The sequence below is a fragment of the Myodes glareolus genome, chromosome 3, assembly GCF_982192425.1.
Source record: "Myodes glareolus chromosome 3, mMyoGla1.1, whole genome shotgun sequence".
NCBI classification, from domain to species: domain Eukaryota; kingdom Metazoa; phylum Chordata; class Mammalia; order Rodentia; family Cricetidae; genus Myodes; species Myodes glareolus.
The window spans coordinates 1,960,253-2,032,341 of NC_142028.1; the positions used below are offsets into that span (position 1 = coordinate 1,960,253).

Below are 72,089 nucleotides of genomic sequence, written 5' to 3' on the forward strand. Positions count from 1 at the left end.
TGTGTGTCTTGTGTTTTAACCCCTAGGACAATATAGAACTCGTGGGAGGTGGGTGGTGATGTTGACCCCATGGCGTGGAGCGACCCCCACAAGGAAGTCAGGATCACAATGGGTACGTCCACCCACTGAGATGGTGGGACTGATCTAATGGGAGCTCACCAAGGCCAGCTGGACTGGGAGCAATGGAGCATGTGATCAAAATGGACACTCGGAACGTGGCTGGCAATGAAGGCTGACTGAGAAGCCAAGGACAATGGCATTGAGATTTAATTCTACTGCATGGACTAACTTTGTGGGAGCCTAGTTTGTTTGAATGTTCACCTTTAAAGACCTGTATGTATGAGGGAGGACCTTGGACTTCCCACAGGGCAAGGAACCCTGACTGTTCTTAAGACTAGAGAGGGAGGGGGAGGGGGGAAGGGGTGGGAAGGGGAAGGCGGGGAGGGGGAGGGGGGAAGGGGGAAGAGGGAGGGGGAAGGAAAAGGGAGGTGGGGAAGAGGTGGAAATTTTAAAATAAATAAATAGAAAACATATTGTTATCTATGAATCCTTTTTTTAATCATGTAGACTAAATTGTAATTATTTCAGCCTCTGCAAATCTCATCATCCATCCAGTCTTAGGAAAGTACTATTGACATATGTCATGGAATTCCAAATAATGTTTTGTACTATTGTCTCTTCCGGGGCTTCTTTGCTATCTCAAAACTTCCTTGATGTTTTCTTGTCACTTGAATTTTTTTCTAGGTAAACACACACACACACCAGAGATAGATAGATGATATAGATAGATAGATAGATAGATAGATAGATAGATAGATAGACAGATAGATAGATAGATGATAGATATATATTCTTGTAAATATATACATGTATAAATATATGTGTATACATATATATGTATGTATTTTTTCTGTTTCTCTTTCTACTAAGTTGGTTAATATATTTAGTTTGTAGTGGTTCACACTGTCTTTGATCTTATAGTTTTGTCATATAGTTTGAGAACAAGTATTGTGATAATGTCACAACTGTTTTCTGGGAGAACATTTTTGTATTATTCAGAAAGAGACTTTGGTGCTCCATTTGAATTTAATACTGTTTTATTATAGTCTGTGAAGAATGTCATTAAAAGTTTGATGGTGATTGCATTGTGAGAATAGACCTTTAAGTAGTGTGTCCATCTCCACAATATTAAACACCAGTATCTTCTTTTTAATTTAATGTAAGTGGCATATATGAATATACCGTCATATGAACATTTTCTCCTAGACCACTTAGTATATAAATAGTCTATGTTCATTAACTCCCATTATTATCTATTTTTTCATAGTTCTATAAACAGTAAACTATCTTCAATATTGTTTTGTGGGATTCCAACATGAAGAACATCATGGAAGCTAGCACATTTATTCTCAAGGGACAAACCAACAACTCTGAACTGCAGATCATTCTATTTTTCGTCTTTCTAGCAATCTACCTTTTTACTCTAATAGGAAATGTAGGACTGATTATTTTAGTCCTTGAAGATCCACAACTCTACACCCCCATGTACTGCTTCAGCTGTGCATTGTCTTCTGTGGATGCCTACTATTCCTCAGATATCACGCCAAATATGTTAGTATGTTTTATGTCAAAAAACAAAATCATTTCATTTCATGGGTGTGCAACACAGATGTTCTTTGCTGTTACATTTGGAACAACAGAATGCTTTCTTTTAGCAGCAGTGGCTTATGATCGCTATGTAGCCATTCACAGCCCACTTATGTATGCAGTGAGCATGTCTCCTAGAGTCTATATGTCACTCATCATTGCTTCCTATGCTGGTGGGATTCTGCATGCTGTTGTTCTCGCAGTGACCAAGTTCAGCCTGTCTTTCTGTTGTTCCAATGAAATTAGACATATATTTTGTGATATACCTTCTCTACTTGCTATTTTCTGCTCTGAAACTTATGTAAATGAGCTCCTGCTCTTCTTCTTTGTGAGTTCCATAGAACTAGTCACCATCCTGATAATTCTGATCTCCTATGCTTTTATCTTCTTGACAATTCTTAAAATGAATTCAGCTGAAGAAAGGAGGAAAGTGTTCTCTACATGTGGAGCTTACCTCATTGCTGTATCCATTTTATATAGCCCAAGCCTCTTCATGTACGTAAGACCCAGTTCCAGCTATTCCAAGGAGTACGACATGATAGTATTGGGATTCCCATGTTCAACCCCATCATCTACAGTCTCAGAAATAAAGATGTAAAAGAGTCTATGAGGAGAGTTTTGAGAAAATTTTCATATTAAGCATTAAATTAAAAAAAATTAAACTAATTTTTCAGTATCTCTTAGTGATATGTTCTTAATAAGCAGTTTGATATAGTTCTTACATATTTTTATTGTAGTTTTCATCAGTCTCTAGTAATACATTCAAACATAAAATCACTGTTGCTTGTCTCTGCTTATACCATGTGAGCTGACCTGCAAGATTTGAGGAAATTCTCCCTATCTCCATCACCCATCTCAGCTTAGAAGCACTGTGAATACAAATGCATGTTATCATCTTTGGTGTTACTCTTTTCTAGGAACACAAACTCATATCCCCAACCTTACACAGCAAGTGCTTTACAAACTGATCATCTACCATCACTTCAGGGTTTAATGTTTAAAGAATGTAAAATTCCATTTATTTTAGGTGATTAATCAATATTTCAAATTGTTGTTATTATGTATTCATTTTAAAAATTAAAATGATGATCACATTCAGCATTCAGCGTGATATTTATATGTCTAAAAATGTGGCATACAAATCTGTTATAATGATTGTAGTAGTTTGATAGGACTATAATTATAACACACCATGCAGTAAAATAAAATCAAAAACAAATAAACAAATAAACACAACAAGCCAAAAAATTAACCAAATGAAAAAAATCCTTATTTCTTTCTACGTCTGGACGTTAGATATCTAAAACCAAAAGTTTGCAAAATTAAACAGCTCTTAGGCATTTCCCTATAGATTGTTACAGATTTTTCTTTGTAGGTTACTTTCTTGTCTTCATTTTTGTTTTCCATTAGATGCATATTTTTTCCTTATCTTTCCCTATGAGGATAATAAGTATATTGGATTAACACCTGTAAAAAGACTTCATTATAACTAACTGCATTTTAAAAGACTATTTCTCTAAATCCAGTTATTCTGAAGCACTAGGTGTTTAGTTTTAACATGGATATGTGTGAAAAATTTGTAAATATACAAAAATATACATGAAATATACAATTTCGTGTACCCACTGTAAAATTATTCTAAGGTGTAAAGGTTGCAATTGTATACCACCCTATGGTTTGATCAGACTAGCCTGATCACTTTCATGAAGTCTTGATAACTGTATTTTGTTATATACCCCCCCATCACTCCCAACAGATGAGGAAATATACCTAGGACTTTATGCATGGTACAAAACGTTTTACCACAAAGTTTCATCCAAGGCTCCACTTACATAATTTCTAAATGTCATTTAAGATGACTCATAAAAATAGATCCATTCCATCCTGTCTGATGGCCAGGATTTACAAACGTACTTCTGCTCCTTCTTTTGTAATATGAGTTTACCTGGAAAATGGCTATCTTCAGGAACTTGGTCTAGGGTAGCTTTACTGCCTAAACAACAGAATGCTAATGACTTCATGCCTCAAAGTGTCAAAGCAATGACTGTTCGAGTTATCATTTATATCATGTTAAAGAAGTATTTTGTTGCCTTCTTCCCCTTTTGTTTTGGGTATAAAAAGTATATGAAAAATTAAACGCAGACAATTTCAGTGTTCACTCGAATGCCCTCCTGGTATTTTCTCTGATTTCTGTTTTTTATTATTTTCACAAGTGTCTTTGTGTTCTTTGTTGGGAACTGTGAACCCCCAGATCCTGAATTTCTTGTAAACAACTTGTTTTCCCCTGACCTGAGTGCCTACAGCTGCTCTGAGCATGAGACCCTCAGGAGTTCCTGATGGCAGGGGAATGGTTTCTGGTGCGGTTGGCTTGGGTGTGGCTATCCCTGTATAAGCTGCCCCTGGACACAATAAAGGGGGCATTCTTGGGCATTCTGGCATCAAGCATGACCAGTGTCTCTGTCTCTGTGAGTCTTTGTGTGTTTCAATCTCCAGCCTCTTGCCTGGTTCACGGACTGCATGGGGTCACATAGAGCGCAGATGGGTGTCGTGCGCCGCAGTTCTTTACTAATATTTCTAAATCTATATACCCCTACCTTGGTAAGAGGTATTTTATGTCAAGGTCAGTCCCCCACACCAGTGATAGCAGAGATAAATATATGGGAGAAATAAGCAATTAATGACTGGCAAGGTGAGAGAGAATAATAGTATGATGGATGAGACCATGAATAATGGTTGTGTGTTTGTCCTGGGAGAGGCAAAAAAATAGCATTCTCTAAAGTGGCCAGATAGCATGTTATTTAGCAGTTGATATGTACAGCCTTAAGTCTGAAACAAGAGATGTAGTGACCATGAGGACAGAGGGGAGAGATGAGGTTCATCCAAAAGATAATACATTAGGAAGGAATTAACCATTGATGAATGCTGATTCATATTTTCTATTTTGTTGAGTTGTTTGCAGAGTGTTGTGTTTTTGTCTTTATTTTGGTCATGTTTCCTTGGTGCCTGAAAAAGGGGTCATACATTTTGCTGGTGATATACTCTTCCAATCCGGTGTGGCACAGGTCTTTATTGTGGAAGTTGAAACATCTCTACTGTATGGAAATATGACAAGGAGAATTTGAAAAGCCCAGATTTGTCTCATGGTATTGATATGGAAAACATCTGTAAGTTTTCCATCACTTTTACAGTAATATTCCCTTTGGTCATAAAGAAAACAGAAATGGGGGTGAATCTTGGTGATGAAGCGATGGATGGGGGGTTACAAGGAAAGGATCAGTCTTTAACAGCCTGATATAGAGCAATTTCCTGAGACTATTAAGATGGGCTATTGGGTAGAGGCAGAGGTCCATTGAACATTGAACATCCATATGGAAGAGTTATTATTAACAGATGCAGATAGGAAGAAATAGAGGAGAAGAGAGAAAGATTAGATAGAAAATATTTTTTAGAATATTTGTTGTGCAGTCTTTGAAGATGATAGATGTAATTCGTAGATCTGAGAGGTCTCCCTTAGACAGCCAATATTGGCAATCAGGCTTCATGTGTCTTTTCCACATTTTACACTTGTCTCCATGGCTACCGTGACACTGATAATAGGGCCAGTCAAGAGTGTGACGATAATTGTGTTCCTCCCCTCTTTTACATTTATTAATAACAAACCTCTAGTCTAATTTATACCACTTTGGAATATAGCACATGAACTCCTTTTTTTCCCTTCTTAGAATTTAAAGCCCTGTAAATCAACCTTTTTGACACTTAGAATTCCATGGGAGTTTTGCAAGCCTGCCTCCCTTGAGCCCTGAAGTAAGATAAGCAGCTCTTATCTGTTTTATGACCTTCAGGAATTCCATCCTTATAACCTTGCTATTGCCAGAGAATAGCTGATTGTGTGTGTACATGCACTGGAAACTTTACAGAACTACATAACACTAAAAATAATTAGAAAAAGCACTGAGTGAGAGATTCATTCACCCTCAGACATGAGTCCTTCTCTGGCTGTGGCTTCCACCCTGAACCCTGAGAGGGCTTTTGGGCTGGACCCCAAAGGCTCTTCTTAGAACCCCATTACAAATTTTAAATTAACCCTTTTGTTAAATATTTTACAAACTTTTAATCATACCCAATCTTTAAGCAAGAACATTTTGTTATCAAAGGTGCAGATCTATAAACCATCTCCTGAGCCAGATTTTCACTGAGCAGGAGCACCATAAAATAACAATTTAATACCATCGTTACCTAAAAGATGTCTGAATCCCTGTAGAACTGAGTCTGGTAAGCTAATATCAATGAAGGCTTTAGACATAGGAAAATTTATGAGCCCAAACTGTAAATGATACTTCAGGAGCAAGTGGAGAGAAACATCATCCAAGTAGTTTGTGAGTACCTATTCTTCTCTCTCTCTCTCTCTCTCTCTCTCTCTCTCTCTCTCTCTCTCTCTCTCTCTCTCTCTCTCTCCTTCCCTGTTAGGTTCTAGCCCCCAAATTTGCAACAAAGTTAAAGATTCATCAATAACAATTTTACAAGGCAAAACATTTTCACTGTCATGGGGAAGGAGGATGAACCACAAAAAAATAAATAAATAAAACAGGGGTTCCAGTAGAGATAGGGAGAAAGCTTGGATGTAGGGAGTATATCTTTATTGCCCTGATCAGCCCCAGTGGTTGCTGTAAAAGTCCAAATAATGTTGGGATCTAAGATACCAGTAGGTGGGAAATTAGAATGGTTATCTAAGGGATTCTGAGAACAGATTTTTACAAAATAAGTACATTTGTGGCCCTTCAGGTTTGGTGCCAGGTCAAAAAGCTAAAGGTATTATAAGAAGCACTCCAAGAGGGAATGAGAAGGTATATATGTCACCTTTCCCGTGGATAAGAGGTGAAGTGGAGGTGAAGTGGAGAAGGAACATGGCAGCTTTAGTTAGGGGCAATCCCAGAACTCAGGGAGAACTTGAACAAGATGCAGATGTTTAGTGGATTGTCAGTAATCTCAACTGGTGATAGGATGAACAGCCTGAGGAGACTCACTGCCTGGTGACTTTTTTGAACGAAGTCTAAAAGCCCATCAAAGACAATAAAATCCAGAACTCAGGAATGAGATTTCATTCATAGAAAAGGGACAGGACGGAGTCACATAGTATCATTAAAGTCATGAGGGTACAGAGAAGCTGTGGGATTACAGACAGCTTTAAGAGGGAGCAATAAAATGATAGTGGGAGGAAAGGGTCACAATAGCCCAGCCAGGTCTAAGAAAGCTGCGTGACTGCGGTTTTGAGGGGTGGGGAAATGGGTTCAGTGAAGAGATCCAGCCATAACCTTAAAGAACACGGCTAGAAATACTCCCCAACTCCAAGAGTAACAGAAGGCTGCCAGACAGTCCCTTTCTCTAACTCAGAGATCATTACACAGATCAAAGAGGAAACTGACTTCATTATTGCTGGTTGTTGATGTGCCAAGCCATCAGTGCGCTAAAAGGTGAGTCTGTTGCTGGTGGACTGGAAATGAGGGATAGAGTTTCTAGGAAAACATAGACAACAGCAAAACTTATCCAAGTCAATGGATTTATATAAGACTTTTTCTGCACAGAGGATTTTGTCATTCAGGGGCAGAATAACAATTTTTTGATTCCAATCTACAGCTAGATATGTGACAAGGAAATTCTAACAGCATAAGTTATTGGATTTCTAAACTTCAGCCAAATTTTATAATTTGAGCAGCTATAAAACAAGGTAATGCAGGTTATTGGATATAATATAATAAGAGCAACAATTGTCTATCCAGCGGGGAAACTGATGCTCAATTCCAATTTAAAGAATCTTTTAGCAGAATGGGCGTCTAGGAGAAAGAAGAACATTGTATGAAAACAATATATAGTAGGTAGATCTAAATATAACAGCTTCTTAGAGAAAAACTGCTTCCCTTTAAAACCTGGAGTAAATGTCAAACCTTGGCTGTAGTCAACAATCCTCTAATTGGATTTAGCAGTCACTCAATAAAAGAGTAAACACCTATAAAAAGACACAGGTTAAGAGAATGGACATGAAAACAGGATCTGACATTCTGCTGTTTTCAAGAAACACACTTCAAACTCAAAGACAGACACAACCTCAGAGTAAAGGGTTGGGAAAAGGTTTTCCAATCAAATGGACCAAAAAAACAAGCGGGTGTGGCTGTACTGATTTTGCATTCTTACATAGTTGACCACCTCAAAACATTGCACTTGGTGAGTACAATGGTAGTACAGAGAACAGGTTGCACACTTGACTACTTTTTTTTTCTTTGAAAATGCTGACTTTAAAGAGTATTTTGCTAGATGGTGTCTTTCCTAATTTCTGTATTGGTGGAACTCTCTTTTCCTTATTTAACCTTAAAAAAGACAGTATCCTCATTCACATTTTCCTTATAGTAGATATAGCAAAGAACATGTAGGGACCAAATACCACAAAAAATGATGGGGTCTTTTCTGATGTCCATGATCTCACTATCCTCAAGAAAGTGTGAACACACAAAAGAGAACAGACTAAGCAGGTTGTATTTATAGTTTTGTGAATATATACATGTTATATGTGTGTGTGCAGAATTAAATATTCTATATTATTTTATTATTATGTATATAATGTTATTTCATAATATATATGTATATACAATAACAAAAAAAAACACAGGCTGTCACTGTGATGGGGAGACATGGGAGCAGTTGGGGGCAGGAAGTCCAGGAGGGAATCTGAAAGGAAAGAAAGCTACTTAATTCTATTTCAATTAAAAATTAGAAAACAACATAAAAGAGAGGGATAACAAAAATTAAAAGCTTCCAAATCCCAACACATATCACTTCTTAACACTCTGTCCTGCAGAACTTCAGGGAGGCATGGGCTGATTCAGCCAGTTTTTTTTACCTCTGAATTTTCCTAACACATAGAAAAAGAATACTTAATGAATCTACTTGGATTTTAAAAGAATCAAAATTCTCATTAAGGCTGTTGTTCAAAAAATATACCCAGTGATAGGCAATTCTGCTAGCTTTGATTGGGACCCTGAGCAAGAAAAACCTCAACTAATGAAAAATCATGAACCCTATGGGCTGCCTCTTGTAAAGGTACTGGTCAGTGTGGTCCCATTCATTCACCTTATACAAGGTAAGTTATTACCATGAAAGACCCCAACTCAGCTTTAGCTGCAAGTTACGTCATTTTGCAAAGGTTCAAGACAAACAAGCTCAGTTTAAAAAATCACCGGAACGCTGAGCAAAGCAGGATACCTGAGGTCAGAATAAAGGTAGCCTTATCGGGCTGCAGGACAGGAGATTTATGGTCAGACATCTGGCCTGGGATGGGAACAAAAACTTCAAAGACAACCATATGTACTTTAAGATAGGGTCAGGTAAGTTATCTGGTTTCTTTGATCCAGGCCAAGGACCATGGGACCTGTCCTCAAATTCACCCCTCGCCTCATTCAAACTGGCCAATGAGATCCCTGTAACCACGCTTCTGCTTCTGTACCTTACTTCTACCTACCCTAAACCCTATATAAACTACCCCAAAACGCAGCCCGGGGTGCTCAGTTCTCCATGTGACTGCAGCACCCACAGGCCTGTGTGAACAATAAAAATTGCCTCTTGTTCTTGCATCCAGTGGCTCGGACCTGGTTCTTGGGCAAGGGCCTCCACACGTGTAAGACACCCTCAGGGTGCTCTTTCACCATGCTCTTGGTTTTTTCCAGAACTCTAAGGTAAGGCATTGGTGAAGCCACAACATATATGAATCACAGGACATGGTGTAGCCACAGGGCGATTGGTAATGAAAAGTCCCCAGACTATCTTGATACAAAATATACAGCTTTAATAAACAGAAGTAAGACTTACAACAGCTTACACCAGAATCTAAACGATCCATCCAGATGCAGGAGCCAGGCAAAAAAGAGAGACTAGCAGAGCAGAGCTCGCTTGCTAGGTTTATAGGCAGGCTTTCGCCTGAGGGCAGCATGCCCCCAAAACAGAATATGATTGGCTGAACTCCCCTATCAACATGGGAAAGTCATACTGATACTAACATGGAAGTTTCACCCTTACTGGGTAGCCTTTATAGTCTTGTAAGTTACTGTGCACTAACAATAAAGAAAAAGTAATTTTACTCATTTACCAACTACGATAATGGCTGCAGTGGAAGTATATGCCCTTCAGTGCAAAAAAGGCATGAGTGTTATGGGAGTAGCTTACCACATTCTTAACAGAATTAAAACTAGTCTACCAGCTGAAACTCGTGTCTTGTACTGTTAACTGTGCCAAAATCTTATAGCTGGTTAGGTCTCAGGCCCTAGGGGAAAACGTAAAATTATTGTAATGTTAAATGGACATGGAAATAAACTGTCCCTTAAATTATTCCTTTCTATCCGTAGATAGTGCATGTCTCAAACCACATAAAATAAAGATATTTTTGCAGTAGATGACAATAAATACAGAGACTCATAACTGGACATTGAGTGAAGCATGACAAATAAAAACTCAGAGTCAGAAATTGGCGTTCAACCTGAAGATCTGTAAACCAAAACAGCCAGCCACTGGTTCTTACCTCGAACTCACTCTGAAATGGCGATCTTGTTTCCTGGTATCTCTGAATGACACTGTGTATCTGAGAGCCATTTCCTTCCATTTTATAATCCTCTCCATGGCTGGGATTAAGGACGTGCACCACCATCATTAAAGGTATGTATGCTCCAGTTTCTATGGGAACAAGTGTGGCTACTAGGATTAAAGGTGTGTCTCATTGTGGCTACTGAGATTAAAGCTGTGTGTTACCATAATCTGATCTGTAAGGCTGACCAGTGGGACTGTTTTAGTCTCAGGTCTTCTGGCAGTCTTTATTCATTAAAATACAACTGAAAACCACTACAATTGAGTAGGAAATAAGACCTATCAGAATTATTGGCTTTAAATGGAATATCTGTGTCACAACCCCTTTGATCAAGGGACCAATATGAAGAAAGAGGTCAGAAAGGTTGTAAAATCCTGAAAGGAGGTACCAGAAGATCCATCGGAGAGAATATTCATCTGGCGATGAATGGAGATAGCGACAGAGACCCACACTGGAGCACTGGACTGAGCTCCTAAGGTCCGAATGAGGAGCAGAAGGAGGGAGAACATGAGCAAGGAAGTCAGGCCACGAGGGTGGGCACACCCACTGAGACTGTGGAGCTGATCTATTGGGAGCTCACCAAGGCCAGCTGGACTGGGACTGATGGAGCATACGATCAAACTGGACTCTCTGAATGTGTCTGACAATGAGGACTGACTGAGAAGCTAAGGACATTGGCACTGGGTTTTGATTCTACTGCATGGACTGGCTTGGTGGGAGCCTAGTCTGTTTGTATGCTCACCTTCCTAGACCTGGATAGAGGGGGAAGGGCCTTGGACTTCCCACAGGGCAGGAAACCCTGACTGCTCTTTGGACTAGAGAGGGAGGTGGAGGGGGTAAGGGTAAGGGGCAAATGGGAGGAGTGGAGGAGGTGGAATTTTTTAATAAATAAATAAATAGATAAAAAATAAATAAATAGATAAATAAACAAACAAATAAATAAATAAATGGATGAGAAAAAAAAGATCCAGAAAGGATGCCTGTCAGAGGTTGTGATGCCTGCACAAAGTCAAGGAGACAAAAGACCAGGATGGATGCAGGAAGAACACAATAAGTCCTACTGGTACCTCAAAATGACGAGGATTAAAAATCTGTGGCTTTTGGTAGAAGAAGAGTCAGATGTCTTTAGGTCTACTGCCCTTGAGAGGCTTTTCATGATCCAGTGGATGGTCGTACACACATGTGAACACAGGCAGTACTGGATGACATCAGGGCGCTCTAAATACGAGTACATGACATTTGGAAGAAAGGGTAATACTGGGAGGTTAGGAAGGAACTGGTGGGGAGATATTGATAGTATGATTTGATCAAAATAAAATGGATGCAAGTCAAAATAGGTAACATCTGAATGAGATAAAAATCAAGAAAAATATGCCATGAGTATATATATATATATATATATATATATATATATATATATATAATTGTGATTGGATTTTTTTGGTTTATGTAAAAGAAAAAAATAAAGTTGGAGGTAAAGCAGTGTTTCACTGGAAGAAATGTGAATTTCTCCACAAATTCACCACTCAAAAAGGTATCCTGTGAGAAATTTTTCTGGGAAAAATATGCTATGACATTCCCTACATAAGGAACTAGATTTGGAACTGTTATATAATGCATACTGGCAGTTTAGTTATGTGAGAATCATATAATCACAGGGTCATGAATACCCAGTTTCTACTCGTGAGAAGAAACAAACACATAATTGTGACAAAGAACAATATTCACATAAAAATATTTATTATATATTTTACTAAAGTAATTTGGTATGCAAGAAAAAGAATTCATTTTTGAAAAATGGTACAAGAGAAAGACAATTGATGTTCTTAAATTAATTTGAATACAGAAGACAACACTAATTAAAATCAGGATACATTTGCAATTTGTAGCCATGAATATTTCATGTAAGCCTGAATTAACAACTTTATATTTTTCCTGTCATAGTTTTTTAAATTTTTTATTTTTTAATTATCATTTTTATTTATAACACAAAAGCTGGAATGTTTCTTTCTGTACCTCTGTTAAGACTAGACTGTTATTCTACATCACTCATGTTTGTTTTCTGTATGGATGCATTTATTTCTTTTCTGCTTGAGGCTATGTGTTGAGTCATATCCACCCATGACAATGTACTTTTCAGTGAAGTGTAGCATTAGTTGTCAAAGCAATTCCATAGTGAGGAGGTGATGCTGTAGTTATTGTGTCTGAGACAAGAAAAGTATTGTTTCACATGCTAAGGGACTTTATCAAGGTCATCAGACAACTAAGGGAGAAGAGACAAAAAGAATCTTTTGTGTGTACTGTCAAGTCTTCCAAACTCTACTTGCATATTTAAGCCTTGCTTACATCTTGGAGACACCAGATAACCCTTTACAGTATAATTTACATTCAGGGAAGCTTTACATTTGCAGAAATAAATGAAAGAATTATGTAGAGAGTCCTCCAGATACCTTTCTATTTTAATATCTTACAACTGTGAGGACATTCGTTGCTATCAAATTTAAACTATTTACATCACCAACCAAAGGGCATATGTTATTCACACTTTCTTATTCTTTTAAGATAGTTATAGCATGTTCCACTGCTTGCCTCCTTACAGAGATGATTTTAAAGTTAAATTTGTTCCTTATTGTTTTAAAACCTGTACCAACTGTCAAATGATGAACAATTTGAATAAAATATTAAGCAATATTAAATTAAGACTCAACATATAAAATCAATAAATATGAAGTCATGTGTGTATGAATAAAATACTGTCTAAATAAATGAAGAGAGGCAGATTCTCATTTAGAAGGATTCCTGTATCTTCCCTGTCCTCAGAAAGAGAAACATAAACTCCCACTTCCTGCTCCTGACCATGAGCATAGCCTGGAAAGAAGAGAAAAGGAGGGACTACAGAGTGGAGGAATCAGACAAACACTACCTCAGCCCAGGTAAGCTGGTAAAAATCAACAGTTGTAAATCAAGCTGAAGTCTGTAGAATTGTAATACCCAATTGAGCCTTAGGAGACTAAATAACACATGACATCCCAGGACATATAAGGGATTTTTCTTAAAAGAATAAGGTAGTGTGAATAACATAGGCCCTATTATATTTCTAAATGTGTATATTAATTATAGACCAAATTTTCTCCATAATTTCTTCATTGCCTCTTTTACATTCTTTGTTCCTTAGACTGTAGATGATGGGATTCAGCATGGGAATTGAAGAGACCAGGAATAGGAAAATAAAAATGTAGATTCCAAAAATAAGAATGTAGAAATAAAGAAATATAAAGTTAAAAGTATAGTAGAATGAGAACAGACTGTCAGCAGCTTTCTCAGCAGTTCAAGGATCATTCATTCACAGTGAGCTGTTTTCTCAGATGCTTGGGAAGCGTAGGTCATTTTACAACTGGCTGTTTTATTTGCAAGGCCAGGGTGTCTCTCTACAAATTGACAGTAGTGTCATGGCCATCCCTGATAAACGACAGATGTGAACTGAGTTAACCTTTAGGAGACAGAGATATGTGACCTCTGGGTTAGACAGCGTCTCCATTATGGAAAACTGGCACCACCAGAGGAGAGGCACAAGACTCCAGTTTACACCTGGAGGTACCAGGAGACAGTGGACAAATACAACAGTTTAATTAATGAGCTCTGATAATGTAGGTTGTAAAGTATAGCAGTCAGTATCTGAGTTTCACCTTGAGATAATGTGAAAAGCTTTCTGCTATCTTCTCAGTTCTCAACCTAAGAACCAGTAAATCCTAATTTATTAACCTTCTAGTATTACTGCCAGTCCCTTTCTGACTAATTGCTAAAGACATCTGTTTTCTCGCAATTAGTGACCTTCGTTGCAATCTCTTCTGAAACATATTTCATGATGGCTGCCTAGTTACCTCTTGACATTAAGACTCACTCCCCTCTTTAGGGTCTCTGCTGACCAACCCAAGGGTCAGGGCAAGGTTGTAAAACTTCTTTTGTTCAGAGATAATGCCTGGTGGCCCTACTATAAAAAGTGGGTTCAGAAACTGGCCTTTTGCCACAGCCTAACAAACACCATCTCTGGCTGTGGTCTCAGCTAGCTGATAAGCTTCTGTTCTCCGTGGTGTTTTATTTTTTTTTTTATTTTTAAGTTTGCTTCTGGTTTTCCTAGAATCTTGTTTCTGGAATAGTTTGCTTCTGGTTTATTAGACTTGGTGGTGTTCTCATGTTCGCACAACCTTCCTGGACCCAACAGGAATCACAATGGTGTAAAATATTGACACAACCATGTCATGATTTGACGCATAGCTGGAGCTTGGTCTCATATAACTAAAGAGGATTGTACCATGGTAAATAGACACTCCAGAGGTGGGAGTCACATGTAGAGAACACTTTTCTTCTACTCTCAGCAGAATGCATGTTCAGAATGGCAAATTAATGAATCCATAGGAGATCAGAACAATCAGGATGGTAGTGATCCCAATCAAGCCCACCAAGTATAAGAATAGAAGCTCATTGGTGCGTGTATCAGAACAAGAAAGAGCAAGCAATGGTGGAATATCACAGAAGACGTGCCTAATTTCATTAGATCTTCAGAAGGACAATCTGAAAGTGGCCACTGCGCGTATAGTACCATGCAGAACTACGCCAGAATAGGAAGCTATAATGAGTGTCACATAGACTCTAGGTGACATGTTCACTGCATACAGAAGTGGGTTGTAGATGGCTGCATAGTGGTCATAAGTCATTGCTGCCAGCAGAAGAAATTCTGTGGTCCCAAATGTAACAAAGAGAAGCATCTGTGTTGCACATCTGATGACGCAGGGCGATCGGTAATGAAAAGTCCCCAGACTATCTTACAAAAGATACAGCTTTAATAAAAACAGAAGGGAAAAATTACACAGAATCTCACCCTTCTGGAATGCTGGATCCAAGGCAGGTCGAGAGGGGGGAGGGGCTTTCATCCGCCAGGGCAACATGCCCCACGAACAGAATGTGATTGGCTGAACTCTCCTATCACACATCCAAAAATGAGATGGATTTATCTTCTTCCAGGAAGTTGACCAACATTTTGAGGGTAACAGCTGTAGAATAACAGGGATCCATGAAAGACAAAACACTAAGGAGGTAGTACACGGGGTTGTGTAATCGAGAATCCCCAATGACCAATACTACCAGTCCAAAGTTTCCAATCAGAGTGAAGAGATAGATAGCAAGAAACAGTAAAAATAGGAGGACCTGCAGTTCAAAATCATCTGTGAAGCCCAAGAGTATAAACATGGTAGCTTCTGTCACACTCTGTAAGGGATTCTTGTGGACATGACTGATGCCAATCATTCCATTTTGATTTTGAGTTACATATTGCACATGAAGAGTCCTATGTAATAGTTGCCTCATTATGTCTATGTTTGGTCCTTAAGACATAGTGACCTCATTGGTAATAATGAGGTGAGCAATGACAAGTAACTTTTAGGAAAGCAGACAGATGTCACTATATGAAGTAAAAGAAAATGATAATTATACTCACTTGTCAAATAAATTTATAAAGTTAAAAATGCAGCAGTTAAAGTAGTATTTTTATCTAAATAATTTTATATCACTCTGTTCAAATTATTGTTTTTAAATTTCCATTCTTATGTATTTTTCTTTTATAATACTGTGTATATGTATATATATATTTCAATATCTTGACATGAAATAGAATTGTATCACACTCTCACCCTTTCTTCCTGCCCCTCACAGATATCCTACCTCTGAATTTCCCCCATGTTTTCCTACCAACACTCTAAACTTGAAAGTCTATTTTTTGCTTTATTATTGTTCTTATAAATATAAATATTTTTGCAGAAATATATAAACACAACCTCTGGGTCCATTTTTGTTTTTTGTATATATACACTTTCAGGGAAGGCCATTTTGCATTGGACCTCCTATGAGAGGCTCCTATCTGGGAGAGGCTAATTCTCCTCCCAGGGTGGGATTCCAAGAAAATTTTGTCTCTTCCATTTGTGACCATTGATATTACCATTAGTCAGGTTCTGTTTGAGCAGATAATTTGATTTTCAAAGATTCGTGAAAAAAAAAAGTAAATTCAAACTATTATAATGGAAAGTTCACACACATGTAGTAGTCAATATTTTAGATTTTTGAACTTGAGATTCCACACTTTTATCACAGGTAAATTTTAAAGTGAAATATCATAATGAAATTTAAAGAAAAAAATATTTTAAAAATCTTTTTTATCTCTACTGAAAATCTCAAGAAAACACAACTCATTGAACATAATAAACATTCATGTAATTTCTTCACAGTAGTTTTGGTTTAGGATTTTTTTGCTGTCATGGACTAAGAGTTTATAAAATTAATATTATTAATTAATATTATTAATTTATTATTATTTATTATTAATAACATTATTAATTAACTATTAATAACAGTTACACAAGGGGACAGGAATGATTCAGTCATGTAAATATATACATTTACGATTTGCTCGTAATATGAAGTTTGGTAAAGCTTATCAAATTAAATTGAACATTCATATCAGCATGAGACAAAAATAGAATTTCTATAACTTTAGAACAAGATGGAATCATGTAGGTACATTATTCCAGATATATCCAAAGACTATGTGAATATTTTGTTCTAGTATATATATTAATTTTACAAATATGTGAGTAAACAGCAAAAAAATGTTCATTCATTACTTACAAAATTTTATAAAAAAAGCAATGAGATTTAGTTTGCATAAACACAGATAATTTAAATGTTAAGATAGGAATTCAGGGAGGTATTTTAATACAAAACATTGTCTTTGATAGCTATTTTAATAAACTAGCCTATAAATTTATCTGATCAATTAACTGCATGAATATGAAAGGTCTGCAAATCACGGACTTAGAAACATACACTTAAAATAGTCCTCTTTTCTCTCTTTTCTCCCTTTTTTAAATCTTTCAAGATTGGTAAAGGAATTTTTTAAAAAATGTTTACTGAATAGGAAAGGTGAAAATAAGAAGTATCACATTAAAAAAATAGTGAAAATGCTTAATAACACAAATGAGATTCAAAAATTATTAATAGTTTACTGAAGAAACATAACAAAATACAGGTTAATTGTTATGCAATAGAGGAATGTCACCTATTCTATAATTCTATAAATTTGTTTCTCCTCTACGGTCTGAGATAAAGTGATTTTAGAGGACTAAGAATTGCATTCAGAGTCTAAATCCTGATATTAGAGTCTCTTAGACAGGCTCCACTGATAAACAGTGTGTACTTCAAAAATGCTAATTAATAATCTCACCTGACTCATTTTACCACATGAACACAGACAATTGTAGAAGAAAGAATTTTAGACCCATCATAATATATTTTCTAGAATAAATAATTTGCAGTATACATAACTATAAAATATAAATTCTAAATTTTATTCATATAACATATTACAAAATGCTAAGGGAATATAAAATGTCTTTTACAATAAAACATTAAGCAATTACTGAAACAAGACATTAAGAACATATATAGCATATTGATGTAGGTGGGTCTTCTGTATTTCTGTTGCTTTCACTGGTTAATTAATAAGAAACTGCTTGGCCTGATAGGTCAGAACATAGGTAGATGGAGTAGACAGAACAGAATGCTGGGAAGAAGGGAAGTGAGTCAGACGCCATGCTTCTCCTCTCCAAGATGGAGGTGCGTTAGAATTTTCCCGGTAAGCCACGACCTCATGGTGCTACACACATTATTAGACATGGGTTAATTAATATGTGAGAGTTAGCCAATAAGGGGCTGGAGGTAATGGGCCAGGCAGTTTATAACCTAATGTAGACTCTGTGATTTGCTTTGGGACTTGGCGGTTGTGGGGTACCGGACAGGTCAGAAACCCCAACAAGCAGGCCCCATTGTCTGTAATCTGTCAATCATTTTAGATAAATGCTGATTGGCCAGGCAGGAAGTATAGGTGGGTCAACCAGACAGGGACTATAAGCAGGAGACAGGAACTATAGGCAGGGCAATGAGAACAGGAGAATGGTAGGAAGGAGGAAGTCCATTCCTCCATTCCTGCCCAGACTACAGAGAAACAAGATGTAACCTGCCCCACTGGAAAAGGTACTGAGCCACATGGATAACACAGAAAAGAATTATGGGTTACCGTAAGATGTAGGAATTAGTTAATAAGAAGACTGAGCTAATGGGCCAATCAGTTTATAATCTTATGGAGTCCTGTGTGTGATTTTCTTTGGGGCTTGCCAGCTGTGGGGTACTGGGTGGGACAGATACCCCAACAAGCTGGTCCTTCATGTTACAACATATCTTATTTTGAAATTAAATACAATGACTCTCTAAATTACTGTATAAGAAGACTCATCTATCTGTCATGGTTTTTGGACTGGGAATATGTCAGTACAATAATATGGATTTCCTTAAGTTATTGTAAAATTTTGACCAAATATTTTAGTAAATATTGTTTTGATATTGACTGAAAAACATTTGTATGGTATCTGAATTGATGTAACTTTTATTTCCAATCACATTTTATTAGAGCATTAAATGAGAAATAGTAAGAAATTTAGACAGAACAGGAAAAATGCCAAAGCTTGTTTTTCCCAAGATTAAAGTCTAAAAATATATTTCTCTTAAGCTATACTTAAAGATAGTAGAAATTTTATACTATACAGTTGCAAATAATTTAGATGAAAAATTTATGTATAAGGCATTTTAACTATAATATCCTCAAACAAATAAAATTTAAAAATAAATTTCTCAATTCTCATGATCAAATCCGTGGCAATAATATTGGAAATACTAAAACCAAGATGAAAATCATAGCAAAAAGTATCTACAAGATGTGTAGCTACTATAATAGGTTATAAATGATGTGTTCATTTCTCTTATTTGATCTACACAACAACTTATGAAAATAAACAGTCTAATATCATCATATTCAAAAGAAAACTGAGGATCACTAAGTGCACAATATAGCCTTGTCATATTATTATCTATTAGACAATGCAGCATTCAATATTTCAGTTCCTTGCCAGTACAATGCATGCTTTCTCCATGAACATACTATGTCTTCATTGTCTACTGTTATAACTGGAAATATCAAATCAGAAAAATAAAAGAAGATAGCATCTCTCTTTGGATTATTATATGAGAGAAATAACATTTAAGCAAATTTCACAATTTGAAAATAAACAGCTAAAATTATATCTAAATATATGGCCAGTTAAAATGTGTATAAGATAATAGTAGCTATGTAAGAAATTGAAATTAAAGGAAACTGAATCAGAAATGAAAAAAAAATACATAAAATCTCATTGGAAGCTAATATTATATTCTAGTTGTTTTCTTTCATAAAAAAAACATGTAACTCCTAAGGTATAGCAAAATATGTGAGCAATACCTCATGTTTTCCCCTTCCTTTCCCAGAAGTCATTGATTCAATTTGCAACACAACTCTGTTTGATAGGGTCTTCCATATCAATTTTAGTTAGGTTCAGACTTGTCCTATAACTTGAAACCTATTTTTTTTTTTTGAAAGTAAATTTTATTAAATTATAAAAGTTTCCATTTCTGCCCCTCTTCCCAACACCCTCCCACTCCCCCCCACTCCCTCTCAGCCTCCCTCTTAGTCCCTTAGGGCAGTCAGGGTTTCCTGCCCTGTGGGAAGTTCAAGTTTCTCCCCCTTCCCTCCAGGTCCAGGAAGGTGAGTATCCAAACAGACTGGATCCCCAAAATCCAGTATATGCAGAGGAAACAGGTCCCAGTATCATAGTCAATGGCTTTTCAGAAAGACTTCCGGTCAGCCACATTCAGAGAATCCGGCCAAATTCCGAGAATCTGGTTAGATCACCTCCTCGTTCAGTCCCAGTCCAACTGGCCTTGGTAAACTCTCATTAGATCCGTTCCCTTGTATCAATGGGTGATAGCATCCCTCGCAGTCCTGATTTCGTTTTTCATGTTCTTCCTCCTTCTGCTCCTCATTTGGACCTTGGGGGGCTCAGTCCGGTGCTCCAATGTGGGTCTCCGTCTGTATCGCCGTCCTTCGCCAGATGAAGGATCTATGGTGATAAGCAAAATATACATCAGTATGGTTATGGGCCACGGCCGATTCAGGCACCCTCTCCTCTGTCCAGAGAACAATCTGGGGGATCTCTCCTTGGACCTGGGATCCCATATATAATCAAGTCTCCTGTAAACCCTAAAATGACTCCCTTAGTTGAAATATATTCTTCCCTGATCCCATATTCATCCTTCCTCCCTCCCCCCCCCCATCCCAGGCCACCGAGCTTTCCCCATTCCTCCCCTACTCCCTTCTCTCTAACCCTCTCCCCTTCCATCAACCCTCCCACCCAAACCCCATGCACCCGAGGTTACCTGGGACTCTTGTCTATTTCCAACCTCCTGACGGATAGCTAAATAATCTTCATCAGGTTCATCTTCTTATTTAGCCTCTCTAGGATCACGAATAATAGGCTCAAAGACCTTTAATTATGGTTAGAATCCACTTATGAGTGAATACATACCATGTTCCTCTTTTTGGGTCTGGCTTACCTCACTCAGTAAAGCGCTTTCTATTTCCATCCATTTGCATGCAAAATTCAAGATGTCATTGTTTTTTACCGCTGTGTAAAACTCTAATGTGTATATGTTCCACACCTTTTTTAACCATTCTTCTATTGAGGGGCACCTAGGGTGTTTCCAGGTTCTGGCTATTACAAAGAGTGCTGCTATGAACATAGTAGAACAAATGCTTTTGTAGTATGTTAGGGAATCTCTAGGGTATATTCCCAAGAGTGGAATTGCTGGGTCCTGAGGGAGGTTGACTCACAGTTTCCTGAGAAACCGCCACACTGATTTCCACAGAGGCTGCATGAGTTTGCATTCCCACCAACAATGGATGAGTGTTCCCCTCACCCCACATCCTCTCCAGCATAGGCTATCATTGGTGTTTTTGACTTTAGCTATTCTGACAGGTGTAAGATGGTATCTCAAAGTGGTTTTGATTTGCATTTCCCTGATTGCTAAGGAGGTTGAGCATGACCTTAAGTATCTTCTGGCCTTTCGAAGTTCATCTGTTGTGAATTCTCTGTTCAGTTCAGTACCCCATTTTTTAATTGGGTTAATTAGAGTTTTAGTGTCTAGTTTCTTGAGTTCTTTGTATATTCTGGAGATCAGACCTTTGTCTGATGAGGGGTTGGTGAAGATCTTCTCCCAGTCAGAAGGCAGCCTTTTTGTCCTACTGACAGTGTCCTTTGCTTTACAGAAGCTTCTCAGTTTCAGTAGATCCCATTTTTTCATTGTTTCTCTTATTGTCTGTTCTACTGGGGAAATCTATTTTAACACTTAAAAAACTTGACATAAAGAAAAACCCTTGCTTACCTACGAAAATGAGCTGCTATGTCAAATAGGAAATGCTCTGGTTGCAGTGCATATAAATGAATAAGCCATCTTGTCATTCACTTTAGCGGCCATGCTAATGCCCCAGGATGATTCATGTTCTTTACTGGGACAGAAACTTACTTTTTTTTTTCCAACTGTAAACAAGTGAAAGATCCTAGAAAAACAGACTAAGTCCTGAAATTGATCATAAGGAAGCATTTTGGTTTTGATTCCCTGAGGTTTTTCGACCTGTTTAGTATTTGTATATAGGAGGTCTGCTGATTTTCTTGAGTTCATCTTGTATGAGGCCATTTGACTAAGGGTGTTTATCAGCTGTAGGAGTTCCCTGATAGATTTTTTGTGATCTTACATGCACTTTTATTCTCTAGGTCTCTTCTTTAGCTATCAATTTTTACCTGATTTAACAATATCCCAATGGTACCACATAATTTCTCTGCATTTTAAAAAGTCATATTTTGCATTTCTCATATGTTCTCTTTGCTCTGCTGTGTAGAGCCTGACATCTCTGACAGGCACATAACAAGTTACTTTTTTATAGATAGCCTGGCTATGGAAACAACTTCCAAAGAATCATCATTATTTTCATCTTCTAGCTCTTAAATTAAACTGAAAGTTCCACATAAGCTATTAATGCATATTCTTGTGACTAATTCACACATCTCTTCCTCGGTTCCTTTCACATTCCTCAGGTCATTTTCTATCTGGGTTCCATCCTCTATATTGTAAATTTAGTGGAGATTAGAAACCCTTTTAGGTAACTGGGTTCCTCCTTTTATTTTTCCCCTTCCTTCTTATTCTACTTTAGACTGTCACCTTACTGGTCATTTGAGCTGAGTAATATAAATTGCACATTTGCTGAAATAGTTAATGTTCTGTTGCTGTGAAGAGACACCATGATGATAGTGGCTCTCATAACTCCAAGACGCCAGTCACTTTTCCTTCTCAAGCAGCGTCTCTCACAGATGACTAGACATCTAAATATTTTAGCCTATGGAAGATACTCCTGTTCAATCCTCCCAATTAACTAAAATAATTATTCTTCACATTGAATTAAAGTCTCTAAAATATTTATCAAATATATTTAATTATATTTTCTGCTGATACTGGCTTATTAATACCATCAATAATTCATAAAGGAAAATAATGGTCTTGAAAGCTTCGACTCTGTGTATTAAGGTGTGGACTGATAACCATCTGTGAGTTCTGGTGCCCTCTTGAGGAGTAGACCTGGTCAGTCATCCTCAAAAACTTAGGTCATGAAACCCAATAAGGAACAGTTCAATGGAATCACCATATATGAACTACACAGAAATGCTTTAAAATTGCCAGGGCATAAATTTCATTTAAATTTCATTAAAGTGATTATTTACACATGACAAAGTATTTAAAGAAAAGAAGTCTAGAGGTAAGAAAATTAATTTGATGTTCCTATCATTTTAAAGAACTTTTTGGTTTTGAATACTGTGTTTAACCTGATATGTCTCTGTCTCATGAGTTATAACAAGTAATACTAGAATATCTCTTGGATTGCTTTGGCCTTTACATAAATTAGCATACAACAAATGTTTGTAAACATTTTCTGGTTCTTATTAATCTGCAGCAAGTGCTACTTTATTGTCATTAATTATTATTTACTCAATAAATATTTTCTCCACTGTCTACATACTCCAAGGAATGAGATTACCATAAGAACACAATTCTGAGACATGCTGATTCAATAATGATATGTGTGTATCTACCCTTTAACCCAATATAATGATAATATTTAAACTCCCTCTTTTTGGCTTCTGGCATATTAAAATAAAATCTGATGTAGTTGTGCATTCTTGTAGCTTATCTAGGCATCAATCTTAGTGATATTTTACATAGTTTTACTTAGCAGATAATTTTATTATATTTATAATGTATCATAGTTCTTTTGCTCTTTAGTTCATATGTTTTTGAGAGGTCTTGGGGTGTTACTAATAAATCAATTCTTTTAGAAAATGTTCCTTAAATACTATGAATAAGCATGTCATAAGTAAATATTAATAGTTTTATTTTCTAGGATAAATAGTTGAATAGACATAATTTTTTTCATATCTGATGAATACTCTGTTGCCATTTTTTTTCCAGGGAACATTTGAAAAGTTCATACTGGAGACATGCGCGACTACAGAACTCATGGGGCAGATCAGCTATAGTCAAGAGGGTCTGTGCCTGCACTAAATCTTAGACTTCAATGTAGCTCTTGAAAGGAGGATTGTCCTGATTGCTGTTTTAATAGGATATTTGTACTGAGGATATACCCCAGTGTGACGATGAACGAGTGATTCAAGTATAGAAAGATTTTCCCGAATTGACTCTTCCATAAGCAAACAATAAAAATAAATGCAGCCAGAACAGTAAGTTAAATAAATCCTTAATAGAGAGGTATCTTTAGAAAAACTAATTAGTATATAAGAGAATATTATCTCTGCATAAAAATACAATGTTGGAGAACTAATCAACATTTTATTTAGGGAAATAGCAAGAAATTAAATATTGTTGCATGAAAAGTCATATTTGTTTTCTAGAGTCTGACAACAAAGAAATTCAATCACTGTTATTAAATTTGCCTACTAAATTCTAAACATGTACTTACAAAATGACATCTCTTTAGAAATCTTCTCATGGCCTCTCTTCCATGGTCTTCATGGTCTTCTGTAGAGAGATTACAGATAATGGGCAGGAGTGTGGGGATCACATTGTTGTAAAATAAGGACTCTCATGTCATGCCATTCTGACTGGGATGAAGTCTACTGTCTAAGGTGTTTTCATTTAATTTCCCTAATTGTTAGGGAAGTGTCCTGTCTGCTTCTGCTTCACCTGGTTGATTGCTTCTTAGACTGTGAAAAAAGTTTTAGTTTAATGAGATCCCAGTCATCCATATCAATAGTTGACCTTATTTCTTGGACAAGTGGAGTCCTATTCAGGAGTTCCTTTCATGTATATATCATGTTGGGTAGTGTCTATGTTTTCTTCTATCAAGTTTAGATCTCACCTGTATGTTTTAGGTTCATTTGGAGTTAGTTTTTGTGCAGTGTTATGGATGCTAGACTAGTTTCATCCCTCTGCCTGTGGCTATCCTTTTGCCCAACAGCATTTGTAGAAGATGCTTTATTTTCTCCAGTTTATACTTTATGGTATATTTGTCAAATATCAAGTGGCTGAAATTACCTTACTAAATTTAGGTCTTTGATTTTGTTCTATTAATGTATATGTCTGTTTTGTGTGTGCCAGTAACATATTGTTCATTTTTATTTGTTTGTTTGTTTTGCTATATCTTGTAGCATGAGTCATAAAAAAAACACAAGATAGATATTAGTGTTAAAATTGAATCTGAAAATCAAAGTGTACAAGCACTTGCTCTTACCTCTACCTTAGACAGAAATAGGCAATCCTGCCTCCAGAAATACTCAGACTGCAGCTGAGCCTAAGACCTGTCTCATCCCATCTTATATTCCTCTCTAGTCCTGGGCTTAAAGACAGGCACAACTACACCCTGGTGCCTATGGCTAACTAGTGTGACTGCTGAGATTAAAGGTGTGTGCCACCACTGCCTGGCTTGTATTGCAGTTTGATATTAAGGAAAGATTTATTTATTAAAACAAAAATAAAATATCACTATAATATCTCTGTAATGTAAATTAATATTTGGAGTAGTACTCTCTCTATCAATGTATGCTTTTGCTCAGGAACATTTGGATGTTGGGGTCTCTTGTTTTTTGGTGAATTTTTCAAATTTCTGTGAAAAATGAGATGGAAATTTTTATTGCAATTTTACTGAATGTAAATATCTTTTATTTTTTTTTCATGTCCATTTGTTTATTCAGTATCCATGGCTGTTTTGACGCTGTAAAGTCAGGGTTAGGCAGTTAGGAGACAGAGCACATGGCCTGCCAAGCCCAGAGCATTGCTCTCAGGCCTTTTAGAGAGTACGTAGGCTGACACCTTGCTGAGTAACAAGTGGCATTTTTCTTACTGTACTCTTGTATCATTTTCAGAGGGATCCAAAGGGCTACAGTCAGTGAGAACATGTGGATTAGAGCCCAGAATGATGGGGTGCACATCTGTAAGCTAGCATTTGGGAAGTGGAAGGAGGATTTAAGAGTTTGAGGCTAACTTGGGTTATATGAGAACTGGTCTCAAAAAAAAATGACATGTGGCTTAAGGCTTTTGTGACATCCAGGAAGGCTTAAAGAAGAAAATTACAAATGAAAACCATTGTATCTCTAGGAAAAAATGTCCATAAACTGGACGCTATTAGGGAGTTAATCAAGAACCAGTATAATATATATGATTATCACTTTATGTAAAGGGGACATTTCTTGTGTTGGCAACAGTGTGCCTCCTGCTGACAGAATTCTAAGTGGCTGACAGATCGTATCCACTGTGTTGGTATATAGGCCTCTTTCTCTGAAAAATGTCCAAGCTGCATGCCCACGAGTGCCCACTTGGAATTTGCAATCAGTGATAGCAGCAATGACTTCAAAATGGAGAACTAGTGCATCTTGGTATTCTCACCCGGTGTATGCAAGATATTGGCGACATTATCATCATGCAATGATTTGGATGCGAACCCACCAGAATGTCTACAGGAAGTCCAGGGATTCCTGTTCCACTTCCCCATGGTTCTACCCTCAAGGAGTTCTTCCCTGGAACTCTGTTGCTTATGAGGCTGGGCATCCTTGGAACTATCAAGGCCAACACATGCTCTGGCAGGAGCCTCCCTACAGTGTTTCCCATCTCCAAAGCTCTGAACAACCTCTATATGATAGCAGTAGAATCCAGGCAACCACAAGAGAAGATGAAGCCCCATATGAAGAGGAAGAACTGGAGTCGGATTCAGATAATGAAATAGAATGCGACCTGAGCAATATGGAAATCACTGAAGAGCTCCGCCAGTACTTTGCAGAGACTGAGAGGCACAGAGAAGAGCGGCGGCGACAGCAGCAACTAGAATAGGAGCGCCTGGACGACTAAATGCCAACCATGGGCTGTACTACAACCACCACCGGTCCACAGAGCCTCCCTCGGAGAAGCCTGGGGAGCGGCGTCAAGCTGAGATGAAGCGCTTGTATGGGGACAGTGCTCCCAAGATCCTGGCCATGGAGGCTGCTGTGCAGATGAGCTTTGACAAGTACTGTGACAAAAAGCAGCCAAAATACTGGCCTGTCATTCCCCTGAAGTTCTGAGTCGTGGGCACAGGGACCTTGGGGAATGCCTTCTGAACACAGTTCCTCGCCTTTCCCTCCTCTGCATGTGTTCTCGTCATTTCTCCTGGACATTTTTCAGAGAAAGAGGCCTATATACCAACACAGTGGATACGATCTGTAAATATCTTTTAATAGAATGACCATTTTCAAAATATTAGTTCTAGCTACCTGTGAGTATGGGATAACTTTTCATTTTTTAGACTCTTTTTTTCTGTGTATTTCATCAGAGATTTAAAGCTTACATTTCATATGTACTTTATTTCCTTGGCTGTGTTTATTCTACATACTGTACTGCTTTTTGAAGCTACTGGAGTTGAAATCATGTACATGATCTTATCTCTGTATGTTTGTGGTTAGTGTATAGAAAACTATTGATTTCTTTAAGTTGATTATGTAACCTGTCTTGCTCATGAATTTCTTATACTTTCTTGAATTTTTTCTGTTAAAATTTTTAGATTATGGAATTATAATATCATGTTATTTACAATTAGAAATATTTTTACTTCCTTCCCTACGTGTATCACTTTTAATTTCTGTCTCTTGCTTTATTTCTCCAGTTAGTATTCAAGTACAGTGTTGAAAAAGACCAGTATATTGGCCATCTTGGTCTCTGTTTTGTCTGGCTTGAGATTGCATTGATTACTGCAGCAGACCCAGGTGCTGTCATGTCATGTTTGCAACAGTAATGCCTATAATCCCAGCAAATGTACTTTTTTTCTATAGACATCCAGTGATGCCGGCTCTTCCAATCTTTCTACTGTTTTCTGTCATAATCCCTAAGACTTGAAGAAAGGGAGACTTGAGTAGTCTCATGTTCTCTCTATATTGACCAGATGTGTATATCTTTATTAACTGCTACTTACTGGCCCCCAAAATCTTGTTTTATGGAGGCTGAGAAATTCACTGATGTAAGATTACTGAAATAAGTAATTAGGAACCAGATTATTGCTATATCCTTTTATTAGAGTAATAGTCATAGGTTCTACCATAAGGTCTGTAACATAGTAAGACATGAGATTTTGATAGCTAACAATCCCAATCATAAGCCCGGTGTTTTGGAGAGGGATTTAAATTGAATAGAAAGCAGTTGGTTATTCCCACACCTTCCATGCAGCTATTGAATGAGTGGGCATGACCTGTTAAGCCAACCATTAATTTATCTCCCAGTATTCACAGCTAGTTAAGTCTGTTAATGACTTTTCGTCCATGGTAGAATGGAGAGAACCTTTTATTGCAATGAAAGCCATGTTTCCTTACTATAAAGTTCTTGAGAGTAAACAAGAACAGTAGTGGTAACTTGCAAGTTTGGAATGAGGTACTTGAGAGGGGATCTAGTGAACAGAAAGTAGAAACGGATGGCACATGAACAGCTTGGAGATAGAAATGTGAAGGAGACAACAGTGAAAAAAAGGGCTTAATGTTCTCTGTCAGCTCAATTTCCTTGCTTATAATAATAATAATAATAATAAAACAAATTTAATCTTATGGATGCATGACAGCAGTATTGAACTGCTGGCACCACCATCAACAGAAGACATTAGCAGAAACAACATGCCTAGGAGGAAAGTAAGAACCAGTTATGACTGCCATTTTAAAATTCAGCACTTACAACATTTCTTAGTCCTAATAAACCTTCTGCCTATTATTATTTGGATTAGAATAGATTTTTGTATAATCATAAATTCCTAAGTTTATAAAGATGTACTCAGGTTAGAAAGATTAACTTAGAGATGTGTGTCTCTAAGACTCTAAAACTGCAAAATGTATCACTAATAATAAAAATCCAGAGACAGAAATTGAAGTTCAACCCCCAAATCAGAAAAGCAAGGCAGCCAAGCCACTAAAAAAAAGTTTTAACTCTACCAAGGCTGGGTGGCTATAGACTGAGCCAGCTAAGTTCATCTCTTCTACTTTAAAGTTCCTCTAGTGCTGAAATTGAAGGCATGACTCCCTAGTACTGGGATTAAGGTGAGATACCACTGCCTGGATTTGTTTCTGCATTGATCTTGTGTAGCCCAGGGTAACCTTGTACTGACAGAGATACATCTGCTACTGTCTCTAAATTCTGGGATTAAAGGTGTGTGCCACCGTTACCTGGCCTGTAGTGACTTTAGTTTTGCCCCTGATCTTCAAAAAGAGAAACATATCCGGATCAGGCCCTCTTGGTTCCGGCTCTTGGTTCCGATGCTTGCTCCTGGCTCCTGCTCCGGGCTCCTGCGACTAGGCTCCCTTCCTGACGGTTTATGGTGTATGTAAGTTTTACCCCCCAAAATAAATAACCCCTTAAAACATAACTGGTATGGGATTGATTCGCCGATATAAAAAATATTTATTTTTCGTGATAGAGAAACTAAGAGAAAAAAATTAACCATGGCTCCAGATAAAATACAACATGAACCATTTTATAATTATTTAGGATATACTATTACTCAGCAGTAAATTTGCCATATTCCTCTTAGTTTAAAACTTCCTAAACAACACACCTCAGTTACTTACAAAAGGTTTTACTCACTATTGATTGGGTATGCTCTTATTTGCCTACTACTACTAAGGACTAGACCCCACTATTTAAGATGTTTTCTGGAGGAGACTCATGATTAAATTCTATGAGAAAAATAACACCTGAAGCAGAACAGGTTATTAAATAAAGATACTGCTAAAGCAGTAGCTCATAGTATTAATTTCATTCTCCCCTATCAATTCCTTATCAGTCCTTCCTCTTCATGTCCTACTGTGGTAATAATTCAACAAAGCAATGGTGTTAAATAAATATATGTATGCCAAAATTCTCCACAGCAACCTGCAATTTCTTATTTATAAGAATTATAGACTTAATAATGTTGGAAGGACACATCCTAAGTAATTTATTGGTAAAGGACCTACAGAAATTATTGTGCCACTGAATGAAATGTAGGATGATTATTATATATCCCCCAACCACTGAATATTTTCACTCTACATTGTGCTCAAATAGTTTCTCTATTAGAAACTGCAAAAATTAAATCCCACCCAAGTGCTAGTGCTATTTCACAATTATTTTGCTCCCTTCAGGCATCTATTTGAACATAACTTAGCAGTTTTTCATAACTTGTATTCGTGTTTGTTCTAATTTGCCAGATCTTATTAACATCCAACAGTGCCCAAGCTGATGTGCTAGCCTTGTCCTCACCCCTAACTCTTTCTTCTAAATCTACTCGAAATTCTCATGAACTAATTCCTCAAAATTAAAAAGTTTGATAGGCACAATTCTCTTTGCCTCCCTGAGCAAGCTGGGCTAGTTATCAAGGCTTGTTCCTCTTGTTTGTCTTTTAACCTGTTGCCATCTGCTGGTGCAATTTGTCTTCAGGGAATAAGATCTAACACCATTTGGGAAACAGATATTTAAAGCTCAGATTTTGATTATTTAAAATATCTTCATGTAACAGTCAAGACCGTTTCTAATATGGTGCTGCTTCTTCTCACAGAGGGGAAACATTTGATGCCATTGGTCGGTCATTATACATCTTCTCATTTTCAGGGCTCTCACAACAAATAAAAACTGGTAATGGCCCTGCCTATACCATTAAACACTTTAGAGAATTTTGAAGTTTATGGAATCATTCTATATGAATTCCTTACCATCCACAAGCTCAAGCTACTGTGGAACATCACCAAATACTTAAATAACAAATATTTCAAAAAGTGGAATAAATACACCCATCAAAATCCCTAAATACTATACTGCTTCCAAATATACTGACTTTAATTTATCTCATATTAAAAAATATTTCCTATGCTGCACAAAAGCATTTTGTCCTGAAGGAGATATGATAGAAATTATATATTAAATAGAAAGATCTAGAAACTAACCAATAGAAAGGGCCAGATGTTCTGTTAACATTAGGGTGTATCTTTTCAGAAAATAAACACAGTCTCAAATGGCTCTCATTAAAATGTGTCTGACAAGGACAGCATTCCAGAGACATCTAGAAAAATGAAATGTCTGAAGATAGGAGATGACCTAAGAGAAAGAGTAGAGCAACGATTTGTGGAGAGATCAAAACCCTAACACATGAATCTGAGACTTTGGGTAAACAGTAAAGACACAGCAGAATGGATCCAATAATGATGCTGTGGTGTCTATTGACTATATTGCATGTTAATTCTCAGCTACCTAATCCAAATCCAAATAACTTTTCTCAGGAGGGATAAAAGGAATAACAGTAATGCAAGAGCGTTTGATGCTGCTTTGTCATGGTAAGGATTGTTTTTCCCCTTAGGATTAGTTATATGGGTAAAAGAATTTGTAATAATATTTAGTCCCATGAAAGGAGGATTTTTTGTTGAACTAATCTAAATGATCTGTCCAAATGCTACAGACTTAGTCATAATTAAATACTATTTCTAAAGCTCTCAAAGTGTAAATTATAGTTGTATGGAAATGAATAGAGGAATATCTAATGCATTGCTTACTAAAGTTGATACTTTTGTGCCGAGAAAACAAACTTTGGCTTCATTTGGCACATGGCAGCAAAAAAGAACAATCTTTTATTTTTTTTTTTAACCAAAGGAGACCCATCAAATACTGGGCTCCTAAAAATAAATTTATTTGCCTTAAGAGTCACCCAGAAGTAATATGCACAAAAAATGGGGGAAAACACAGAATCCTCTGATACATATATTTATAGTGCTTTCTATGATATTCCTGTCCATTGTTTTTCTATCACATTGTTTATGCTTACTCGTATGCCTGTTTTCAGTGATGACCGTTTGGCTCTGAACAACAAACTGGTGTGTTCTTTTCTGAGTAAGATTATTTCTTCTAACCCCAAGTTTCCTCAATTGATTATTTTTCTTTGTGAATGATTAAGGCCTCATGGGCTTTTTTCTGCCCAGTTTAGCGTGTTCATTGGTTTCATGCCTGTTCAGGTCTCCTGTGAGCAGACATGTTGCTGAAATTAAAGGAGAATCTGCAATCACTAATATATAATTCTGCATAAACACTAACAAAATCTATAAGCATTTATCTTTATACCAACAGAAAAATGCTACGTTCATCCCTAAAGGAAACTTCTCTTTAAAACAGAAGGGACTATTATTAAAAAAAAAAAAACAATCAAACACCCACAAAAAAAGCTGTGGAGTCCAGCCCTAATACATATATCGACAATACAACTCATTCACCTCAGACTCAGGGAACCTTTTTGAAAGGGAGGGGGTGAGGAAACGATTGTGTGAGTGAGAGGATCAAAGAGTTTTCTGTGAGACTGTCTGCTACAATTACCAGAAGATGATGAAGAAGAGATTTTTCAAGGTTTAAGTTTGAACATTATTTCATCCGATATTATCACTCCCAGAAGGTATAGGAAACAGAATTCACAAAACAAGGTATGAGGTATTCCTTATGAATATCAGGAATCAGCGAGGGAGGCATAGTACTCTTTAAATCAATAAAGGCTACTGTCATTGTCCTTGGTGCCCACTGTGACTACATTATAATTCCTAGAAAACATCATATTGATTAAGGTAACCCAGACCCAGAAAGACAATATTCATATGTACTTACTCATAAGTGGTTTTTAGACATAATACAAAGAAAACCAGCCTACAAATCACAATTCCAGAGGACCTAGGCAACAATGAGGACCCTAAGAGAGACATACACTGATCTAATCTACATGGGAAGTGGAAAAAGACAAAATCCCCTGAGTAAATTGGGAGCATGGGGACCATGGGAGAGAGTTGAAAGGGGGGGAGAGGAAGATAGGGGAGCAGAGAAAAATGTATAGATTAATAAAAAATAAAAAAACAAATAAATTCCTATTGCTGAAGATATCACATGTTTAAGTTGTATACTATAGAAAAGTCAGTCTCGTATGAACTGAGAAACTCCCTTCAAGGTTGCTAGGTTTATGCTGTCAGAAAATATTATGTGGGCTGGATGGAAGAAAGTGATATAACTGGTTACACAGAGCTGGATACTGTATATAGCAACAATGATCTGCCAGACAAGATGTGCCCAGTGGTGCAGTAGAAATATGACTCTCGTGGAAAAAAAAAAAACTGTTCCACTGATATGAGGCCAGACCAATTGGAAGAAATTTTGTGCCAGGTCTTGTAATCTTGTCCAAAACTCCATGGTTGAAGGAGTCATAGGCTTTAGGGTAGAATCTGCTGTTGGGCTTACACTAAATGGTTATGATGCCAGTTTATCTTATGATAGTTTATATTTTTACTCACATACCTCAAATGCTCTCAACCTTAATTAAAGAAGACTTTTGTGGTAAATAGCAGTAAATGCACAGATGCTTAATTGCTCAAAGTGTGGAGACTATGAGACTGAGTACTCAACAAGAATAGAACGTATGCATTAAGCCCTTAAGCCCCCACTACCCAAGCTCAGAAAACATTGAGGAAAAAGAGGCAGAAAGAACTGAAGAACAGATAAAAGAAGTAGAATGCTGACAAATGCTGTCTTCTGAAATGACACGCTTGAACTGACAGTAGTCATAATTACCTGTATCAGATCATGTGAGCCAATGTTATGACAAGATGGGGTGATTAATCTTAAGGTCATGGTTTCATGAGGAATTTTTAGCAGTTGATAGCCAATAGGGAAAAAGAGAATCAATTTTTTTTTTGGAGTGACCTCTGGTAGGTTCCCATGTTCTTGTTGGTGAATCCCACATTCATACATATATGGACAACAATAACTGGATTTAATATGTTAACCAGAAAAAGAATAAAGTCACGACATTAAGAGAGGACAAATGATTTATCAACCACAAATGTAAATCGTATAAGCATTCTTATTTAGGCTTGAATTGATGTAGATTTAATACTGAATGACTTTCCTTCGAGAAGCCTGTAAGTGAGTTCTTAGGTATGTTTCTTCCTGATTACCTCTTTCTCTTAATCCCCATGATTAAAATGGTTAATAAAATCTTTTTCAATGAAGTTTAAGTATGTTCAAAATACAAAGACAGATAGACAAAAAGAAACAAAGAAAGAAACATAGGAAAGGAAGGAAGGAAGGAAGGAAGGAAGGAAGGAAGGAAGGAAGGAAGGAAGGAAGGAAAGAAAGAAAAAATTAAAAGATGGTGACTAGGAACAAGCTGGGGAAATCTCCTTGAACACCTGGGAACCCCTCTAGAGTCCAGTCTCTTGCCAACCCTAAAATGGCACCCTTAATTAAGATCTATACTTCCCTGCTCCCATATCCACTCTTACTCCATCTCAACCATCCCATTCCCCAAGCTCTCCCCATACTCCCCTTCTCCCTTCTTTCTACCCATATCCCCTTACCTCCACCCCACACCCACCTCAGCCTGTTCCTTGAGCTGCTGAGGAGAGGGCACCTGAACTGGCCCTATCCTATAGCCACACTGATCAATATCTTGCATACCACCATAGAACCCTCATCTCACGATGGATGGATATAGAGACAGAGAACCACATTGGAGCACTGGACTGAGCTACCAAGGTCCTTATGAGGTGCAGAAGGTGAGAGAACATGAGCAAGGAAGTCAGAACCATGAGGGGTGCGCCCACCCACTTTGATGGTGGGGCTGATCTAATGGGAACTCACCAAAATCAGCTGGACTGGGACTGATGGAGCATGTGATCAAGCCGGACTCTCAGAACTTGGCTGACAAGAAGGGCTTACTGAGAAGCCAAGGACAATGACTCTCGGTTTTGAGTTTACTGCATGGACTGGCTTTGTGGGAGCCTGGTTTGTTTGGATGCTCACCTCCCTAGACCTGGATGGAGTGGGGAGGACCTTGGACTTTCCACAGGGTAGGGAACCCTGACTGCTCTTTGGACTGGAGAGGGAGGGGGAGGAGGAATGGAGGGATGGGGAGGGAAATGGGAGAAGAGGAGGAGGTGAAAATTTTTAATAATAATAGTAATAATAATAACAAAACCTGAAAAAAAGGAAAAAGAAGATGGTGACTACGTACTGATAAGGAGAAAATGGCAAATAGAATATAGTTCTTTTCTAGCAAAAATATGGCCACAACAAACATTTTCGAAAAAGTAAGAAAATTATTATAAATGTATATATTTATCAGAATTAGAAATTAAATACAAACAGAAATAGCATTCAACTTAAAGAATGCTATATGTGATAAAAAAAAGTTGAACCTGGATACTATGCTACTGAGTGAAGCAAACCAGTGCAAAAAGACAAGTATTGGGTAACCCTATGCAAAAAATAAGGACCCAAACTTGCTTAATCTGAAGTTTGCTCGGGTTTTGTCATCACAAGTAAGTGACTGTTTCTGATGAAGTTTTTGTGATTTATGCCTCCCAAGATATCTGAGGAACAACTGGATTTCTCCCTTTTTTCTTTTATGCCTCCGTTTTCAGATTATATTTGAATATATTGAAATGCGATGAGACAGTAAGCAACATGCTAACATGTAATTCATGTTGTCTTAGAAAATATTTGTTTGCATACATGCGTGTGCTTATAAACAAAAATTATTTTATTTATCATGAAAGCAAAATGATTGGAAGAGATGATGCATAAGGGTCATATGCATTTATATATGTGTGTGTTTTACACACACAGATGCACATACACACATATATATGAAACCATTATATATGTGTGTGTGTGTGTGTGGCAAAATTTGAAGCTGTAAATTTCAGTAACAACGATTTACAATAGTAACAAAATTATAATTATGAAATTATGACAAGATAATTATATGATTGGGGATTACCACATGAGGAAATGTATTACAGGGTTGGGTCATAGCATTAAGAATGTTGCAAACTACTAGTCTATTGTGACTTGTTTTTCTGTATGGAGTGGCTTTTGACTTTTAGGAAATATTTTAGAAAATGGCCAGGAGCCATTTGAAGCAGAAGGGTACTCCCGAGCAGTCATAACATTCATATAATGTTATAAATGTTGAACATGAAGCAAACTGAACAACAGGTATTACTGTATATGCTGGTAACAAACAAAGTAAAGCAAGAAATAATATCTTAGAGATTGATGCCATCTTTCTGAAGATTAATATGTTTGCTTGAAACATTATTACAGTCATTAAGGATATATGCCTTGCCATATAGGAAGCTCGGGAGCTGTGTCAGGATAATAAGCCATGATGGGTACTGGTTGCTTCTAATAAAAGAAGAGTGTGAATATCCTTGAGACCTTGGAGCTTCCAAAGTTTCTTTGTAATATTCAGCTTCACAGACTGTATTGTATATACACCACTGCTTTTTATATTATTATACCCATATTTTTGTAACAATAGACTTTTTTAAATAAAAAGGAAATAATTTCTCATGAGGTTTACTGGTCCACAAGAAATTAATTTTAAGATATTTTTGACCATATGAATATTCTCAAGTAGCTATTTCAAATGGAAAATTAGCCAGATAAAAGAGCTAGGTGAGGGTAACTGTTGGCTTGATAGAAATGATGGGATGGAAATAGGCAAAGGTTTCCAAAGGAAATGAACAATTGAGCTGTAGATTTTCAGAGTCAGGGTGTATCTTTATTTTATTTTATTTTTTTTGGTTTTCCATTCCTATATTTATTTATTTATTTTTTCTCTTTTTTTTTCATTTCCGCCCCTCCTCCCAACACCCTCCCACTCCCCCCTCCCCCTCCTCCTCCCTCTTCATCCCTAAGAGCAGTCAGGGCTTCCAGCCCTGTGGGAAGTTCAAGTTCCTCCCCACTCCTTCCAGGTCCCTGAAGGTGAGTATCCGAACAGACTGGATCCCAAAAATCCAGCATATGCAGAGGAAACAAGTCCCAGTGTCATTGTCAGTGGCATTTCAGAAAGGCTCCGGACCAGCCACATTCAGAGATCTGGCCACATTCAGGCCTGGCGAGGAGGAGCTGGGACTTTCCCCGACCCCATAGACTCTCAGGGTGTATCTTTAAATCATGAATTTTAAGGGGCTGGGAAGATGACTCAGCTAGCAAAGAGCTTGCTGGGCAAGCAAGATGACCAGAGTTCAATACCCAGGACTTAAGGAAATTAGATTGGCAGTGCCATACCCCTGCAATTCCTGCTTTGAGCAGACAGAGCTAAGTACAACCACGGTGCTCAAAGTCAGCCTGTTTATCCTGTGATACCAGAGTCAGGGAGAGATAAGTAAGTTGTAAGTGACTAAGAAAGTTTGACATCGACCCTTCTCTTTCAAGTGTTCATCTTCCCACACACTGGCAATGTATTCATATATGTATGGTCACAGACACACCACACACACACATGCAGACAAACCATACCCACACATTCCTATACCACACACACAGGGAACTTCAATGCCCAGTAATTTCTTGGAATTTGTTACAGTAAAATGTTTACTAAATGATATTAAATTGGAAAACAGTAGTTGTCTTCCTCTGCATATGTATAGACTTAATAACCAAGTCTATGATCCACATTAGGGCACTTACTCAACATGATTGTCACAAACATTTTCATTTGTTTTCAATATTCTTTTGCATTAATATGTGTGTGTATCTTTCTTTACCAATTATCTATTCATTATAAAATAGTAGATTTGCGTTCTCATTACTATAATCAAAACATGAATAGACATTTAAAGATTTGCTCCTGTGAATAGTCAATTAGTTGCAAAAATTTGTTTTATTTTTCTCTTTTTCTAGATATATTCATTTATAAAAGTCTGTTTAATGTTAAATATTTTATAATTGAAAGTTTGACTCTTTTTTGAAAACACTACTTTGCATAACCGGAGATTTGGAGACTGTGATATAATATGCAGGGATCGCACCACCCGTGCCAGGGGAGGTGTTGAGTACTGCCTTGGAATCTAAGAGAAGTTCCATGAAATGTTATGGGACATTTCAGAGTGACAAGTCCTCAGGTCTTGTTTCTAAGTTGCAAGTTTCACAAACCTTGTGGTTTGCGGAAGTGGCTGCCCTGAGGCACAGTCTCTGCTTGAACCAACTATTCTGCTTACTGAAGGAAGTCTTAGATTAGATCTGAATGGTTAATTACGTCTCTGGAGACCCTTGTTTAAAATAGGCCAGGATGTTTTGCAAGCCCTCAGACCACACTTGGTACGTTAAGCTGCCTTGTGTGCATAATCTAAATAAGTTGTTGGTTAGCTCATGATCTATAGATCCTCTTTTACATAAAACTGTTGATTGAAGCAAGTGTTTCCAAAGTGTATAAAAGGATTGCTTAATAAATACACAGCGTGCAGTTTCAAGTGCTGCTTTTGCTCTGCATCCCCTGTGTCCTGGTTTGTTCAAGACCCTTACCCAGGGACCCCGACGCACTAGACTTCGACAACTGGCGCCCGAACAGGGACCCTGAAGAACGTTCAGGAAGGGTGAATCAGGTAAGTACCTTTTATTACAGGGTAATGGGACAAAGCCAGCCGGCTCCGTACTTACAGGTATTGAAACATACTCTTGCCATTTATGGCATTCATGTCTCTTCCTCTGATATAGAAATGTGTATTCAGGTAGTAAGGGAATGGAATCCCTGGTTCCCTGATTAGGGCTCCATGGATCTAGAGAATTGGCGGTGGGTCCGCTGTAAAAAGGCTTGGAGGCAGGGAGAAAAGATTCCTATTTGCTTCTGGTCTATCTGGTCTGTTTTATATATGCTTTTTGGAGCCATGACCGAGGATCGCTCTGTTAAAAATCTACAGAAAGAAGCAACCCCTTTAATTTTAGACTTGCAGCTTGATGCTGAGATGAAAGAGGCCATTGAATCAGATACCACTGAATTAACTAAAGGCTCATATCAAAAAAGGACAGTCAATCTGAATCTGATCCTGAGCCTAATTGTGCTTCCACAGCAACTTCGGTATCAAAATCAAAAGGAAAAAAGGAAAAGTGGCATGGCAAAAAACTGGATGATCTCTTAAATAAATTAACTCGTTTAGAAAGTAAATTAGGAGAATTATCATTCCCTTCAAAAATTCAACCCTCAGCTCCACCTTTGCAGGAGCTTTTAAAAACTCCAGTCTCCAATGAAGATGAGGATTCTGTGATAGAATCCGTTTTTGCTTTCCAGATCATATGACCTCCTCCCGTACAGGGGGTGGCCCAGCTTCCGTGGTATGTTGGAATTAATATGGATGATATAGCAAAGTTAAAGAAAGCCGTGGCCATGTATGGACCTCAATCTCATTATACCAAAGAACTTCTTAACGGGTTTGCCCGTACTGTTAACACTTTGGCCCCTGAGGATTGGAAAGTGTTGGCTCGAGCTCTCTTAAAGGATCCAGAGTATTTACAATGGCAGATGTGGTTTGCTGATGAATGTGCTGACAAGGCACGACAGAATGCTGCCAGCAATAACCCTCGCATTCAGGTAATATCATATCAAATGCTGATGGGTACCGGGGCCTATGATGACGTTAACATGCAGGCCAACACCCTGGAGGAAATACATGAGCAACTTAGGGAAATAGCAAAGGAAGCGTGTTATATTAATATGAATATTTGCCACATGTCACATTTAATATATACATATATGATTACATTAAACATATTATATAAATATGTTATGAATACATGTCAAATATTTCATTAATATATATAAACACATTAAACATATTATGTTTTATATCAATAATAATGCAATATAGAATTACAAGACCAATTGCTAAATGTCAATTTTTTGTCTTTTTAGAATACCATCCTTTAGAATAAGAGAGAATTTTATTAGCCTTAATTGTGTAACACCAAAACCAGTGTTCGTTGTTTGAACTAATTTGCTACTATTGCCAATTACATTTGGCAAGAAAAAATTCATATTCTTTGCTGCACATTAGTATGTATATTTCAATGAACATAAAACTGTATTTAGACATGAATAATGTATAGAATAATTCATATAAATATAAATCCTGCTAACATGGTGATGACTGAATTCATCTTGATGGTCAACATTAATGACCTTTTCTCTGTTCAGTCACTTTTAAAAACCTGACAAAGAACACATGCATGCACACATACACAAACAAATGCACACACACACACACACACACACACACACACACACACACACAAAGAGAAAGAGAGAACTTTTTTCAATCAAACTGCTACCACCACTTCAAAATAGAAATACATACATAAAAATGTCATCATTAAAAATGAGTAATTTTGTGATTTTTCCTTCCCAGCAACACAGAATTATTTTTTTCATATAAGATTATAGTTTTTAAATAAATTACATACTAAGTAAATTCTGTATAAACAAAATCAGTATGGGTTCTAGATTATAGCTATATGATATATAACTGAATTATTTTTTCACATAAAAACAATTTTCTCTGTCAAATTATCTGAAATTTAAAAAGAATCACTCTAGTATCTGTCAATTTTAGCAACTCTTTTGGGATGACTAGCTGTAAGGATTATATAGAATTATTATTTTTTGTTAATGTAGGATTTCTTATCTTAGAGGTTTTTAGAGCCTAGCCTTACCTCAAATTTACTATGGAGGCAGGATGACCTTAACCACCACAACTTCACTGTTCCAGTTTCCAACTGTTCTGAGATTGCAACACACACATCTCCCTTGACGTTACTTATCTAAAAGTATATTACTATGTATTAATTGTAGAATAACTGAGTCTGACGGTGACATTTTAAATGCACATATGATAAATTCTGATCATGTTCAACTCCACGTTACCATATTTTGTCTCTCTCAAGTACTTGATATTCCTCTATTAATTCCTTCTCTAATAATGACAAAATTTTAATTTATGGACTACTATGAACTTTACAAGTTACTCAATAGAAATTCTAATTTATGTAAATGTTTAATATATCTCATTGTCAAATGAGCTATAATATCACTTAACGATATCATTTATATGACTGCAACAGCTAGAAAATGTGAACTCTAAAATAACAATTTACTAACCAAATATCACTTATACTCTTTTTATATTTCCCATCAAAATATAATAATATTTTCTCACTTTTCTTCTTCTAGCCCTTTCCATGGCTTTTTCCTATAACACTTCCCATAATCCCGTACTCTCAAATTGATAACTTCATTTTCTTTTATAATTACAGTTACACAGTCACACATACACATCAAAATGCATAAATAAAACCAGGTGTGTGTGTGTTTGTGTGTGTGTGTGTGTATGTGTGTGTGTGTAACTTCATAGAAAACTACATTAGCTTGTACAAACAATGAAGGGATTCACCTGTCACAGAGTAACTAATTACCTGTAATTTTTATGCAGAAATAGTAAGCTGTAATATTTTCCCGCTTTCACATTGGCAGGACCCATAAATTTTATATACAAATTTTTAAATTTTCAATTACACTTTAAGAAACCTTAATTTACATTGTAATGTGTACTTTTAACATACCTTTGTATCTATTCTATTTATTTTTCCAATCTCACTATCATATTCTGAATATCTATACTATGTACCTATCTCAGTTTTCCAATTACATCATTATTGATAATTCAGATAGAATTTTTCTGGGACACAATATGATATTCACTGTCTTATACACTGTTTAGGTAATATATATTGCTGGAAACCTTCTTCCCAGTGTGTCATATAAATGTCAATATAAATATAAAACTATAATCTGTTGAGTCAGTCTTTCGTTCATGAATCCGTAGTTGTGGAAGTCTTCTTAACAAAATTCTAAAATGCGTGTTTTCAAACATGCTCACACACCATATATATATATATATATATATATATATATATATATATATATATGAAAGTATTGTGCCATATTTCAATAATGTTACATAATGAATATTTTGCATGCAAAGTATTTTTATGCTATTAATTATAATGAAGTCTTTATTAAGTATGTTCTTTGATACAGGACAATGAAGGAACACAATATCACAGTATTGACTGAATTCATCTTAACGGGCATCACTGAGAGCTCTGAGTTGCAGGCCCCATTATTTGGGCTGTTCCTTGCCATATACATGACCACAGTGATAGGAAATTTGGAAATCATTATTGTTACCACAGTGGACTATGACCTCCAGACAGCCATGTACTTCATTCTCAGATACCTGACTATTACAGATCTTGGATATTCTACCTTTGTGGAACCCTAAATGTTGAAAAATTTTGTTATAGATCGAAATACAATTTCATTTAAACTTTGTGCCACACAGCTGGCTTTCTTCCTTGTGTTCATTGGTAGTGAGCAATTCATCCTATCAGCAATGCCGTATGACTGCTATGTGGCCATCGTAAGCCTCTGCTTTACACTGTCCTTCCTCATGTCACGGAGGGTGTATTGGCTTCTGATGGCAATGCCGTGTGTTTATTGCACATTCGTGTCTCTTCTCATCACAATTTAAGATTTTCACTTCATCCTTCTGTGGCTACAATGTTATTCACCATTTCTACTGTGACTGCATCCCCCTACTGTCTTTACTATGTTCAAATGCAGAGGAGATAGCATTTATTGTTATGATCTTTGCAGCTTTTGATTTAATCGTCTCTCTCCTTGTTGTCCTTGTGTCCTACATGCTTACCCTCACAACAGTTCTCAGGATGAACTTTGCAGAGGGTTGGCCGAAGGCTTTCTCAACATGTGGGTCCCACCTAGCAGTGGTGACAGTGTTCTATGGGACTTTGATGTTTATGTATGTGCAGCCCAAGACCAGCCATTCCACCGACACTGATAAGATGTCTTCAATCTTTTACACCCTGCTCATTCCAATGTTGAATTCCTTGATCTATACTTTGAGAAATAAGGATGTAAAATCTGCCCCACACAGGACTTGGAGAAATATTGGCAATATCTTTTCTTAGGGGCTTTTTACAATGTTAAAATGTTACTCCTCCGTTATCACTCCACAGATGGTAGTTGACTTTGTGTCAGAGAAGAAGGTTATTTCATTCATTGGCTGTGCTGCACAGATGTTTCTGGCAGTTACTTTTGGTACAACAGAATGCTTTCTTTTGGCAGCAATGGCTTATGACCGCTATGTGGCCATCCACAGCCCACTTTTGTATGTAGTGATCATGTCATCCAGAGTCTATGTGCCACTCATCATTGCCTCCTATGCTGGTGGAATTCTGCATGCTGTTATTCACACCGTTGCCACTTTCAGATTGTCTTTTTGTGGATCCAATGAAATCAGTCATGTTTTCTGTGACATTCCTCCTCTCCTGGCGATTTCTTGTTCTGATACCCACATCAACCAGCTTCTCCTCTTCTACTGTGCTGGGTCTATTGAGGTTGTTACTATTCTCATTGTCCTGATCTCCTATGGTTTCATTCTCTTTGCTATTCTAAGGACTCGCTCTGCTGAAGGTAAAAGAAAAGTCTTCTCTACGTGTGGCTCTCATCTAACTGGAGTGTCCATTTTTCATGGTACTGTTCTTTTCATGTATGTGAGACCGAGTTCCACATATGCATTGGAGCATGACATGATAGTATCAATATTTTACACCATTGTAATTCCCATGCTAAATCCTCTCATTTACAGTTTGAGGAACAAAGATGTAAAAGAGGCAATGAAAAAAGTGTTTAGTAAAAGACAAATTTATGGATAAACAATATTTCCAATAAACATTATATGAAGATTATGTAAGTCCCATTCCATAAGAAAGTATGAAGATTTACATTTAAAATGTTCCTTTTTATTCATTAATATATTCCAATCCTCAGAAAACATGGAATTAAAGGCATTGATTAATTCATCTCTGGTATGCTTTTCAAAACAGAAAGACTATATCATTCACTTCCTTTCTAATGTTCAAAATTGTATACATTTATATGTATATTATACATAATGCTTATACTAGATAAAATGCATAATATCCAAATAAATATGTACATATGTGCTTATATTTTTATATATGCATATTTACATATTTTAACTTTATTTAGATGGTTTCATTTATTTATAAATAATATTTTAAATTCTCTCATCTTTATAATTTTAAACCATTTTATTTTTCTATCACAGTGGTTAAATAAAATTTTATTGACCTTGTTAAACTTACTTTTTGGCAGTCAGATTGTTCAGATCTTTAGAATCTACCTTTCTGACATTACTATGAAACACAGTCTTGCACAAACTCCTTGATTCTCTGGTGTTACAAAATTTTTGCTCCCTCTTCTACAATGTTCCATGAGACTTCTGTGCAGCACTAGAATTCTGCAACTCTATTGATTATAATTGTCTGTAATGGTCTTCTGTTGCAATGATCCGTTTTCTGGAAACACAGATATGTACTGGGCAGGTGATGTTGGGATATACGTATATGCATATCCAGAAATATTAAAGAAGAGGCCATGAATTAGAAAGAGAGCGAGGGGTATGTTGATATGTGGGTATGTTTGATACAGGACAGGGAAGTGAGAAAGGAGGAAATGTCAGGTCACTGGGAGGTGAAATTATAAATAATTTCCGGATGAGTGATAAGAATGATACCAACCAAACCACAGTCCTTTGCAAGAGCAGCAATTCCACCTAACCTTTGGTTAATCTCTCCATCTCCAATAATTTTATTTCTCTTAATGCAAAATTACATGCAAATTTTAGTATCTTTTCTATTTATAAAGAAAGTGTTCTGCTTTCCAACTCAGTGTAATTTGAACAAAGATTTCCCTTGTACTATAAATAATCTTTTCATATTTCCAAGTCTCCTCTACTCTACCTCCTGGCAATTTTTCCTACTATGTGGTACTGAATACTGAGTGTCTGAAAGCCAAGTCAAGCTGGATCACCCTACAGGTGTGCCACTGCATCCACATCCATTACCAACATTTCTGCTCTCACTCTAGTTGGGCTTTATTCTAACCAGGATTACTACCCTTCCTCTTCCAGAGCTCCTGATTCACCAATGCTTTCCATCTTCCCTCACTGGGCATTTTGTACTTCTCCAGTCGTTGTCTTCAGCTGATTAATATTCCTGCATCCCACCCAGACCCAGAACCCTGCACACTTACCACAAACACTACTGCTTCATCAGAGATGCTGAATTTCCCCAGATTAGGTGATTGATTAATATTCCTGCATCCCACCCAGACCCAGTACCCAGCACACTTACCACAAACACTACTGCTTCATCAGAGATGCTGGATTTCCCCAGATTAGGTGATTGATTAATATTCCTGCATCCCACCCAGACCCAGTACCCAGCACACTTACCACAAACCCTACTGCTTCATCAGAGATTCTGGCTTTCCCCAGATTAGGTGATTCAAGAAATGCTAGCAATTTGGGCAATAATCTGCTATTTCATGGACTACTTGATGTTATGTTGTATAAACTGGACATGCAGAACACACAGAAAAATGACTGCTGTACTTGCCTAAAGGTAAGACAGCCCTTCAGGGTTCCTGCTTTATGAAAGATTCTGCAAAATTGTGCAGGACACAGAAGAAAGTGGCAGACAAACTGCCAATATAGGCAAAACTGTCTTTAAGATTTCCTGTTTCATGCAAAAGTCTGCCAGATACTATGGGTCTGTAGGCCGAAGAGGAGTGCCACAATATTAGAAAAGAACTTTGGATGACTGTTCAGGCAGCAAGATGTCTCTGTCATTTCTAGAGTTTTGGAACTTGCTTACAAAGTACCTCCTGTTAACTTAGGTAATATTATGTCCTTCTGGAGTATCTGATATAGTTGAAGAATATATAGTTATAGTTTTTCTTAGTTATGATAAAAGATACAGTAGATATAAATATTTTAACTGTATTTCTTGTTGATACCTGATTTGTTATATGTAATTTTACTATGTTAAAATGAAAGTCTTCCTTTTTAGAGAAGGGGAAATGGTATGGGAAGTCCTTCTCTATATGTGTTGTTTTAATTGGTTAATGAACAAAGAACTTGCTTTGGCCTGTGAAAGGACAGAAGAGAGGTAGGTTGAAAAATAAACTGAATGCTGGGAGAAAGAAGGCAGAGTCAGTGAGAAGCCATGTAGCCACCTGCAGGAGACAGACTCGCTGAACCTTGGCAATAAGCCTCAGCCACTTGGTGATACACAGATTAATAGAAATTAACTTAAGATGTAAGAGATAGGCAAAAAAGACACTAGAGCTAATACGTCAAGTAATAATTTAATTAATATAGTTTCTGTGTCGTTATATTGAGTCTGAGCGGCCAGGAATAAATGAGCTATCTCCACACCATCAGTTGGACACTGAAGACATTCCACTTGGAGCTTTTTTATCTTCTTGGCAAAACTGGCCTTTGGGCAAAGAACTGCCCATGCCTCAACCACTGGCAAAATGCATGGTGTCTAGACTGGACAAGTAGGATCTAAACAAACAGATTGCCAAACCCTGGCAAGACAGGGTTTTAAAATGTTCCTGCATCTGTAACTGGTCTGTCAGTCACTCTAGGACTTAGTCAAAGTTGATTGCTTAGTGTTGCAACATATCAATTTGTCATTCCACACCAAAATATCAACCCTTAAAACAAACATACAAGTGGTACGCATCACATTGCTGCTTGACACCTTTACAGCACTTTAACAAGGCAGACCACACTTTCCCAGAACTTTCCAACTTTCATTTTTAATGATTCTCACTAGTAATGTCTTTCTCTTCTGTAAATTTGTGCAGGTTTTAATAAAGAATGAAAATGGCAGCCTGTTTAAATAAAATAACTCCTTGGCAAAAAAAATCCCAGTCACAGAAAAACAAACCATCCCATTGAGCAGTACTAATTACACCAAGAACGGGAAAGTTATAGGTTTAGTAGACACATTGGATCCTGAAAATGAAATGACTACGGTTCAGATCCAGAGCCTAGGCTATATATATATAGCTCAGTTGGTAAACATGGAAAAATTAGAATTGTATGGTATAATGAGAAGAGAGTAATGATATGGGATGTCTTTCTGCATATGTGTTGCTTTTATTGGTTAATTAATAAAGCTGTTTTGGCCAGCGACTTAGAAGAGTAAAGTAAGGTGGAAAATCTGAACAGAGATATAGAGAGAGAGTAGGCAGAGTCAGAGAGACACCATGTAGCTTCCAAAAAGAAACTAGGCACTAAAACTCTAATTAACCCAATTAAAAAATGGGGTACTGAACTTAACAGAGAATTCACAACAGATGAACTTCGAATGGCCAGAAGACACTTAAGGTCATGCTCAACCTCCTTAGCGATCAGGGAAATGCAAATCAAAACCACTTTGAGATACCATCTTACACCTGTCAGAATAGCTAAAGTCAAAAACACCAATGATATCCTATGCTGGAGAGGATGTGGGGTGAGGGGAACACTCATCCATTGTTGGTGGGAATGCAAACTCGTGCAGCCACTGTGGAAATCAGTGTGGCGGTTTCTCAGGAAACTGGGAGTCAACCTCCCTCAGGACCCAGCAATTCCACTCTTGGGAATATACCCTAAAGATTCCCGATCATACTACAAAAGCATTTGTTCTACTATGTTCATAGCAGCACTATTTGTAATAGCCAGAACCTGGAAACAGCCTAGGTGCCCCTCAATAGAAGAATGGTTAAAAAAGGTGTGGAACATATACCCATTAGAGTTTTACTCAGCGGTAAAAAACATTGACATCTTGAATTTTGCATGCAAATGGATGGAAATAGAAAACGCTTTACTGAGTGAGGTAAGCCAGACCCAAAAAGAGGAACACGGTATGTATTCACTCATAAGTGGATTCTAACCATAATTAAAGGTCTTTGAGCCTATTATTCGTGATCCTAGAGAGGCTAAATAAGAAGATGAACCTGATGAAGATTATTTAGCTATCCACCAGGAGGTAGGAAATAGACAAGAGTCCCAGGTAACCTCGGGTGCATGGGGGGGAGGGAGGGTCGATGGAAGGGGAGAAGGTTAGAGAGAAGGGAGTAGGGGAAGAAAGGGGAAAGCTTGGTGGCCTGGGATGGGGGGGGAGGGAGGAAGGATGAATATGGGATCAGGGAAGATTATATTTCAACTAAGGGACCCATTTTAGGGTTTACAGGAGACTTGATTATATATGGGATCCCAGGTCCAAGGAGAGATCCCCCAGATTGCTCTCTGGACAGAGGAGTGGGTGCCTGAATCGGCCGTGGCCCATGTCCATACTGATGTATATTTTGCTTATCACCATAGATCCTGCATCTGACGAAGGACGGCGATACAGTCGGTGACCCATATTGCAGCACCGGACTGAGCCCCCCGAGGTCCAAATGAGGAGCAGAAGGAGGAAGAACATGAAAAACGAAATCAGTACTGCGAGGGATGCTATCACCCACTGATACAAGGGAACGGATCTGATGAGAGTTTACCAAGGCCAGTTGGACTGGGACTGAAAGAGGACGTGATCTAACCAGACTCTCCGAAGTTGGCCGGATTCTCTGACTGTGGCTGACCCGAAGTCTTTCTGAAAAGCCATTGACTATGACACTGGGACCTGTTTCCTCTACATATAATGGATTTTGGGGATCCAGTCTGTTTGGACACTCACCTTCCTGGACCTGGAGGGAGGGGGAAGGAGCTGGAACTTCCCACAGGGCAGGAAACCCTGACTGCCCTGGGGGACGAAGAGGGAGGAGGAGGGGGAGTAGGGGGAGTGGGAGGGTGGTGGGAGGGGGGGTGGAAATGGAAACTTTTATAATTTAATAAAATTTACTAAAAAAAAAAAAAGAAAAGAAAAAAAAAAAAGAAGAAGGATGTTGGACCTTTACAAATAAGACACAACCTTGTGGTAATACACAGATTTACAGATTATAATAATGGGTTAATTAAGATATAAGAGCTAATTAGAAACAGGACTGAATCATTGGCCAAACAGAGTTGTAATTAGCATAGTTTCCAAGTGATTATTTGGGTCTGGGTGGCTGGGAAATAAGTGAACAGTCTCTGTTTACAAAGTAAGATATCAGGATCTCGCCTTTCAGGAGCTTTAGAGGGGAGCAGGTGCATAAAGTAATATAAAAAATTGTAATATTGTTTCTGGTCCCCAGGAGAAGTCCTTTATCCAAGATCAGGCATTTGGATAAGGGGCTCCATTTCCTCAGGGCTAAGGAAAGTTTTTGCTTACTAAAGCAGTCACCTTATCTCTGGCAATCTGGAAAACAAAAAACCTTGTGGCCCTTCTATTAAGGTAGAGCTGTTACCTACTGTCAAGGTCAGTGTTAGATTCCTCAACCCCTGATCTCAGTCCACAACCCAGCTTACATGTCCCTTTTCTCCCATTTGGTACTATATGCAATAAAAGGTATAGCTTTTTTCAATAAACGCTGCTGCCATCCTCAGTATGTGTCTATCTCCTCCTCTCTGTGTTGACTCCACATTACCAGCTGCCCAAGCAGCTCTTCAGCATACAAGTAACATTATGCAGCAACTGATGAAAACCGAGGCAGAGACCCCCCCACCAGAGAACTGGATTGAGCTCCCAAAGTCCAGTTGAAGGGTGGGAGGAGTGAGACTATGAGCAAAGAGTTCAAGACCATGAAATAATCTTCCTGAGCTAATGGGAGTTTACAACACTAGCTGGACTGGAAAGGCAGAATCATAGGACATAAGTAGTCCCTCTGAATGTGGGAGACTGACTGAGCAGCCACTGGCAGTGGTACCAAGATTTATCCTTAGTGCTTGTACTGGATATTTGGGAACCTATTCTCTTTGGATGGATTCCTTGCTCAGCCGAGATTTAGTAGGGAGGGCTTGGGCCTTCCCCAAAGCAACTCTCTGAAGAGTGGATGGGGTGGGGTGGGAGGTATGTGGAGGAAATGGAAGGAGTGGAAGAAGTAGGAACTTGCATTGCTATGTACAATGAGAATAAATAGTTTGTTTTTTTTAGAAAAATAAAAAACAATCTTTTCTCATTTTACATACCTATTTCATTTCCTACTTCCTCCCCCTCCTTCCACTTTCTCCCCCTCCCCCAACCTGCCCTCCTTCTACCTCTCAGAGAGGATAGAGTTCCATGTGGAGCCAGCAAAGTCTGACACATCTTTCTGAGCCAAGACCAAGGCCCTCCCCCCTACATGTAGGCTGAGCAAGGTATCCCAGCAAAAAGAATGGACTCCAAAAAGCCAGTTCAAGCACTAGGGATAAATCCTTGTCCCATTGCCAGTGGCTCCACTGACTGCTCAAGTCACGAAACTGTCACCCACTTCCAGCAATCCTGGCTTGGTGCTAAGCAGATTGCCCCACTATCAGTTTGGAGACAGTGAGCTCCCACTAGTTCAGGTCAGCTGTTTCTATGTGTGTCCCCATCATGGTCTTGATCCCATTATCCATTGTACTTTTATTAACCATATCTTATTTTCCTAGCCTCATTTTTTACAAAGGTTATTCTAATAACCAATTACACAGGTCTATGAATGTCAAATGTATTGGTATCTGTGTAGTATTATCCTGTTGCTGGTTCATGTAATTTGAATGAATAAATAAAATTTATGCACTGGCAATGCTGAAGCATGCATGGGCAGCCTGTATATGATAGTTCTGTTGAACTTGTCCATATTTGGTTTCATGATCTAAGTCATTGAGGATGACTGACCACGTCACCATCTTTTACAGTTTCATGTGTTCACTCACTTAAAAAAGTTATTTGTTTCCACTTTCAGCAATTTAGAATCCTGCTACAGGGAAGACCAGCATGGGCTAATATCTCTTTGAGAATATAACAGTCATATTTTAATTTCTAATCCAGAAGTAATTTCACCAATTTCTCTACTCAATACAAAATTATAAAGTTAAATATACATTTTTCCTGATAATTAGTGAACAACCTCCTATTAAGTCAGTAGGCATGCCAATGCTTTAGGGATAGTCAACAATAGCTTACAACTCCACAGGGATTATTTCTGAAATTGAAGCATAATGCATAAGTAATCCTAGAAAATACAATACTAAGAAGCACATAGGAGAAAAAAAAGAAAAATGTTTTATTACAGGTAAGAAAGGTAGACGACTATGAAGGCTGTTCCCTGCTATCAAAATGCATAGGAATGGTCAATTATGATCTGGTATTGTCATCCAATATAAGAGAATATTTTTGGTTTATTTTTCCATAACTCTTCTTCATCATGTCTGAAAGACAGTAGCAACAGGTCCCCTCCTTTCCTCATATGATCTCCATGGGTTAGAGATTACATGTTCATATGTATATTTGCAACACCAAATCAATTGAAAAAATTTACTTAGGAAATATTTTATGTACATTAAGATGTATAATTAACACATTCTAAAATAAAGGGGGAGATGAAATATGAGTAAAGGAAGTCCACAATTTTTAGTTTAGAAATGGAAATATAAAAAATTAATGAATAATTTCATATACTTCAAAATATTAGAAGTTTAGAGTCAAGCATCTTTGTGATGTCCTCATTTATTATGCTGTTATGTGAGTGAGATTCTTTTTTTTAATCTGTTGTTAAGGCAAAAGTGTTTGGCAAAATAACCAATATATCTTATTGATTGACTCTGTGTGTGTGTGTGTGTGTGTGTGTGTGTGTGTGTGTGAAATGACATCAATAACTAGTTTTTATGGTTATGTTAAAATTGCCATTTAATATTGGATTCTGAAAAAATTATTCCACAGTAAGTATAAAACATAACAAATAGTCATTAATGGTATTGCACAATGACAAAGCAAAGTGCTTTTGTATACTTAACTAAAAAATCTTGTCGGGAAAGACCTCTTTGTAATTGCAATTACTGAATGTAAAATCTAATGCATTAAGCTTATGTATTTTAAATTCATGACTAGAAATATGTCACACTAGGACAGCAGCTGGGCAATCACTAAACTGAAGTAAGTGTAGTTTACATGTAGAAGGCTTTGCATCTACATTAAGTATATATGTATATATATTAAATTATATTGCTCATTTAGTCGTTAAATTGCCTTGTTTAGTTTTAGTGAAGGTATGTCAGTAGAATGAGCTAGAAATTAAAAGAATTTTCATGTGGTATAACCTATTGGGCCCAATCTTTATTTAACTATCTTGCCATTACTTTAAAATCTGTATAATCTGGCAAAGAAAATTTATTTCATTTAAGTACTGTGATAAAAAATTGTAGCACTGTACAAATAGAGGGAAGGAAATCCACGAGTTCTGGATCATTTTGTTCTGTACAGGAAGACTCTCTCTCTCTCTCTCTCTTTGTTTTTCTTCTTAAGAACTTTTTTTAACTACCTGGAAACATCAAATCATTCAAGCATCTTCCATCTTTCCAAACAGCACTGCTATGAATATTGCTTTAAATGAGAGTACAAAGTTTTAGATTATTATTTGTCAAATGTAGCCTTTGAATATATAAAGTAACATACTAGTTATCATACAAGCTGTACAATATGCCTGTATGTTTATTTATTTAGGGATAGAAAATTTCCTGAGTGATTAGTTATAATTATTTTATCTGACAATATTTATCAAGATTATTGACACTTTAAACTGCACCACCTGTGGGCACAATGGCTTTAAATAGCTTTGTTTATTTTCATTCTATTTTTTCTTTCTTTTGATATAAAGTCTCCGATATCTCAGGGTGGCTTTATGTTTGTCTGATATCTGAAGATGTCCTTGATCTGGATTCTCTCTGCTGCCACTGCCATAATAACAGAATTATAGGAATGTACTATACATTTTAGGAAATATCATGGCACTATTCTTGGTATTAATGAATGTTACTGAGTAACATCTCACCAGAAACTTCCTATTTAAAATGATGACTTCTGAGGCGGTAGAGATAGATGACTCAGCAGTTAAGAGCACTTACTGTCCTAGCAGAAGATAGTATATTTATATCTTTAGATCTCTCTTGTGTTTTTATATCATATGTCAGTCAGTAATTTACCTCTATTATTTATTTGTATCAAAGGATTTACTAGATGAGAGAAAAGTTATTTATACAATCATTATTTGGAGCTGGATGTTTTATAGAGCAGGTCATAATCTGTCTTAACTGTTACCTGTCTTAACAAATCATTGTCTATAGCAGTTCATATCTGTGTTGAGACAAATTATCTCTCAATTATGTTGTGTGTCAGTGAAATTACCTTACAAAAGAACCAGAGCCTACTGTTCTCATATATAAGTTTGCATCTTTAGGCATATAAAATGTACTTATTTTGAAATAGCAATTATTACATAATTTCAATAACAAATATTGCATAAATGATCAACTTATAATGAAATTAACAATATATTGAGTATTCAATTGTTCCAGTCCAGAATAGATTCAGTAATATGACTGCATGGAGAAACAGAACCTCACAGTCTTGAATGAATTCATCCTGATGGGTATCACTGACCGCCCTGAGCTACAGGTCCCACTATTTGGACTCTTCCTCATCATCTATCTATTCTCACTGCTGGGCAACTTGGGGATGATCCTCCTAACTATGGTGGATTCCAGGCTGCAAACACCGATGTATTTCTTTCTCAAACACTTGGCTATCACGGATCTTGGATACTCTACAGCTGTGGGACCTAAAATGTTAGAAAATTTTGTTGTGACCCAAAATACAATATCATATTATCTTTGTGCTGCACAGCTTGCTTGCTTTCTTCTTTTCATTACTTGTGAACTGTTTATTTTGTCTGCCATGTCCTATGACCGCTTTGTGGCCATCTGTAACCCACTGCTCTACCCTGCCATCATGTCACAGAGGGCATGTTGGGTCCTGGTGGCAATCCCATATCTATATGGTTTATTTCTGTCTCTTATTATTACTTTAAAGATGTTCACTTCATCATTCTGTGGTTACAATGTAATCAATCACTTTTTCTGTGACTGTATTCCTTTGATACCTTTGCTCTGTTCAAACACTCATGACCTTGAGCTGATAATTCTAATCTTTGCCATTTTTGATTTGATTGCTTCACTTCTAGTTGTTCTTGTGTCTTACCTGCTAATCCTTATAGCCATTCTAAGAATGAACTCTGCTGAGGGAAGGCGCAAGGCTTTTGCAACTTGTGGATCACACCTGACTGTGGTCATCGTCTTCTATGGGACTTTGATATCTATGTATTTGCAGCCAAATTATAGTCATTCACTTGATACCGACAAATTGGCATCCATTTTTTATACCCTGATTATTCCCATGTTGAATCCCTTGATCTACAGTTTGAGGAACAAAGATGTAAAAGATGCTGGACAGAGGATATGGAGGAAGATGTGCAAGATTTGATCTTAAAGGTTGCCTATGATATAAGCCATATCAATTTGTGTTAGAATTGGGTCTGTTGTGTTCTTTAAGATTATTTAATGAGCAAATATAGCCTTGAGTATAACAGTAGATCATTCTCTAGTGACAGAGTTTCAAGGTGGAAGTGGACAACATCTTATTGTTGTAGTTAGAACATACTTTATGAGTCAAAAATTGGCCAACATCCACAGAAAATTAATTCAAATGCTGCTGCCTATAAGAACACAGGATACCTCAGACAGAGCTGTCTTAGGCTGATAACTACAAATATAAAGCAAAGAAAATCATGCTCCTAGGAACCAAAACTGTCCTTCAAGTCCCCACACCCAGAGCAGACCTTACCATTTCTGCCATTAGTTGTGGACTAATAAAACTATAATTTTATTTGTCTTCATCAGGTGGTAAGAAGCTCAGTAACTGAGAATTAAAGGCTGACACCATGTCTAAGCACCAGAGAATTTTTCCTCACTGTCTGTATGTTGAAAATGCTATAGAAACACAGAGATTTAGCATCTCAAGTCTGGTTGTACAGACACTCTCAGTTCAGTTGAGACTATTTTTGTAGTTGCCATCTAGTTTTGAAATAATCAACTGATTGATTTTAATATGTGAATCACAATGATGTTTACAAAGCCTTTGTCATGTTTGTGGCTTGAGGTATAGGGAATGTGAAAATTATCCTTGAATAGAACTTACTAGGTGGTGTCCAAGATGTGAGTTCTTGATATGGATTAAATTAAAGGATTTTGTTAATGAGATTTAAACACGATATCCTAACATTCTTGAATAGCTGTTGCCAACTTCAGGTGTACCAGGAGAAGAAAATGCTGATCCTATCATTGTGTATGTTGGACCTGGTAAAAAGTTTTCAGAAGATGTAGTCATTCTAGTGCACCTGTGCTTACGCTGCTTCAGAAACAGATTTCCTCTGTAGCCCTGTAAATGAGATAGGTCATTGTTGAATCCTGACCAGCAGAGACATCTACAGAACTATTTATGATACTGTGTCAAGTATATTACAGCAGAAGGTGTTTCAGATTTGTTATTGAAAGAACAGTTGAGATTACAATAAAAAGAATGTGTATCATGCATAAGGACAGTGAGCTTTGTACTGTGGTCATTTGGTAGTTGATCGAGAATATACCCCTTCTGCTTTTAGCGACTTTTCCTTCTCTAAAATAAGGATTTTCCCTTTACTAGTAAACGATATTATCTCTATTTGTGAGAAATATGTTAATAAAGTGCTTGAAAGGAAACAAACAAAAAGAATCATGGATGAAGTGGATTCCCAACCAGTAAAATAACATTCTACTTTTACACCTGAAATCAATCACCAATGACATAGGGGGCAAACAATCTCTATGAACTTCTCGCAACACAAAGCAAAATTTCCAGCACAAAACAGAAAATTGTTATCAAAATTTTAAGATTTATAGTTTTAAACTTTTATGTGTACATATGTTTGTTTGCATAAATTTATGTGTACTACATGAATAGAAGAGTCCACAGAGGCCACCAGACCAGAGCACCAGACCCTGTGGAGCTGGAAGTACAGGTTGTTTGTGAGATACTTATGTGAATCTTCTGCAAGAACAAGATCTATCTTTTTGGGCCCTATTTTTCAGCAATTTGAAGAATATTTATTTGGCATAACAGGTTGATAAATGTATTATATATGATTTTTTTTGGAAAACTGTTAGTTCATATATCTAGGATTATTTAAAACATGTATTACACAGAGTAGAATTATGACAGGACTTTATGTTTGATATGCACTGAGTACATATATTATTAGCCGCAGCATTAAGGGAAAAACAGAGATGGTCATAGTCTGTATCTGAAGACCAAGTGAAGTTTCTGCCTGTAATGAGGAGGGAGATGTTTCCAGGCTAAATAAATTCTAATAATGTACATCCAGAGCAACATCCCATAGATGTAAAATAAAAAACAAAAATGCAATAAAATACAGGGATAAATGAGATTCAGAGAACATGGATAAAGAATAATTCAAAATAAAAAAGCTGAAAAGATTTTTGGTTTTGGATGCTAAATAAAATATGAGAATTCAAGAGTACTTTCATTTGTGCCTGTACTTTCCGCATACATGTTTCCCATTGCTGAATAGGTTTTGATATAATATAGTTATAAGTATAATTGCACATATTATTTAATTTTTAAATGAATATTTTAAATATTGTAATATTATTTCATTATTTCCTCATCCAACCCATCCCAAGCACGTTCTCTCTTTAAATTCAAGGATTTTTTAAATTGTTGTTATAAACACACACACACATACATTTCTAATCCTAAATATAACTTTTTCTTTCTGTATAATACTACCTGTGTGCATTTGGGATTAGAACTTTCAATATTCCTACAATGTAAATTTTGATTAATTGTGTGAATTTTAATTTTTTATACTTGTATTCTTACTTTCAAAAATTTTAAAATTCCTTCCCCAAACTAAAATCACATCAAACTAAATAAAAAATAGGCTTGTGTGAGTGCTGAGGAGTTCTGTCCAGAGAGGTGAGTGGGTGATCGCTGGGGCGGTCTGTCCCGGAAGAGAGCACAGGGCGCCCCCCTCAGCTTCTGCGGTAGGGTCTTTGGTGTTCCACGGGACTCCTCCCTGCCTCCACTGCCATGGCTCTTTTGTCTCCTCTGTCCTTGGAATACCAAACGTCCCTGTTTCAGTGCTGAGGAGTTCTATCCAGAGAGTACTGAGGAGTTTCATCCAGAGAGGAGGAGATGGGCAGGCGCCAATGCAAGAATTCCTCCAACAACATGAAAGGCAACATGACATTGCCAGAATCCAGGGATCACGAAACTAGAATTGAACACCCTACTCCAGAAGAAATAGAAGAAATCGATTCTAAGTGGATCTTTATGAAAATAACAGAGGAACTTAAACAGCAGGTGAAAATCTGCTGTAAAGAATTAGAAGATAAGTATAACAAAAAGATTGAGGAAATGAGTAAAGAAATGGAAGAGAATTATAACAAAAAGTTTGAAGAAATGAGTAAATCCGTAAATGAAATTATGAAAAACCAAGAAAAAACAAACAAAGAGGTAATGGAAACAGTTCAAGATTTGAAAACTGAAATAGAGGCAATGAAGAAAACACAAACCGATGGCCGGCTGGCTATGGAAAATCTAGGTAAATGAACAGAGACTTCAGAAACAAGCATAACCAACAGAATACAAGAGATAGAAGAAAGAATCTCAGACTGAAGAAACCATAGAGAAAATAAACGCTTTGACCAAAGAAAACAGCAAATCCAACAAATTCTCATCACAAAATATTCAGGAAATGAGGGACACAATAAAAAACAAAACAAATCTAAGAATAATAGGGGTAGAAGAAGGAGAAGAATTGCAGACCAAAGGTCCAGAAAATATATTCAACAAAATTATAGAAGAAAACTTCCCCAACCTAAAGAACGATATCCCTATGAAGGTTCAAGAAGCATACAGAAACTGAATAGACTGGATCAAAAAAAAAATATATCCCCTGGCCATATAATAATCAAAACACAAAACATTCAGATTAAACAAAGAATATTAAGAGCTGCAAAGAAAAAAGGTCAAGTAACTTATAAAGTAAACCTATCAGACTTACACCAGACTTCTCTATGGAAACCATGAAAGTCAGAAGGTCCTGGATAGAGGTACTGCAGAAGCTAAGAGACCATGGATGCAAGCCCAGACTACTATACCCAGCCAAGCTATTGTTCACTATCAACGGAGAAAACAAAATATTCCAGGATAAAAACAAATTTAAACAATACGTAGCTACAAATCCAGCCTTACAGAAAGTATTAGAAGGAAAATCACAACCCAAGGAATCCAACATTGCCAACACTGCCTACCATAACTCAGACATCTAGTGACCCTTCACAAGCACAACACAAAGAAGGGAAACACATACACTCTACTACCCCCCAAAAAATAACCGGAGTCAACAACCACTGGTCATTAATATCACTTAATATCAATGGACTCAATTCACCTATAAAAAGGCACAGACTTAGAGATTGGATACGAAAACAGGATCCAACATTCTACTGTTTACAAGAAACACACCTCAACCACAAAGACAGACACCTACTCAGAGTAAAGAGTTGGGAAAAGGTTTTCCAAGCAAATGGACCTAAGAAACAAGCGGGTGTGGCCATTCTAATATCTAACAAAATTGACTTCAAACTAAAATCAATCAGAAGAGATGGAGATGGACATTTCATACTCATAACAGGAACAATTCATCAGGAGGAAGTCTCAATCCTGAATATCTATTCCCCTAATATAAAAGCACCCACTTATGTAAAAGAAATGCTTCCTGAACTCAAGGCACTCATCAAACCAAGCACACTAATAGTAGGAGACTTCAACACACCTCTCTCACCAATGGACAGGTCAATCAAACAGAAACCTAACAGAGAAATAAGAGAATTATTGGAGGTACTGAATCAAATGGACTTAACAGATATCTATAGAACATTCCACCCAAATAGGAAAGAATATACCTTCTTTTCTGCAGCCCATGGAACCTTCTCAAAAATTGACCACATACTCGGTAACAAAGAAAACTTCGACAGATACAAAAAAATATTAGTAACCACCTGTTTCTTGTCACATCACCATGGATTAAAGTTAGAATTCAACAACAGTGCTACCCCCAGGAAGCCAACAAACTCATGGAAATTGAACAGTCAACTATTAAATCACCCCTGGGTCAAGGAAGCAATAAAGAAAGAAATTAAAGTCTTTCTTGAATTTAATGAAATTAAAGACACAACATACTCAAACCTATGGGACACTATGAAAGCAGTGCTAAGAGGAAAGTTCATAGCACTAAGTGCCCAATTAAAGAAAACAGAGAAAGCACACATTGGAGACTTAACAGCACACTTGAAAGCTCTAGAAAAAAAAGAAGCTGATTCCCCCAGGAGGAGTAGAAGATTTTTAATAATCAAACTGAGGGCTGAAATCAACAAAATAGAAACACAGAAAACTGTCCCACGCCCAGTCTCGCCAGCAAGAACCATGCAGAACACTAGGATCCTTCTGCAGAAATAGCTTTAATACTTCTTGGGAGAGAGAGTATCAGCCAACATGGCCGGGGATCCCAGACAAGGTGAACCCATCTCTATATAAAGGAAGCAGTCCTTGCTTCGGACGTGTCACTCTTGGATAGGTCAACTGTCCATAATCCCAGGTGAATGCCTCGGGAGTAGGCGGGGACGACAGTGGGAAATTACCGAGCACATGTGCGTTCACCTGGCGGTGAAGCCAGATGTCAGCGCCATCTTGTGATGGAGAATGTGGCTACGGCCCTCTACAGAAAACAATCTAAAGAATCAATGAAACAAAAAGCTGGTTCTTGGAGAAAATCAACAAGATTGACAAACCCCTATCCAAACTAATCAAACGGCAGAGAGAGAACATGCAAATTAATAAGATCAGAAATAAAAAGGGGAACATAACCACAGACACAGAGGAGATTCAGAGAATCATTAGATCTTACTACAAAAGCCTGTATGCCATAAAATTGGAAAATGTAAAAGAAATGGACATTTTTTAGATAAGTATCATATACCAAAGTTGAACCAAGGCCAGGTGAACAATGTAAATAGACCTGTCACTCGTGAAGAATTAGAAGCTGTTATTAAATCCTCCCTACCAAAAAAAGCCCAGGACCAGGTGGTTTCAATGCAGAATTCTACCAGAACTTCCAGGATGAGCTAATACCTATACTCCTTAATGTATTTCACAATATAGAAACAGAAGAGTCATTTTTTGAAGCCACAGTTACCCTGATACCAAAACCACACAAAGACATAACCAAGGAAGAGAATTACAGGCCAATCTCACTCATGAACAATGACGCAAAAATTCTCAATAAAATACTGGCAAACTGAATCCAAGAACACATCAGAAAAATCATCCAATATGATCAAGTGGGCTTCATTCCAGAGATGCAGGGCTGGTTCAACATACGCAAATCTATCAATGTAATCCATCGTATAAATAAACTGAAAGAAAAAACCATATGATCATTTCATTGGATGCTGAAAAAGCATATGACAAAATTCAACACCCCTTTATGATAAATGTGTTGGAGCGACTGGGGATACAAGGATCATATCTAAATGTAATAAAAGTTATTTACAGCAAGCCAACAGCAAACATCAAATTGAATGGAGAGGAACTCAAAGCCATTCCACTAAAATCAGGAACACGACAAGGCTGTCCACTCTCTCCATACCTCTTCAATATAGTGCTTGAAGTTCTAGCAATAGCAATAAGACAACATAAGGGAATCAAGGGAATTCGAATTCGAAAGAAGGAAGTTAAACTTTCACTATTTGCAGACGATATGATAGTGTACATAAGCGACCCCAAAAACTCTACCAAAGAACTCCTACAGCTGATAAACACCTTTAGTAATGTGGCAGGATACAAGATCAACTCCAAAAAATCGGTTGCCCTCCTATACACAAAGGATAAAGAAGCAGAGAGGGAAATCAGAAAAACATCACCTTTCATGATAGCCACAAATAGCATAAAATATCTTGGGGTATCTCTAACCAAGGAAGTGAAAGACCTATTTGACAAGAACTTTAAGTCTTTGAAGAAAGAAATTGAGGAGGATACCAGAAAATGGAAAGACCTCCCCTGCTCTTGGATTGGGAGAATCAACATAGTAAAATGGCAATTCTACCAAAAGCAATCTATAGATTCAATGCAATCCCCATCAAAATCCCATCAAACTTCTTCACAGACCTTGAGAGAACAATAATCAAGTTTATATGGCAAAACAAAAAACCCAGGATAGCCAAAACAATCTTATACAACAAGGGAACTTCTGGAGGCATTACTATCCCTGACTTCAAACTCTATTACAGAGCGACAATATTGAAAACAGCTTGGTATTGGCATAACAACAGAGAAGTCGACCTATGAAATTGAAAAGAAGACCCGGATATTAACCCACAAACCTATGAACACCTGATTTTTGACAAGGGAGCTAAAGGTATACAATGGAAGAAGGAAAGCATCTTTAACAAATGGTGCTGGCATAACTGGATGTCAACCTGTAGAAGAATGAAAGTAGATCCATATCTATCACCATGCACAAAACTCAAGTCCAAATGGATTAAAGACATCAACATTAATCTGACCACTTTGAACCTGATAGAGGAGAAAGTGGGAAGTAGTCTACAAGATATAGGCACAGGAGACCACTTCCTAAGTAGAACCCCAATAGCACAGACATTAAGAGAATCAATGAATAAATGGGACCTCCTGAAACTGAGAAGCTTCTGTAAAGCAAAGGACACTGTTAGTAAGACAAAAAGACTACCTTCTGACTGGGAGAAGATCTTCAGCAACCCCTCAACAGACAAAGGTCTGATCTCCAAAATATGCAAAGCCATTGTTGGTGGGAATGCAAACTTGTGCAGTCACTGTGGAAATCAGTGTGGCAGTTTCTCAGGAAACTGGGAGTCATCCTCCCTCAGGACCCAGCAATTCTACTCTTGGGAATACACCCAAGAGATGCCCTATCATACTACAAAAGCATTTGTTCAACTATGTTCATAGCTGCGCTATTTGTAAAAGCCAGAACCTGGAAACAACCTAGGTGCCCCTCAATAGAAGAATGGTTAAAGAAGGTGTGGAACATATACACATTAGAGTTTTACTCAGCGGTTAAAAACAATGACATCTTGAATTTTGCATGCAAATGGATGGACATAGAAAACGCTTTACTGAGTGAGGTAAGCCAGACCCAAAAGGAGGAATATGGTATGTACTCACTCATAAGTGGATTCTAGCCATAGTTAAAGGTCTTTGAGCCTATAATGCGTGATCCTAGAGAAGCTAAATAAGAAGGTGAACCTGAAGAAAATCATATAGTTATCCTCCTGGATATTAGAAGTAGACAAGATTGCCAGGCAAACTTGGGTGCATGGGGGCGTGGGGGGTGGAAGTAAGGGAAGATGGTTAGGGATAAGGGAGAGGGGAGGATTGGGGATGGCTTGAGAGAATGAGATGGGGGAGGAAGGATGGATATGGGAGCAGGGAAGTATATATCTCAACTAAGGGAGCCATTTTAGTGTTTGCAAGAGACTTGATTCTACAGGGGTTCTCAGGCCCAAGGAGAGGTCCCCAGATTGTTCCCTGGGCAGCAGAGGAGAGGGTGCCTGAACTGGCCTTGGCCCATGACTATACTGATGAATATTTTGCATATCACCATAGAACCTTCATCTGGTGATGGATGGAGATAGAGACAGAGACACATATTGGAACACTGGACTTAATACCCTTGGTCCAAATGAGAAGCAAAAGAAGGGAAAACGTGAGCAAGATAGGCAGGACGAGAGGGAATCTTCATCCGATGATGGATGGCGATAGAGACGGAGACCCACATTGGAGCACTGGACAAGGTCCAAATGAGGAGCAAAAGGAGGGAGAACATGAAAAAGGAAATCAGGACCGTGAGGGGTGCATTCACCCACTGATACAAGGGGACTGATCGAATCAGAGCTCACCAAGGCCAGCTGGACTGGGACTGAACGAGCATGTGAACAAACCGGATTCTCTGAATGTGGTTGACATGGGGGCTGACTGAGAAGCCATTTACAATGGCACTGGGTCTTGTTTCGTCTGCATGTACTGGCTTTTTGGGATCCTAGTCTGTTTGAATGCTCACCTTCCTAGACCTAGAGGGAGAGGGGAGGAACTCGAACTTCGCACAGGGCAGGAAACCCTGACTATTCTTAGTACTGGAGAGGGAGGAGGAGAGGGAGTAGCGGGGGAGAGAGTAGGGGGAATGGAAAGGTATGGGGAGGAGGGGAGAAAGTGGAAATTTTTATAAACAAATAAACAAAAAAATAGGCTTGTGTGTTATTTTGAATAAAAATAGTCCACATTGGCTCATATGCTTGAACATGGTCCCAGTTCATGCCTTTTTGGGAAGAATTATCAAGTGTGGTTTTGATGGAGGAGGTGTGTCACTGGGAGTGAGTTTTGAAGTTTCAAAAAAACATGAACCATATCAAGTGCTCTCTTCTATGATTCCTGTTTGTGGATCAGAATATATACTTTAGGCTGCTGCTCCAGCACCATAATTGCCTGCTGCTGCCATGGTTTTCATCACAAGGTTGAACTCCTATCCCCCTGAAACTGTAAGGCTTGAATAAATTATTTGTTTCATTTAAGTTTCCCTGGGCACAGAATTTTATTAAAGAAATAGAAACTAACAGGTCAGAGTTAGTATCATGGAGTGGATTACATCTGCAAACAATCTATCTTGCTTTTCTTCTCTTGGTGCTCTGGTTTTGATTTTTTTTTTGAAATATTTGAAAGAGGTTCAGACTTTAAACTAGGGAATAAATGGGAAACTGTAAGCAGGGCTCAGTGCGCATCCTGGTAGAAATTTGGAGAATTGCTTAGAGCTGTGTAGACTGTAGAACTCTAGTTCAAGAAGTTTTCAAAGGAAATTGCGAACAACTATTCCAGTGGTCATCCTTGTGATATTTTGGCAGAGAATTGCCAACTTTCTCTGCTTTTGTCCTAAGAAACTGTCTGAAGCAATATTGAAAAGTAATGGATTATTGTTTTCTAGGGGAAATTTCAGAGAGCTTAATGTTGACTCTGTCTCCTGGTTATTAGCAATCACTCTTGTGTGAGTCTACAATGAAAAAAAAAGGCAAGGGGGAGAGAAAGAAACACAAAATGTATAATTTGAAGAGAAAGAGAGTGCCACAGCCAAGATTTGTGATGAAAAAATGTAGGCAGATCAAGGAAGGACCTGATCAGCTTTGGGGTAAAGGGAAGGAGTACCCCCAGGTCAAGGCCTCATGCAGAAGAGTTTCCAACATTATAAGAAAAGGCCCAAGGGATTTTCTGTTCCTAAAATGAAAGAAAAGCTTGCTATGATCAAAAACATTGATGACAACTTATGCTGGAGAGTTTGTGGGTAAAAGGGAACACTTCTTCACTGTTAGTGGAAATGCAAGTAGGTACAGCCCCTTTGGATGTCAGTGTGGTGATTTCTCAGAAAATTAAGAAAAAACCTTCCTCAAGACCCAGTAACACTACTTTTGTGTATATATCCAAAGGATAATCAATTGTGCCACAAGGACATGGGCTCAACTATGTTCAAAGCAGCATTATTTGTCATAGCCAGAACCTGGAAACAACCTAAATGTCCCTCAACTGAAGAATGGTTAAGAAAAATGTGGTACATTTATAAAATGGAGTACTACACAGCAGAAAAAATAACGACATCTTGAACTTTGCAGGAAAATCATTTTGAGTGAGATAACCCAGACTCAGAAAGATAATTATCATATGTACTCACTCAAAAGTGGATTTTAAACATAAAGCAACGAAAACCAGCCTACAAACCACAATCACAGAGAACTTAGACATCAATGAGGACCCTAAGAGAGACTTACATAGATCTAATATACATGTAAAGTAGATAAAAACACGATCTCCTGAGTAAATTGGGAACATGGAGACCTTGGGAGAGGGCTGAAAGGGAGGGGAGAGGTAGGGAGAGGAGCAGAGAAAAATATAGAGCTCATTAAAAATCAATAAAAAAAGATTTAAAAAAGGAAAGGAAAGCTGCAAAAAAAATGTGATTCATGACAACATCCCAAATGGGCATCTGTACTTGATAGCATCACCCACATGGCTCTGGATTTACAGGCATGAAGGGTACACCAATAAAGGGGTTATGGAATATTCCTCTGAAGTTAGGGAAAGAAACTCAGATTAGGTTATATATTCCAGGCAAGTCTCTGCATTAAGGAACTGAGAGGACAAAAAAAATCTGTGTGGCCAAGGTTTGAAGCTATGAAAATAAAACAAGAGTTGCTTTGGAAAGCCCAAGGTATGTGAGGCACAGAGGTATGAAGCGTAGAACAAGAACTGTACATAGAAAGCTTTACTAGCCTCAAAGGCAGAAACTTGTACATCCATTTATCTACTAGGCTCCTGGCCATATCTTAATTCAAATTTCTACTAGTCAAATTTCAGTTTTCCTTATTATTTTTCATAGTCTCAGTTCAGTTCCATATTCCAAAATCCACTTTCTTATCTGCTAAGAGACTTTTTAGGTAATAATAGCATTGCTTAACATTTGAAAGTTTAACTTATCCTCAGTATGTGTGTGAACTTACATCTTCAGGCTTCTCTGACAAGTGGATTAAAAATAAGAGATCTTCCCCATCCAATTTCAACATTTTAAAAACAAAAGGTATAAATTATTATGATGGTTAGTATAATAAACAAATCCAAAGTCAACTGCATGTTCTCTATGTGAGTTAGTACACAACCTCTAGGCAATTCATTAGTTATTCAAATGCTTTAGGGATAGTCATCAAATTGCTTGCAACCCCACAGGGAAAATATTGAAAATCACGTGGAAATCTATAAATTGTCCTAAAAAGTACAGTTTTAAGAAATGCAAGGGAGAGTAAAGAGACAGTTTTCATTCTATTAAAGAAAGGTGGAATGTTTGATGAGATACTCTGCGACCTTATTGTCGGCAGGAGTGCTCACATGTGCTCTGGATTTTACTTCTAATGTAAGAGTTCCTTTCTGACTGTACTGTGGAACCTGAGTGATTTTATAAAGTAAAATAATTAGTACAATAATAAGTAAATTCACTCTGTAATGCTAACAAAATTTGAAAGTGCAGCATGTTCCTAAGCATAGAATTAAAAAAAACTGTTGAGAAGAGACACATTTTCTTTATTTGCTATATAAGAACATTTATATGTTTTCAATACTTTATGACTACGTCTCTCACCTAAAAAAAATTCATAAGAATTTAAACTGTTTCTGAATAACATGTTTTAAAGATATCTAATTCTATAATATGATCTATTTTGTCATAATTAATAATAGAAAAATGTTTGAGTGAGGCAGAGAATAAGTATTAGGTCATCACACAAATGATATTTCAGATGAGGTAAGTGTATTTTCCTGTGATGATATTCATATATATTTGATTATATAATATACTAATATACACTATGCATATTAATATATTATATATCAAACTTGTATTATCTCATTTATTTGCATGTAGAGCGCACATAGATTTTAGTCACAACACCTTTTACTATCTTTTGTGGTTCTTTTCACTTCTTAACTTTGTTTACAATTGCTATTCACAACCAGTATTCTAGTTAAATATCCAAGCCTAAAATCATTTGTCTGTAGTTGTGATAAGCTGCCTTATTTCCAGGTTACTAAAATCATCTAGCTATTTGTATTTGGTTGTATGCTTGCTTGTTTGTAAATTGTGCTGTAACGTATTCAGAGAAAATTCTTGTTGCAAAGTACACAGATATACACATAATTTATAAAGTTCATTCATTCACTGTGGTATTGTACTCTTTAATACCAATTTTACACACTGTATAAATTAATGAAATTTCTTATAAAACATTTCAACCTATGCAGCTTCTCATACGTATTCTTATTTTGTCCAAAGAAATTTGTATGAGAATTAATTGCATAAAGCCAATTCAAATGAACTCTTTCCTCAGTTTTCTCAAATTTCCACACATTTTCCAGGTACCTCAATAGTAGATTAAATCAAATTTGTGATATTCATATATATATATATATATATATACTTACATATATTTATATTCAAATATAAAATATATATATATTTCAGTTGCAATGTAAATGTCCACATAGATCTGCAATAGTGCTACTAAATTTATACAAATACTGGTAACATCAAAATAGAATTAAAATTATAAATATTATAAGAAAAATTGCAAAAAAACAGAAGTTTAGTAAGGCAATGAGAATCAGTGGGGAACACTCTGGGAAAATTTGAATGTTTGTATATTAATTGAAATTTTATCACAATACCAGAATATATGTCTTACAGAATAATGTGCATGTAAATAAACTGCTTACTTTCAAATTTATCTGTGATTAAAGAGTAAAAGCTAGACAATTCTAAAGGAAGAAGCAAGAAGTTAGCCGGGGCCACATGGTGAAGTTTTATCTCAAAACAGTCCTAAGAAGCTCATGATATTCAGTAGTAGAATTCTTGCTTAGTATGATGAAGGTCCCAGGTATGATTCCCAGAACATGCCAGCACAGACAACGAGTTCTATATCTAAATACTGTGAAATAGCAGGATCTTTTCATCTTTCTTCATCTTTCCAGCATGTTAAAGACTTCATTGCTTTCAACATAGGCATAGAGCTGTACTCGTATAGAGCTTGTGAAGGTGTCTGTTGTATACACCACACGTTCTTGTGAAGGTGTCTGTTGTATACACCACACGTTCTTGTGAAGGTGTCTGTTGTATACATCACACGTTCTTGTGAAGGTGTCTGTTGTATACATCACACATTGCATACCATGATGTATACTGTTTATCTACATAAATAGAACTTATTTGCATTTATTCATAAAACAGTTTCAATTGTTCTCTGTTTTAATATTTTAAGCTTTCATATATGTTTAATATAACAAATATTTGAAAAGGCATGAAATATATAGCTTATAGTTACAAGAAGTGTTCCTGGAAATTATGATTTATATACTCATTCCTGGAATTTGGCATTAAGAAATCAGAGTCTAAAACTGTAATGTAGTTTGTGATACTGGATGTACTAATTGTCAATATTTCATGATTGTGTAGAAGTATGGAAAAATGTTCTTAGAGTAATAATTCCCTATCACTTATCTAAACCCCAAGAGTCTCGTGTTTATTTTAAATTAGTTTTTGTAATTCTGTCATCAACATCGGCATTTCCATCACGTTATCTACCTATTATACTAATCTATCACCTATTTTTATCTATCATCTCCTTTCATTTTGTCCCTCTTTCCTTTTTCTCTGTTTCCTTCATTCTTTCCTCCCTCCCTTCCCATTTATCCCTTGCTTCCTTCTAATTTCCTTCCTTCATTCATTCTTTCCTTTCCCCTTTCCTTCCTTTCTCACTTTTCCTTTCTTTCATTGAATTCATAATTAAAAAACAATGTATACTGCTTGTGACTGTAAGTTGGATACAGTCTGGCATGTGTAAGTTTTGGCAGTTTTTAAACAATTTATTGCCAATAGTGTTTCAGCTCCAAAGTTATATAAATGAAATATTTGAGACGCTGTATGAGTTTTAATTAGAAAAACTGCCTTATGTGAGAAACAAAGCACTATTTTTCATGTGTACTTTGCTCGACATAAATAGGGTATGCTTTCATTTAAAAGTGTTCTATATTAAATTTTCAATAACTCACATTTAGAAGATAGTTACTTAGTAAATGGCTCTAAGGTGACAATGTCTCAAGTGTTTTTTTTTCTACAAGTATTTTTTTTTATCCAGAAGAGAATATGAAATTCAGCAATATGGAGAAAGGAAATCTCACTGTACTGACTGAATTCATTCTTAAAGGCATCACAGATCGTCCTGAGTTGCAGACCCCACTCTTTGTGTTGCTCCTCGCTATCTATCTGATCTGTGCGGTGGGCAATTTGGGCATCATCATCCTCACCAAGGTGGACTCCAGGCTGCAAACGCCCATGTACTTTTTTCTGAGACACCTGGCTGTCACTGATCTTGGATATTCTACAGCTGTGGGACCCAAAATGTTAGTGAGTTTTGTTTCAGAACATAGTTCAGTCTCCTATTATATTTGTGCTACACAACTAGCCTGCTTCCTTCTTTTTATCACTTGTGAACTCTTTATTCTGTCTGCCATGTCCTATGACCGCTATGTGGCTATATGTAATCCTCTGCTCTATATGGCTATCATGTCCCAAACAAGATGTTGGATACTGGTGGCTATGCCATATCTCTACAGTGTATTTGTATCACTTCTAGTCACCCTAAGGATATTCACATTATCCTTTTGTAGCTACAATATCATCAATCATTTTTTCTGTGACTGTATCCCCTTGATATCTTTGCTCTGTTCAAACACACTTGAGGTTGAATTGATAATTAGGTTCTTTGCAACTTTTGATTTGATTTCCTCTCTTCTGGTTGTCCTTGTGTCTTACCTGTTCATCTTCATAGCCATTCTGAGGATGAAATCTCCAGAGGGCAGGCGCAAGGCTTTTTCAACCTGTGGGTCCCATCTGACTGTGGTCACTGTCTTCTACGGGACTTTGATATTTATGTATGTACAACCCAAATCCAGTCAATCATTTGAAACTGATAAAGTGTCTTCCATATTTTACACTCTCGTTATCCCAATGTTGAATCCCTTGATATATAGCTTGAGGAATAAAGATGTAAAAGATGCCATAGGAAGAACCTGGAAAAAGATAGTCAACATCTTTTCCTAAAAGTTGCATACAATAATAGCCATAAAAGTCTGCATTGAATGTAAACCACTTTGCTCTCTTAATAGCAATCCTGAATAGGTTCAAGATATATTTCATCTACTTGAATACTGGTACAAATCCAACTTTATTTACTATAGCTATATTAGGGAACAAATAAAAAGTTATTTGCTTTACCTCAAGGGAAAGTAATAATTGCAATAGCAGAAGTTAAGTACAGTCTGTAGACAATAATACTGGGTTGAGGGTCACTTGATCACAAATATGTGTTAGTGAGTTCTAATTGCTTAGGAAAGCCAAAAAGGCCATGGATTGTGTGTGGCGTTTTATCCTTATAGTGAAATTTGCAATGTCCAGTGTATGCTCCTAATTGAGTTTCTGTTTTGTGGAATTCAGGCTTTCTGTTTTAGGCTGTACTTCATTTATATGGGTATCTTAAAATCAAATTTGATTATGACACAGAACTACTAATTGCAGCTCGTGTTGAGAGTCATGCATGAAAATATGTTCAAGTACTACTCCTTCTCCAAGGTAAATCTAAATATGTTTCCTTTTTCCTCAAATGTTCTTTCATATATGAAACTGCTCACTCTACATATTTAGACACTCAGTAACTGAGAGATAATGCAACATCTGTTGTTGAGTAACTCATGGTGAATCTGTGCACAAGTAAGTCCATCAGTTGTTAGGTCTAAATAATCTATCACTTTCTGCCTTAGGATGGATTTGGATTTGGTACCAGTTTGAACTAGATTCCTACTGTCTTTTTTAGCACTACTGTTACTTGACTTCTGTAAATTCAAGTGATTCTTATTTAAAACTCACTGTCTTTCTGTCATTCAGTTCTTTTATAAGATGGCTCTCATTAATTATGTGTGTGCATCATCCTAATGCTGATATTTTGTTTCATTAATAAATTGCATTATGTTTTTTCCACTGAGTTTTGCATTATTTTTTATTCAGTAATTAAAACTGGACTAGACTAACAGAAATACTATTTTGTTTTAACAATACTATGTTTAAAGAACATATGGCAGATTAAATATTCATATATAATAAAAACTTTTTATTTAATTAGCTTCTGTAGATAACTTTAATCTTTAGTTTTTAAAGAGTATATATTGTATAACTTAATAAAATACATATAAAATAATAAAATATATATAATAAACATAACGTTCAATTCTACCTCTTTTATAAGTACTGAAAAACTAATATGTACTAATAAGTACTGAAAAACTAATATCTGTAAGAACAAAACAAGTACTTTTAGGTTACTATCTTAGCAACGAATCTATATATTTTAAAATTATATAGACAAGAAAGCACTGAATAAGAGTTAGTAATTAAGGCAATCTTAATACTGGATATTAGTATCAAAAATAAGTCTGACATCGTGAAAAGTCAGGGCAAGGTGGCTTGATTCCCATAAATATCTGGAAAAGTGTTTGTATAATTCTTCAGTAAAATTTTAAGATACCTAGATGAGAATTTTATTTTCTATGTTTTCGAAAATAAGAATAATAAAAATCAGTTATGCATAAAACAGACTAAGGCTTCATAAATGTAAAAAATAGAAAAAAATGAAAGTATGTTTTTTGACTCTGAAAGCATATGCAAAAAGCACATCCAATATTATTTCTCATAAGTAGCATATATGACTTGACATTAAAACTTGTAATGTTATTTTTCTTTGCGACAACTAAAAAATACTTAAATATGATAAACTAAGAGTTACCACAAAATTGTTGATCCCTTATTCATTAATATACCTTCTTTCTTGCCAAACGACTTAAATTAGAACCTTTGCAGACTAGTTGTTTTCGCATTTTTAGCCCTCAATTATTTCTGTTAATGTATGTTGCATATTGAATGCTTATTTCAAGCATGCCTTAGGTGACTAAGAAATACTTTTAAGAGCTGCAAATTAGGTCTGAGGTCAAGATTATGTGCTGATCTTGAAGTAACCATTGAACTAAATTTCCAGAACCTGCACAGTTTTCACAAACCTCTAGCAGTCTCATTCCAGGAAACACCATGAAATCCCCTGACCTCTACAGTTTTCAGAAACACATATGGTGTACATACACACACAAAGGCAAAATTCATACTCATCAAATACAAACAAACTAAAAAAGTGTTTTACTAGACTGACATTCATTTTAAACAAAAACTAGAAGTAGATAAAAATAAAATCATTTTCCAACCTGGATTCATTATATAATTTCTCTGCTGTATCCAAGAAACCTTTCTTCACTAATATTTGCATGGTTCTTTTTACAAAGGCCAATGTTTCATCATGAGCAATGATGCCCCATTATGATGTAGTGGTAGACTAACAGCAACTGTCCATGTTTTTGAAAATGTGTTCCTACATGCACTGACAGATATCTATGACTCATAACAGAAAATGTGTTTGTCCATATTGAAAACCATTAAAGTTAAAAAATGAAAGCTTTAAATTTTAGAGTTCTTCCCTGATACTCTTAAAACATCAGAAGACAGATAAAGATGATTATTTATAGAATTGTATAAAAAGCTTTAAATCCACACAGAAGTAGAAACAACTATATATAGGGGAAGACTAAATACTATTGTCCTGGTAACGGATACGATGAATAAAATGACTTCTAATGACATTCTGCCATACTCATTGATCAATGCCTTGCTCACTCACTGTCAGAGGGGTTCCTTTTGTTGTGGATGGAAGCTAAGGCAAACATTCACAACTAGACAATATCTAGATAGTGAGTTACTTTGAATCACTCATTCCTAAAT

The 72,089-nt window shown here is 36.9% G+C and overlaps 3 protein-coding genes and 4 pseudogenes across 3 annotated transcripts; 6 read left to right on the forward strand and 1 right to left on the reverse strand.

Moving 5' to 3' along the window:
• The first annotated feature begins 1,375 nt into the window (after positions 1-1,375).
• Positions 1,376-2,293, forward strand: LOC148122497 (olfactory receptor 5T18-like; annotated as a pseudogene).
• An 11,077-nt stretch (positions 2,294-13,370) lies between these two features.
• Positions 13,371-15,637, reverse strand: LOC148122498 (olfactory receptor 5T9-like; annotated as a pseudogene).
• A 10,470-nt stretch (positions 15,638-26,107) lies between these two features.
• Positions 26,108-26,868, forward strand: LOC148122499 (gem-associated protein 8 pseudogene; annotated as a pseudogene).
• Positions 26,869-41,697: 14,829 nt separating this feature from the next.
• Positions 41,698-42,643, forward strand: LOC125407535 (olfactory receptor 8K3-like; annotated as a pseudogene).
• A 27-nt stretch (positions 42,644-42,670) lies between these two features.
• On the forward strand, positions 42,671-43,390 carry LOC148122500 (olfactory receptor 5T7-like). Its single transcript, XM_087903839.1, has one exon. The coding sequence runs from the start codon at positions 42,692-42,694 to the stop codon at positions 43,388-43,390; it is 699 nt and encodes a 232-aa protein (XP_087759965.1). The 5' UTR covers positions 42,671-42,691.
• A 9,630-nt stretch (positions 43,391-53,020) lies between these two features.
• LOC148122501 (olfactory receptor 8K3-like) lies at positions 53,021-53,956 on the forward strand. The gene has a single exon (XM_087903840.1). It carries the CDS (start codon positions 53,021-53,023, stop codon positions 53,954-53,956), a length of 936 nt encoding a protein of 311 aa, XP_087759966.1.
• Positions 53,957-68,357: 14,401 nt separating this feature from the next.
• On the forward strand, positions 68,358-69,314 carry LOC148122502 (olfactory receptor 8K3-like). Its single transcript, XM_087903841.1, has one exon. It carries the CDS (start codon positions 68,358-68,360, stop codon positions 69,312-69,314), a length of 957 nt encoding a protein of 318 aa, XP_087759967.1.
• Positions 69,315-72,089: the final 2,775 nt, after the last annotated feature.

Coding starts and splice junctions, on each gene's coding strand:
- LOC148122500 (XM_087903839.1), top strand. CDS start 42,692: ATGGTAGTTGACTTTGTGTCAGAGAAGAAGGTTATTTCATTCATTGGC.
- LOC148122501 (XM_087903840.1), top strand. CDS start 53,021: ATGGAGAAACAGAACCTCACAGTCTTGAATGAATTCATCCTGATGGGT.
- LOC148122502 (XM_087903841.1), top strand. CDS start 68,358: ATGAAATTCAGCAATATGGAGAAAGGAAATCTCACTGTACTGACTGAA.